The sequence below is a fragment of the Lolium perenne genome, chromosome 6, assembly GCF_019359855.2.
Source record: "Lolium perenne isolate Kyuss_39 chromosome 6, Kyuss_2.0, whole genome shotgun sequence".
Taxonomy (NCBI): domain Eukaryota; kingdom Viridiplantae; phylum Streptophyta; class Magnoliopsida; order Poales; family Poaceae; genus Lolium; species Lolium perenne.
Window position 1 is genome coordinate 65241545 of NC_067249.2, and position 71180 is coordinate 65312724.

At 43.4% G+C, this 71180-nt stretch overlaps 6 protein-coding genes across 7 annotated transcripts; 1 reads left to right on the top strand and 5 right to left on the bottom strand.

The window, feature by feature from the left end:
• Window positions 1-545: 545 nt before the first annotated feature.
• On the bottom strand, window positions 546-4186 carry LOC127310376 (uncharacterized). Its single transcript, XM_071822170.1, has 11 exons — window positions 4086-4186; window positions 3487-3970; window positions 3231-3386; window positions 2909-3136; window positions 2268-2826; window positions 1969-2189; window positions 1684-1884; window positions 1458-1586; window positions 1266-1378; window positions 1109-1184; window positions 546-551 (listed from the first exon to the last, which is right to left on the bottom strand). The coding sequence occupies exons 1-11, from the start codon at window positions 4184-4186 to the stop codon at window positions 546-548; spliced, it is 2274 nt and encodes a 757-aa protein (XP_071678271.1).
• Window positions 4187-13709: 9523 nt separating this feature from the next.
• LOC127309562 (uncharacterized) lies at window positions 13710-15902 on the bottom strand. The gene is made up of 3 exons (XM_051340366.2): window positions 15531-15902; window positions 14384-14494; window positions 13710-14279 (listed from the first exon to the last, which is right to left on the bottom strand). Exons 1-3 carry the CDS (start codon window positions 15747-15749, stop codon window positions 14001-14003), a joined length of 609 nt encoding a protein of 202 aa, XP_051196326.2. The 5' UTR covers window positions 15750-15902; the 3' UTR covers window positions 13710-14000.
• A 14054-nt stretch (window positions 15903-29956) lies between these two features.
• LOC127307525 (uncharacterized) lies at window positions 29957-30586 on the bottom strand. Its single transcript, XM_051338246.2, has one exon. It carries the CDS (start codon window positions 30487-30489, stop codon window positions 30241-30243), a length of 249 nt encoding a protein of 82 aa, XP_051194206.1. The 5' UTR covers window positions 30490-30586; the 3' UTR covers window positions 29957-30240.
• A 2427-nt stretch (window positions 30587-33013) lies between these two features.
• On the bottom strand, window positions 33014-33664 carry LOC127307524 (uncharacterized). Its single transcript, XM_051338245.1, has one exon. The coding sequence runs from the start codon at window positions 33539-33541 to the stop codon at window positions 33287-33289; it is 255 nt and encodes an 84-aa protein (XP_051194205.1). The 5' UTR covers window positions 33542-33664; the 3' UTR covers window positions 33014-33286.
• A 7115-nt stretch (window positions 33665-40779) lies between these two features.
• On the bottom strand, window positions 40780-46771 carry LOC127307526 (protein FLX-like 2). Of its 2 annotated transcripts, none has more exons than XM_051338248.1 (5): window positions 46596-46771; window positions 45826-46500; window positions 45603-45745; window positions 45398-45498; window positions 40780-41578 (listed from the first exon to the last, which is right to left on the bottom strand). In XM_051338248.1, the coding sequence occupies exons 2-5, from the start codon at window positions 46422-46424 to the stop codon at window positions 40961-40963; spliced, it is 1461 nt and encodes a 486-aa protein (XP_051194208.1). In that variant the 5' UTR covers window positions 46425-46500; window positions 46596-46771; the 3' UTR covers window positions 40780-40960. The 2 variants fall into 2 exon arrangements, with proteins under 2 accessions (XP_051194208.1, XP_051194207.1); XM_051338247.1 differs by having other exon boundaries at window positions 45826-46512.
• A 2419-nt stretch (window positions 46772-49190) lies between these two features.
• LOC127307527 (uncharacterized) lies at window positions 49191-53199 on the top strand. Its single transcript, XM_051338249.1, has 3 exons — window positions 49191-49568; window positions 50785-51156; window positions 51225-53199. The coding sequence occupies exons 2-3, from the start codon at window positions 50837-50839 to the stop codon at window positions 53089-53091; spliced, it is 2187 nt and encodes a 728-aa protein (XP_051194209.1). The 5' UTR covers window positions 49191-49568; window positions 50785-50836; the 3' UTR covers window positions 53092-53199.
• The last annotated feature ends 17981 nt before the right edge of the window (window positions 53200-71180 follow it).

The following is a 71180-nucleotide window of genomic DNA, read 5'->3' on the forward strand; positions in this document are numbered from 1 at the left end:
ATCCGTCAATGCAACTATGGACAGCGCCACCGGCTACCTCCGCAAGCAACACCAACTGCATTGCAACCCAGTTCAACGGGCGGCACAAAGGCTTCTTCATCGAGCAGCAGCAAAGGAAAAGAATTGGCTGGCACCAAGCGCCCAAGTGGGGATGAAGCGTGGACACACACTCGCATCACTGATGGGCATGAATATTGGACTGCCGCGTCCTGGAGTTTTCCCATGTGTTATCAAACAAGCCCTCCTCGTTTTCGTGGGGGCCACTGGGACGAGTGGCCAGAGGAGAAGAAGCCGAAGATAGATTGGAGTGGTGCTGCCCCAAACACACCCTAGATAGATCTATGTTCTGTGAAGTGTGTATGTTGATACTACGGTTTTGTAAATGGGTTGAACTACTTGACTAAATGCAAAGTGTGTGTGTGCACCTGAAAAAATCTTCAACGAAATTGATGTGTGTACGTGAAAAATTCTAGTGTGTGTGAGTGTGTAGCTGAAAAAAGGCTACTATGTTGGTGTATGATTCTTTACAAATGCAAAGCGTGTGTCTACACCTGAAAAAATCGCACAACGAAAATGATACCGACTTGGTACACTGTGTTTGTGTATGTAGCTTAAATAATGTTACTTTCAGTGTTTGTGTGCAACTGAAAAATCATCAAGAAATCATGATCAAAAAATATGTACGTGTGTGTCTGTATGTGCACCTCAATAAAACAAGAAACAAGAATATATGATTAAGCAAACAAAATAATAGGATAGCCATATGTCTTGAACAAAACGAAAAAAGTATTCATGGTCACTTGACAACATAACATAGTTGATAGAAGGAAAAAAGCTATTCATGGTCAGGAAACCTTCTTCGGGACTAAAACCTAACCACTCAAACTTTTATCTTCCATTTTCTATGTCTTCTTGTTGATCCTTGAAGCGACGGACCGAATTCTCTCTTTCACCATCTCTAACGTGTTCGAAGGTGATAACATCATTTCAGCGACAATTCGTCTTCGCCTTCCATTAATTTTGATCTAAACAATATTACGAAATATGGGTTAGATGTAACACATTTTTGTTAATCCAAGGGTGTACATACAGACGATTTTTAACAAACCTGTGAAATCTCTGCAGTCATCCGGTCCCCATCCCAATGCTCCATGCATTCCATCACAAACAATCCACAAGAGTTCCTGTTGTAAATGCAAAATCTCGATAACGTTAATCCTCTCATGTATTGATCATAAACTTAAATTGGTGTAACATTAACTCACCCGTCATGTTGCTGCGGCATGTCGTACTCTAATATCGGCCACTTTGAAACGTCGGGATGATTTCCACTCGTGACTTCGTTGGCCACTTGCATGTCATCTGCAATTTGGCGCCGCTGTAGAGAGATAACAGTTATGCTAATTTGCGCAATTCAGTGTGTTAGAAGTAATGTGGACAATTTGTTTTTCACTTACAAGTGCCTCAACAGTCTCCAACGTAAACTCTAGAGGATAAAGCGAGTCAAGAACTTGGAATTCTTGCTTCGGTGTATGCATGACAACGGTCGTCCAGTGTGTATTGCCAATGTTGAGTGGAAAATAAACCTGCAAAAAATTAGAACATATGAAAAAAATGAGATGTCATTCGGCAAGTTTATTAGCAGAGTACTACAATATTTTATAACAATCATATATTACGTACCTTGTCACGGACGGTGTATTCCGTCAACACTCTACCAACCGCGCCAGATCTTACCATCGCGCTATCCATGTTCTTGCTGGATTCTTTGGGTTTGTCTCCGGCAATTGCCCGGTCTACTAGATATTTTGATCTCCATGCTGGACACAAGAAGCGATCATCCCCAACACGGAGGTTCAAATGCCCAATGTAACCATCAATGACCTGCGAATAACATAATGACATTATATGTTAATAACATACATGTAAATATTAAATGTATGGAATAGATGTGTTCTACACACTTACATCATCGGACAACCATTTTTCGTCGAGAACAACACGTAGCCGCTCAGCGTTAACTTCATCGCCCCTGGCACTCCGGTAAACATTCTTTTTTTTGTGCTGGTCTGAGCGAGATGCAAGCTCGAGGAAGACTATAGCTGCGTCTACAAGTTCAGCCGTCAAATCGCATGATGCATCCGGTTTTGCATTTTTATCTGCTCCAGATTTATCATTGAAATTCAGAGCTGCATGCATATGAAAATGATTAGCAAATACAACATTTCTTATAGAGAATATTAAAAATAATGGGACAAATAAACTACCTTTTGTGGATGAACCACGGACTTGACGCTTGGAGCGTCTGTCTAGAGCATAGGGAGATTGAAATTTTTTGGGAATTGTTCGCTTCCTCTTCCCAGCCAACTCATCTTCCTTTGATTTAGATAAGAACTTGCTAATACTTACTGCGTCGAGATCAATTTCTGAATCTGATGTCACCGGATCAGCATTTTCAATGATGAACGGATTATCCGGTGTGCTACCAACATCGCCAAATGGCTTTCCTGCTGGAGTACCATTCAGTCCACCAGCCTTGTCAGGTGTGCGCATAGCATCATTTGCATTCTTGGTAGTACCATTCTTAGCAGGCTCCTTTAATTTTTTTTCCAATTTATCAACTTCATCAGCCAGGTTCATGTCAATGATACGAATAGAATCTCCACCTCCTGCTGAATCGCTCTCTTCCTTGTACATGAACTCTTTTTTATCACGAGGGCCGTTCCGGAAAGAGTTGACATCTTCCTGGTCCTCCATGTTACCGGAAACCGGTGCGGCTGCTGGTTTGTAAGTCACGCCTTCCTTATTAAACATCTCCAATGTTCTCTGCAACACAAAAATATATAAGTTCATGAACGATTGCATTTTCAATAACAAAAGAAAATGACACAACAATTAGGCGTTTCACCTGAGCACATAAGGCAGGGATGGTAGCCAACATCTTCTGCAATTGTGCATCTAGGTAACCCGTTAAACGATTTATCAGAATTTCCGTCTGACCGTTATCAATGGGTTTTGGAGCCTGTTTCTTTTTTGGAACAGCACTCGCGGGCTTGGCGTTATTCTGATGAGCAGCCACAGGATCTGGCACAACTGGCTCCATCATCCGATACTCTTCAGTGATATTTTCATCAATCTGCACGTTATATAATGCAAGAGTTAAGTACTACAGTTTTGAATTGATTATTTACAAAATTAAGTGTGCCTATTCGTAACACTGAAATTAGTACCTTCACGTTACCACGACCTCGACCATTCTCATAGTCAAAATTGTCTCTCCGCGTGGCAGCTGCTTCATTCCAGTTCCTCATTAGAGGGCGCATGGACAGTTTAGGATTAAATGCACAGTCGCCTTCTAGCGGCTGACATTTTTCCCAGTACAAGTACTGCATGCATGTAAACAAAGGAGAGTAAATTAATTATCTATACGTGAAAAATGCAGTGAGATGTAGTATGCACAACACTCCGACATAAGACCATACATACCTGCAACATTCCTAAGTTCCCTTTTGGCCACTGACGGATTTGTCTACCTTTTCTTACCAGCCTAATGCTATCCAACAGAACCCTAAGAGTGAATGCATTCCAATTGATTTTTGAGATTCGGTTCACATCTTCTACTAGTGCATAGAACTTGTGTGGGACAATCTTCGTCGCCATAGGAGCAAGTACTGTTCCCAGAAGCACTAGCACTACCCTCCTCAGGAAGTCATCATCGGCAAGTTTACTTTTAATGATGTCGTCAATTAATTCGTCGATAACGATGTTACCGGTTGATTTGCTTATGAACTGTGGTGGGATGCGATGCTTCACGTCTTCACCTTCCTCGGTAAGTATTTCCCCAGCAGAAAATCCTTCATTAACCAGACCAAGGAGACACTCAACATCAACAAAACCAAGAGACACCACGCCATTGTTCTCTCCTATTTCGAATGTACCAGTGGCAGGGTCAAAAACATCAAGCATGAACCTGGAACAAAAATGAAGATGAATCAATAAGTAATATGCAAAAATAATCCACGAATTACAAATGACATATGAACATGTGATGAAATATTACGTAATATACATGTGAGAAGGTGTACCTGATCAATATTGTACGCATCTTCACAGAAGGAATCATCATCATACTTCTTAAATTAGTTAGAGCTAGTCTAGCACGTTGATCCACGGTAAGATGGGCCATGAGCCTACACCATTTTTCGATGTTGCAGCAAACTTCACCCCTAAGCTCGTCCATTCTATCAAGGAAAAACACTATATTACGAAAGTAATATGTCACGTACAAAAAACTAAATTAAATGTGCAAGAGGGAGACTTGAATACAACATGATTTTACATACGATGCGTGGGATGACATTATTAATTGTACATACGATGTGTGAGATGATATGCTTTCAACAGACAAATCATGGTGAAATTTTATACAAAAAAATTGAGAGCAAACATCTGCCCGGCCTATATATGAAACCCCTCAATAAAATTTACATCTTAAAAACCGATAATTGCAGTGTTTGCTATTTTCATGCTACAAGAGCGATGCATATATAGGAAAACTGCTGACAAAGGATCGACTGGATCCGACGTATTCGGGCATGAAGTCACGTTAAAGTTTTACTTAACCTAAACGAATTGACTACAGGTGTGCACATGCATGCACACAACCAGCACAACAACTCCAAGTCCTAATCAGATTCAACACTTAAGAAAATTATTCTAACAACTGCAAATATGAAGACACACGGCGACTCTAGAGGAGGGGCGACTCTAGAGGAGCGGCGACTCTAGAGGAGCGGCGACTCTAAACTATACAAATTTTAGTTGCTTCATACGATGTAGATACGAAGGTCTTGATGTGTACTTACTTGACGAGGCAGTGTTGGAACCGTCTTGGTCTGTCTCCGATGAGATCTAGGTGACGGTGTTGGGCCTGGCGTGGAGAAGATTCCTGGGTACGGCGGTCTCAGGTGAGGGTGCCTTGCAGTTTGCGGCGGTGGCGGGGATGAGAGCCTTGGAGACGGAGGGAGGCGAGAAGAATAGAGAGAGGAGCGGCTGCAGCGCGGCGGTGGCGGTGGCGGTGGCGGCGGCTGTAGCTAGGGTTTGCACGATCTCAATGACGGCAGCACGAACACCTTTTTATAGGCCGACCACGTCGTCCGTCATTTCCGGAACATGCCATGCGCAAACCATGCACGATAAGATCGTGGCGCGCGTGAAGATCCTAATGGTGCGTTTCCATCCGCCGTTTCGGGTTGTGCCTTTTTTTAATAACATTTTTTCACTTTCATTATTGTTGCATATGGCATTTTGGTTGGTCCATGTTGGGCCAACGAAATTAAACAACAAAATTATAGTCTATACTTATCATGAACAATGTTGATATGTAAATATGGACAACATTAATAAAATATGTTTTACCTTGGATGGGATCACCATTTTGACCCATTTTGACCCTAAAACCCTAGTATCGGCACCTCCCAACCATGGGATCACCATGAATGAAAAAACCAACCTACAAAGAGCAAACAAAATGGGGTGGGGCACACCACCATGCACAAGTGTGCCAAATATTGGCCCCATCCAAGGTGGTTTGGTATGTTTTAGGCCATGGTAGACCCATTTTGACCCTAAAACCCTAGTATCGGCACCTCCCAACCATGGGATCACCATGAATGAAAAAACCAACCTACAAAGAGCAATCCAAAAAGGGTGGGGCACACCACCATGCACAAGTGTGCCAAATATTGGCCCCATCCAAGGTGGTTGGGTATGTTTTAGGCCATGGTAGACCCATTTTGACACTAAAACCCTTGTATCGGCACCTCCCAACCATGGGATCACCATGAATGAAAAAACCAACCTACAAAGAGCAATTAAAAAGGGTGGGGCACACCACCATGCACAAGTGTGCCAAATATTGGCCCCATCCAAGGTGGTTTGGTATGTTTTAGGCCATGGTAGACCCATTTTGACCCTAAAACCCTAGTATCGGCACCTCCCAACCATGGGATCACCATGAATGAAAAAACCAACCTACAAAGAGCAATCCAAAAAGGGTGGGGCACACCACCATGCACAAGTGTGCCAAATATTGGCCCCATCCAAGGTGGTTTGGTATGTTTTAGGCCATGGTAGACCCATTTTGACCCTAAAACCCTAGTATCGGCACCTCCCAACCATGGGATCACCATGAATGCAAAAACCAACCTACAAAGAGAAATTAAAAAAGGGTGGGGCACACCACCATGCACAAGTGTGCCAAATATTGGCCCCATCCAAGGTGGTTTGATATGTTTTAGGCCATGGTAGACCCAATTTGACACTAAAACCCTTGTATCGGCACCTCCCAACCATGGGATCACCATGAATGAAAAAACCAACCTACAAAGAGCAATTAAACTAGGGTGGGGCACACCACCATGCACAAGTGTGCCAAATATTGGCCCCATCCAAGGTGGTTTGGTATGTTTTAGGCCATGGTAGACCCATTTTGACCCTAAAACCCTAGTATCGGCACCTCCCAACCATGGGATCACCATGAATGCAAAAACCAACCTACAACGAGAAATTAAAAAAGGGTGGGGCACACCACCATGCACAAGTGTGCCAAATATTGGCCCCATCCAAGGTGGTTTGGTATGTTTTAGGCCATGGTAGACCCATTTTGACACTAAAACCCTTGTATCGGCACCTCCCAACCATGGGATCACCATGAATGAAAAAACCAACCTACAAAGAGCAATTAAAAAAGGGTGGGGCACACCACCATGCACAAGTGTGCCAAATATTGGCCCCATCCAAGGTGGTTTGGTATGTTTTAGGCCATGGTAGACCCAGTTTGTCCCTAAAACCCTAGTTTCGGCACCTCCCAACCATGGGATCACCATGAATGCAAAAACCAACCTACAAAGAGAAATTAAAAAAGGGTGGGGCACACCACCATGCACAAGTGTGCCAAATATTGGCCCCATCCAAGGTGGTTGGGTATGTTTTAGGCCATGGTAGACCCATTTTGACACTAAAACCCTAGTATCGGCACCTCCCAACCATGGGATCACCATGAATGAAAAAACCAACCTAGAAAGAGCAATTAAAAAAGGGTGGGGCACACCACCATGCACAAGTGTGCCAAATATTGGCCCCATCCAAGGTGGTTTGATATGTTTTAGGCCATGGTAGACCCATTTTGACCCTAAAACCCTAGTATCGGCACCTCCCAACCATGGGATCACCATGAATGCAAAAACCAACCTACAAAGGGCAATTAAAAAAGGGTGGGGCACACCACCATGCACAAGTGTGCCAAATATTGGCCCCATCCAAGGTGGTTTGGTATGTTTTAGGCCATGGTAGACCCATTTTGACCCTAAAACCCTAGTATCGGCACCTCCCAACCATGGGATCACCATGAATGCAAAAACCAACCTACAAAGAGAAATTAAAAAAGGGTGGGGCACACCACCATGCACAAGTGTGCCAAATATTGGCCCCATCCAAGGTGGTTTGGTATGTTTTAGGCCATGGTAGACCCATTTTGACCCTAAAACCCTAGTATCGGCACCTCCCAACCATGGGATCACCATGAATGAAAAAACCAACCTACAAAGAGAAATTAAAAAAGGGTGGGGCACACCACCATGCACAAGTGTGCCAAATATTGGCCCCATCCAAGGTGGTTGGGTATGTTTTAGGCCATGGTAGACCCATTTTGACACTAAAACCCTTGTATCGGCACCTCCCAACCATGGGATCACCATGAATGAAAAAACCAACCTACAAAGGGCAATTAAAAAAGGGTGGGGCACACCACCATGCACAAGTGTGCCAAATATTGGCCCCATCCAAGGTGGGTTGGTATGTTTTAGGCCATGGTAGACCCATTTTGACCCTAAAACCCTAGTATCGGCACCTCCCAACCATGGGATCACCATGAATGAAAAAACCAACCTACAAAGAGCAATCCAAAAAGGGTGGGGCACACCACCATGCACAAGTGTGCCAAATATTGGCCCCATCCAAGGTGGTTGGGTATGTTTTAGGCCATGGTAGACCCATTTTGACACTAAAACCCTTGTATCGGCACCTCCCAACCATGGGATCACCATGAATGAAAAAACCAACCTACAAAGAGCAATTAAAAAAGGGTGGGGCACACCACCATGCACAAGTGTGCCAAATATTGGCCCCATCCAAGGTGGTTTGGTATGTTTTAGGCCATGGTAGACCCATTTTGACCCTAAAACCCTAGTATCGGCACCTCCCAACCATGGGATCACCATGAATGCAAAAACCAACCTACAAAGAGAAATTAAAAAGGGTGGGGCACACCACCATGCACAAGTGTGCCAAATATTGGCCCCATCCAAGGTGGTTTGATATGTTTTAGGCCATGGTAGACCCAATTTGACACTAAAACCCTTGTATCGGCACCTCCCAACCATGGGATCACCATGAATGAAAAAACCAACCTACAAAGAGCAATCCAAAAAGGGTGGGGCACACCACCATGCACAAGTGTGCCAAATATTGGCCCCATCCAAGGTGGTTGGGTATGTTTTAGGCCATGGTAGACCCATTTTGACACTAAAACCCTTGTATCGGCACCTCCCAACCATGGGATCACCATGAATGAAAAAACCAACCTACAAAGAGCAATTAATAATGGGTGGGGCACACCACCATGCACAAGTGTGCCAAATATTGGCCCCATCCAAGGTGGTTTGGTATGTTTTAGGCCATGGTAGACCCATTTTGACCCTAAAACCCTAGTATCGGCACCTCCCAACCATGGGATCACCATGAATGAAAAAACCAACCTACAAAGAGCAATTAAAAAAGGGTGGGGCACACCACCATGCACAAGTGTGCCAAATATTGGCCCCATCCAAGGTGGTTTGGTATGTTTTAGGCCATGGTAGACCCATTTTGACACTAAAACCCTAGTATCGGCACCTCCCAACCATGGGATCACCATGAATGAAAAAACCAACCTACAAAGAGCAATCCAAAAAGGGTGGGGCACACCACCATGCACAAGTGTGCCAAATATTGGCCCCATCCAAGGTGGTTGGGTATGTTTTAGGCCATGGTAGACCCATTTTGACACTAAAACCCTTGTATCGGCACCTCCCAACCATGGGATCACCATGAATGAAAAAACCAACCTACAAAGAGCAATTAAAAAAGGGTGGGGCACACCACCATGCACAAGTGTGCCAAATATTGGCCCCATCCAAGGTGGTTTGGTATGTTTTAGGCCATGGTAGACCCAATTTGACCCTAAAACCCTAGTATCGGCACCTCCCAACCATGGGATCACCATGAATGCAAAAACCAACCTACAAAGAGAAATTAAAAAAGGGTGGGGCACACCACCATGCACAAGTGTGCCAAATATTGGCCCCATCCAAGGTGGTTTGGTATGTTTTAGGCCATGGTAGACACATTTTGACCCTAAAACCCTAGTATCGGCACCTCCCAACCATGGGATCACCATGAATGCAAAAACCAACCTAGAAAGAGAAATTAAAAAAGGGTGGGGCACACCACCATGCACAAGTGTGCCAAATATTGGCCCCATCCAAGGTGGTTGGGTATGTTTTAGGCCATGGTAGACCCATTTTGACACTAAAACCCTAGTATCGGCACCTCCCAACCATGGGATCACCATGAATGAAAAAACCAACCTACAAAGAGCAATTAAAAAGGGTGGGGCACACCACCATGCACAAGTGTGCCAAATATTGGCCCCATCCAAGGTGGTTTGGTATGTTTTAGGCCATGGTAGACCCATTTTGACCCTAAAACCCTAGTATCGGCACCTCCCAACCATGGGATCACCATGAATGCAAAAACCAACCTACAAAGAGAAATTAAAAAAGGGTGGGGCACACCACCATGCACAAGTGTGCCAAATATTGGCCCCATCCAAGGTGGTTTGATATGTTTTAGGCCATGGTAGACCCAATTTGACACTAAAACCCTTGTATCGGCACCTCCCAACCATGGGATCACCATGAATGAAAAAACCAACCTACAAAGAGCAATTAAAAAAGGGTGGGGCACACCACCATGCACAAGTGTGCCAAATATTGGCCCCATCCAAGGTGGTTTGGTATGTTTTAGGCCATGGTAGACCCATTTTGACCCTAAAACCCTTGTATCGGCACCTCCCAACCATGGGATCACCATGAATGCAAAAACCAACCTACAAAGAGAAATTAAAAAAGGGTGGGGCACACCACCATGCACAAGTGTGCCAAATATTGGCCCCATCCAAGGTGGTTTGGTATGTTTTAGGCCATGGTAGACCCATTTTGACCCTAAAACCCTAGTATCGGCACCTCCCAACCATGGGATCACCATGAATGCAAAAACCAACCTACAAAGAGAAATTAAAAAAGGGTGGGGCACACCACCATGCACAAGTGTGCCAAATATTGGCCCCATCCAAGGTGGTTTGGTATGTTTTAGGCCATGGTAGACCCATTTTGACCCTAAAACCCTAGTATCGGCACCTCCCAACCATGGGATCACCATGAATGAAAAAACCAACCTACAAAGAGAAATTAAAAAGGGTGGGGCACACCACCATGCACAAGTGTGCCAAATATTGGCCCCATCCAAGGTGGTTGGGTATGTTTTAGGCCATGGTAGACCCATTTTGACACTAAAACCCTTGTATCGGCACCTCCCAACCATGGGATCACCATGAATGAAAAAACCAACCTACAAAGGGCAATTAAAAAGGGTGGGGCACACCACCATGCACAAGTGTGCCAAATATTGGCCCCATCCAAGGTGGTTTGGTATGTTTTAGGCCATGGTAGACCCATTTTGACCCTAAAACCCTAGTATCGGCACCTCCCAACCATGGGATCACCATGAATGAAAAAACCAACCTACAAAGAGCAATCCAAAAAGGGTGGGGCACACCACCATGCACAAGTGTGCCAAATATTGGCCCCATCCAAGGTGGTTGGGTATGTTTTAGGCCATGGTAGACCCATTTTGACACTAAAACCCTTGTATCGGCACCTCCCAACCATGGGATCACCATGAATGAAAAAACCAACCTACAAAGAGCAATTAAAAAAGGGTGGGGCACACCACCATGCACAAGTGTGCCAAATATTGGCCCCATCCAAGGTGGTTTGGTATGTTTTAGGCCATGGTAGACCCATTTTGACCCTAAAACCCTTGTATCGGCACCTCCCAACCATGGGATCACCATGAATGCAAAAACCAACCTACAAAGAGAAATTAAAAAAGGGTGGGGCACACCACCATGCACAAGTGTGCCAAATATTGGCCCCATCCAAGGTGGTTTGGTATGTTTTAGGCCATGGTAGACCCATTTTGACCCTAAAACCCTAGTATCGGCACCTCCCAACCATGGGATCACCATGAATGCAAAAACCAACCTACAAAGAGAAATTAAAAAAGGGTGGGGCACACCACCATGCACAAGTGTGCCAAATATTGGCCCCATCCAAGGTGGTTTGATATGTTTTAGGCCATGGTAGACCCAATTTGACACTAAAACCCTTGTATCGGCACCTCCCAACCATGGGATCACCATGAATGAAAAAACCAACCTACAAAGAGCAATTCAAAAAGGGTGGGGCACACCACCATGCACAAGTGTGCCAAATATTGGCCCCATCCAAGGTGGTTTGGTATGTTTTAGGCCATGGTAGACCCATTTTGACCCTAAAACCCTAGTATCGGCACCTCCCAACCATGGGATCACCATGAATGCAAAAACCAACCAACAAAGAGAAATTAAAAAAGGGTGTGGCACACCACCATGCACAAGTGTGCCAAATATTGGCCCCATCCAAGGTGGTTTGGTATGTTTTAGGCCATGGTAGACCCATTTTGACACTAAAACCCTTGTATCGGCACCTCCCAACCATGGGATCACCATGAATGAAAAAACCAACCTACAAAGAGAAATTAAAAAAGGGTGGGGCACACTACCATGCACAAGTGTGCCAAATATTGGCCCCATCCAAGGTGGTTTGGTATGTTTTAGGCCATGGTAGACCCATTTTGACCCTAAAACCCTTGTATCGGCACCTCCCAACCATGGGATCACCATGAATGAAAAAACCAACCTACAAAGAGCAATTAAAAAAGGGTGGGGCACACCACCATGCACAAGTGTGCCAAATATTGGCCCCATCCAAGGTGGTTTGGTATGTTTTAGGCCATGGTAGACCCATTTTGACCCTAAAACCCTAGTATCGGCACCTCCCAACCATGGGATCACCATGAATGTAAAAACCAACCTAGAAACACCAAGCCAAAAAGGGTGGGGCACACCACCATGCACAAGTGTGCCAAATATTGGCCCCACCCAAGGTGGTTTGATATTTTTTAGGCCATGGTAGACACATTTTGACCCTAAAACCCTAGTATCGCCACCTCCCAACCATGGGATCACCATGAATGTAAATACCAACCTACAAACACCAAGCCAAAAAGGGTGGGGCACACCACCATGCACAAGTGTGCCAAATATTGGCCCCATCCAAGGTGGTTGGGTATGTTTTAGGCCATGGTAGACCATTTTGACCCTAAAACCCTAGTATCGGCACCTCCCAACCATGGGATCACCATGAATGCAAAAACCAACCTACAAAGAGAAATTAAAAAAGGGTGGGGCACACCACCATGCACAAGTGTGCCAAATATTGGCCCCATCCAAGGTGGTTTGGTATGTTTTAGGCCATGGTAGACCCATTTTGACCCTAAAACCCTAGTATCGGCACCTCCCAACCATGGGATCACCATGAATGTAAAAACCAACCTAGAAACACCAAGCCAAAAAGGGTGGGGCACACCACCATGCACATGTGTGCCAAATATTGGCCCCACCCAAGGTGGTTGGGTATTTTTTAGGCCATGGTAGACACATTTTGACCCTAAAACCCTAGTATCGGCACCTCCCAACCATGGAGCATCCACTAGTTATTCCAGAATATCTAAAAATGAAAAATATCTTCACATTCCATGATTGATTGTGTTACATACCATGTCTATAAATTTTGAGGTGATTTGGAGGAGGTCGAAAAAATCACTTGCTTAAAAAATGGGGCTAAAGTTATACCAAACGGTCCGTCGTAGAGCAAGTGATTTTTTCGACCATCTCTAAATCACCTCAATTTTTTATAGGCTCCCATGTATGTAATATCAATTATTATTAAAAAAATTAAAAATAAACTTTACCATTTTATTTCAATCAGTATACTTTCAAGTATATATTTTGATAAAGGACAATTCGAAAACAAATTAATGAAAACATACAAGGTTGGGTTGATCTGCCAACCTTCAATGCATCTTTTGTACTTTTTCTGTATATGAACTTTTTACAAATTCGATTTTTTAAATTCACATATGAAATATCAGATACAAATAACATATGAAATATCAGATACAAATAACATATGAAATTGCTACTCTGTTTTATTCTCATGACATTGGTGGTTGCTATTCTCATCACATAGCGGCTTGCTATTCATTCATGTAACTTATCTACTATGTTTTTTAAACTATTGAATACATTATGACAGAGATCAAATTGGTACATAACTCAATATTACTGAACTATCAAATTTTCAAACAAGCAAAATTTTAGAATTACCATTTCCTTGCAAACAAGATAATATTTATGGACTACCATTTTTCCAACAGAACATGGATGGTAGATAAAAAGGCTGACAATACTTTGTAGCCATCCATAACTTCACTTATCTTATAACAAAGTGAAGAACCAGCAAAAGCAAACACAGTGTGCTACATACCATCTAGCACACTGGTACAGTGCATACATAGCTACCATAGCTAAAGTTCACATGCCTAGCAAGTCCATACATAGTTACCGCACCATAACAGAAGGTGCACACATAAACTAGCAGTTCTTAATAACATACATTACTTAACATCATCATATCTACTGATGATGTACTTCTTCACTAACTTTTTCAGGCATTCAGTCAATCCTGACCATAGTACTCCAGTACTTTCCTCAGGGCAGCATGGTTCGCCTTGTCGCGGAGATCCTTCGGGTGCACCTCCTTCACATGGCTAACAAGTCCTTCACGCATACCATCCCTAGGAACCTGCTTGGAGGGATGGAACTTGCAGTAGTACCTCCCATCAGGTTTCATGTAAGCACTGATTCCCTCAGCCCAGATCTTCTCCTCCACCTTCTTCTCATATGACAGCACATTGTACTTGCTGACTTCATTATCAGATGAAGCATCTGAGTTGTACTGCAAAACAACAATGTCACAATCATATGTCACAACTATTGTACAGCAATGAGTTCAATAAACTTGTCAACCATGCACAATCAATATTGAGAATGCTCTCTTACCGACACGGCGTCCCCGGACTCGACCTCGCTGGAAATGTAGGAGTGGCCAGAGTCCTCCGAGTCATCAAACTCCTCAAACTTCCTCTTGCGGACAGAGGAGGTCTCACCAAGCTGATGGAATATATACAGATTATTATGTCAATCTAAATTGCAATCATACCAGCATAACACATATACTACAAATCCTTATTGCAATCATTACAATAACAGGCCAGTAACATTATATTTCTCCTACTATGTTAAGGTGAAACATAATTCTGTCAACCTATCATTAATACTGATCTTAATATCATAGAGTAATCATAGTCAATATTATGTTTCACCTTACCATAATGTTGCTCATAATAATAAATTTCATAGAGGAAATAGAGTCCAGATTCTATAGAGGAATGCCCCTGGAGCAGCAGTACCATAATAATAAGCAATAATTATCACCATAAGATGTTAACTAAGCAGCATTTAGGGGTTTTTAGCTTCTAACACCCATAAGTGGAGGTCCTGCCAAATCATACCTTTTCAAATAATAGATACACATGCTATTATTCATACTGTGGTGATGTACAATTATAGTAACTACATATTTTCCCATATGTTTGTGTACAATCATGTATATATACTAATTGATAAAATTGAACATAACCTGTGACTGCATAATATTTTTTACAAAATAAATGCAGGGAACAAATTATTATGTCAATGTTGTTGCCATCATAGCAAGATAACACTCCTGGAGCACAACAACATTACCATAGATTTAGAAATCAATGTGAATCCTAAAGCAATTATGCAATCATGTAATAAAAACTTACTAATGAAGCTCTGTACCAAACAATTGATGATACTACTAACAAATAAATTGTGCACGCGGTAATCAAACCAGATAAATTGTGCACAGGTGATATAAATTGTGGTCACATGACAATAAAATCCCCCTTAACTACGAATGCACACGGATGTCAAACCAGATTAAAAAAAACCCTTGCCAACATACACAAACCATAGGACAATCTGCTAGATCCATTTGGTCCACAGTAATCAAGCCCTTATCACAATTCATATATGATTCGTCTGTTCTTCGGTTTGATCTAACCCTAATCACCATCAAATAAGGGCAAATAAGCTGAGGAGTTGAGAGGATAGCACATACCAGAGGGTCTTCCGCCATTGGCTGCACATTCAGATCCGGCACGATCTCGCCGCCGAGTCCGTGCTCCTGCTCATCCGCCACCGTCAGCACCAAGCCTCCGCCCGACGCGGCCGCACCACGACGGCTCCATCCACCCGGCACCACATCTGCCTCCGCCACGCCGGTGTTCTTGACCAAGGTAGCGGCGGACGCCCGCGCAGTGGAGCTGCTACCCTCCATCGGCCTCCGATTCGACGGAAATGCGCGGAGAAGAAGGGATTGGAGAAGAGAACTGGCACTGGAGACGGAGTGGAGAAGACGAAGTGGCCGAGGGAGAGGGTTTTCTCCGTACCTGATTTGGGGGGGAAATGGTGGGGCGAGGGAGGCGGAGCAGCCGACGAAGGTTTTATACGTCCCTTCCTCTTCGGTACACGCACGTGACTTCGCCACGTACACGACGGTAGACCGAATACGTACAGAACAGTCGCGGGCCATACGGGCTTGTACGGGCCCTATACGTATCTGTCAGAAACGTCAAATTACGAAATTAACCCTGAATCCGAACAGGTATCGCACGATCAGAACCGTTGATGTGTTTTGACCATTCCACTTTTCGCCGGGGGGGAGCACCGGAGCAGAAGCGCGGGAGAACGCCCTCATCTGGAAAGCCCTCGTCATCCCGGCGCTCTGTGGTGCACGGGTCCTTAACCTTGTTGAAGGAGTCGACAAGGCACCCGCCGAAACCCTAGAAGTTGAAGATGCCAACAACAAGAAGATCACCATCGCCAATCCTGAGTATGAGTCCTGGATCGCTCGTGATCAACAAGTGCTGAGGTGGCTTCTCAACGCCCTCTCACCGGATATCCTTGCCCATGTCGTTGGCCTGGAGACCTCGGCTGAAGTTTGGGACTCTCTCAACAGCCACGTCGCTGCCAAGTCCAAGACGCGTATCCAGCAGCTTCGCTCCGCGCTCAATGACACCCGCAAGAATGATCTCTCCGCAGATAAGTACTTTGCCAAGATGAAATCCATTGCTTCTGAACTTGCCGCCGCCGGGAAAGCCTTAGATGATGATGTGCTTGTGTACTATGTGCTGCATGGTCTTGGAAATCAATATAACAATCTTCGTGTTGCAGTCCGTGCAAATCCAAATACAAATTTGACAGAGCTTCTTAGTCAAGTGCAAGAATTTGATAGGGAGAATAAAATTGAGGACCCTGGTTTTGTCTCTTCGGCTAACGCTGCTCGCCGAGATACGCGCCCTCGCCAAGATGATCGCCGTCCTCGGTATGATGATCGTCCTCGTCAGGGTAATCGTCCTCGCCAAGACGACCGTGGTCGCCAGGATCGACCTCGCCAAGACAACCGCGGGTACAGAGATGACCGTCCTTGACGCTATGATGATGAGAGCCCTAGGCGCTATGATGATGAGCGCCCTCGGCGCTATGACGATGAACGCCCCTGGCGCTAAGATGATGACCGCCGAGATCGCCGCAGAGATGGTGGTCGACGGCGTGACCGACAGCCCACACCCTACGTGGACACTACTTGCCAGATTTGCACCATCCACGGACATCCTGCGAGTGACTGTTGGTGGTGCTATGGAGATGACCGTGATGGGGATCGTGGACAGAAGGGGGCAAATTTTGCCTCCAATGGCGTTGATACAAATTGGTATTATGATACTAGTGCTACTGATCACATCACTGCAGAGCTGAACAAGCTCTCTACTCATGAGCCTTATACTGGACAGGACAGTGTTCGCACTGTCGAAGGCACAGTTATGCACATTAGTCATGTTGGTCATTCAATTTTGCGCACTTCTCATGATTCTTTTCAGCTAAAATCCATCCTACATGTTCTTAATGCATCTAAAAACCTACTATCTGTTCATCGGTTTACTCTTGATAATCATGTCTTTATTGAATTCCATCCTTTCTTCTTTTTGATAAAGGACACAGAAACTCGGCGAACTCTGTTTAGGGGTCCATGCTATGGAGGTCTTTATCCCTTGATGCCTACCTCCACTGCCTCCTCCAAGCATGCTTTCATTACAATAAAGTCATCTTCTTTCACATGGCATCGTCGATTAGGTCATCCTTCTTCATTTGTTGTTCAACAAGTACTTAGGCGAAATAAGATAGCTTACACCTCAGAGACTACACCATATGTTTGTGACTCTTGTCAGTTGGCTAAGAGCCATCAGTTACCATATCCCAAATTTTTTCTGATGTATGAATCTACGGTATCTTGTTTTGCTCTGATTAGAAGCCATATATTAAATCCCCATTAACTAGTCAGTCAGCGCTTTCAACTCTTGCTTTAATCTATTCACTCATAACTCTCTGGATAAATTGACCGAAACGGAAGTCCTAAAGCCATGTGTTTGGTACCAGAGTTTTTTTAAAAAATTCTAGAAATGATGTGGTTTCTAAAAATACTATGGTTTTAAATTGTTAGAGTATCTATCTGTATATTGTAGTTTCCCTATATGTTAGGGGGCTTCCTGTATATTTGCGCATGTACATGTACTATATATTGCGGCCTTTGGCCCCCTGATAATACAACAAGCATATTCCCTAACATGGTATCAGAGTGAAATTGGTCCTCTAGTTGAGATATCCGTGCTTGTTCCCCGGCCGTCGTTGCCGCTCCCGGCCGCCGCCTCCCGGCCGTCGTTGCCGCTCTCCGCCCCCGGTCGCCGTTCTCCAAGTCCCGGCCGCCGTTCTCGGTCCCACCCGCCCTCGTGCGCAGCTCGCCGCCGGCCGCCTGCTCCACTGGCTGCCCGCTCCGCCGCCAGCCCTCTCCTCCCCCGGCTGGCCCTCTCCTTCCCCGGATGGCCCTCTCCGCCCCGGCTTCACCCGTCTCCGCCGCCTTCCCGCAAGCAAAGTTTCGATCGGGTTTGACCCCGATTTGATTTAGTTCTGAGAAAAAAAAAAAGAGAAAAAAAGAAAGAGAGATGTCTTCCTCGTCGAGCTATGTTGCGATTCCTCGCTGCCCGGTGATCTTTGATGGCGCGAATTACCCTAATTTCGCTGCCTTCATGCGCGTCCACATGCGCGGTCTTCGTCTTTGGGGTGTGCTTTCTGGCGAGGTCTCCTGTCCGCCGCACCCCGTTGCTCCTACGGTGCCTATTGCACCGACGCCTGTTGCCCTTGCCCCTGATGCTACTCAGGCGGATAAGGATGCAGCCAAGAGTGCTGATGATAATGCTCTGGCTGATTATGACCGGAAGGTCCAGGACAACTCTACTGCAGTTGCGACTTACCGGCTGGATCTGACTGACTACACTTAGTGGATCGATGAGGATGCTCGTGCTGCTGCTGTTCTCACCTCCAGTGTTCTGCCTCAGTATGCTGCTGAGTTCATGGGTCTTCCCAGTGCTGCTGCTCAGTGGGCTTATCTTCGTCAGCGCTATCAGCCGTTTGGGCATGCTCTTTACCTGTCTGTGGTCCGCCAGGAGCATGCCCTTCAGCAGGCTGATTCTACTATTGATTAGTTCTACACTCAGAGTGCTGCTATTTGGCGTCAGCTTGATTCTCTTCGTACAGCTGTGTGTGCCACATGTCCCTGTTGTTTGACTGTGCGCTCGGATCTGGAGTTTCAGCGCGTGTTTGAGTTCTTGTCGCGGCTCCGTAAGGAGTTTGAGCCACGTCGTGCACAGCTGCTTGCTCGTGGTCGTGTTCCGCTCTCTGAGGTACTGGCTGAGCTTCGTGCTGAGGAGACTCGTCTTCGTGGTGCTGGTCTTCTTGAGGTTTCCTCTGTACTTGCTGCTCGTGGCCCTCATGTGCCGTCTGCTCGTGGTCCTCCTATGCCACCGGCTTCGTTGCGGTCTCCTGTACCGCCGATACTCTCTACTCCTCCGGTCCAGGGCCAGAGTCAGCCTCAGCAGCCTCGTGGTATGACAGCACCTCCCTGTACCTACTATGGCAGGTCTAGCCACGATGTCTCTAGCTGCTGGAAGAGGGATCCTAGCTTACGTCAGTGATACCATACTCGTCGGCAGGGTGGTTCTTCAGGATCTTCTGCTGTTGCGCTATCTGATCAGGACATTATCCGTGGTCTTCGTGGTATGCTCGCTGCTACAGGCTCTTCCTCGACGGGTACTGCTGGTTATGTGCCTGGCTCTTCTGGCACCACGCGACCACCACCTTCTACACAGTCAGGTATGTCATCCCCGTGGTATCTGGATTCTGGAGCTTCTTTTCATATGACTTCTGCGTCTTCTATTCTTTCTGCTCTCCCTCTATTGTTTCTCATGTCTGTTTTATCACGGCTGATGGTACCTCTCTCCCTGTTTCCAGTCGAGGCACCCTTTCTACTTCCTCTTTCTCTTTTCCTGATGTTTCTCATGTTCCTAGTCTTAAGATGAACCTGTTTTCTGCTAGTCAGCTTACTGATTCTGGTTGTCGCGTCATCCTTGACGCTGATTCTTATGCTGTTCAGGACAACCGTACACAGACCCTGGTTGGAGCTAGGCCTCGCAGCCTTGAGTCCCCGGGGCTCTGGGAGTTCGACTGGCTTCGCGTTCCTCCTGCTGACACTTCATCTGTCAGTTCTCCTGCGGTTGTTGCTTCTGTCACTGGATCTTTTCAGTAGTGGCATTGATACGCGTGCAGCACGCGTCCGTTGGGAACCCCAAGAGGAAGGTGTGATGCGTACAGCAGCAAGTTTTCCCTCAGTAAGAAACCAAGGTTTATCGAACCAGTAGGAGCCAAGAAGCACGTTGAAGGTTGATGGTGGCGGAGTGTAGTGCGGCGCAACACCAGGGATTCCGGCGCCAACGTGGAACCTGCATAACACAACCAAATTACTTTGCCCCAACGTGACAGTGAGGTTGTCAATCTCACCGGCTTGCTGTAACAAAGGATTAGATGTATAGTGTGGATGATGATGTTTGCAGAGAACAGTAAGAACAAGTATTGCAGTAGATTGTATTCGATGTAAAGAATGGACCGGGGTCCACAGTTCACTAGTGGTGTATCTCCGATAAGAAATAGCATGTTGGGTGAACAAATTACAGTTGGGCAATTGACAAATAAACATGACATGACAATGCACATACATATTATGATGAGTAGTGTGAAATTCAATTGGGCATTACGACAAAGTACATAGACCGCTATCCAGCATGCATCTATGCCTAAAAAGTCCACCTTCGGGTTAGCGTCCGCAACCCTTCCAGTATTAAGTTGCAAACAACAGACAATTGCATTAAGTATGGTGCGTAATGTAATCAACACAAATATCCTTAGACATAGCATTGATGTTTTATCCCTAGTGGCAACAGCATATCCACAACCTTAGAACTTTCTGTCATTGTCCCAGATTTAATGGAGGCATGAACCCACTATCGAGCATAAATACTCCCTCTTGGAGTTACAAGTAACGACTTGGCCAGAGCCTCTACTAATAACGGAGAGCATGCAAGATCATAAACAACACATAGATGATAGATTGATAATCAACATAACATAGCATTCCATATTCATCGGATCCCAACAAACGCAACATGTAGCATTACAAATAGATGATCTTGATCATGTTAGGCAGCTCACAAGATCTAACAATGATAGCACAATGAGAAGAAGACAAGCATCTAGCTACTGCTATGGACCCATAGTCCAGGGGTAAACTACTCACACATCAATCCGGATGCGATCATGGCGATGAAGAGTCCTCCGGGAGATGATTCCCCTCTCCGGCAGGGTGCCGGAGGCGATCTCCTGAATCCCCCGAGATGGGATTGGCGGCGGCGGCGTCTCTGGAAAGTTTTCCGTATCGTGGCTCTCGGTACTGGGGTATTCGCGACGAAGACTATATGTAGGTGGAAGGGTAGGTCAGGGGGCGCCACGAGGGGCCCACACGCTAGGCCGCGCGGCCCAAGCCCTGGTCGCGCCGCCCTGTTGTGTGGCCGCCTCGTCGCCCCACTTCGTTTCCCTTTCGGACTTCTGGAAGCTTCGTGGAAAAATAAGACCCTGGGCGTTGATTTCGTCCAATTCCGAGAATATTTCCTTACTAGGATTTCTGAAACCAAAAACAGCAGAAAACAGCAACTGGCTCTTCGGCATCTTGTTAATAGGTTAGTGCCGGAAAATGCATAAATATGACATAAAATATGTATAAAACATGTGTGTATCATTAATAAAGTAGCATGGAACATAAGAAATTATCGATACGTTGGAGACGTATCAGCATCCCCAAGCTTAGTTCCTACTCGTCCTCGAGTAGGTAAACGATAACAAAGATAATTTCTGAAGTGACATGCTATCATAATCTTGATCAATACTATTGTAAGCACATGAGATGAATGCAGCGATTCGAAGCAATGGTAAAGACAATGAGTAAACAACTGAACCATATAGCAAAGACTTTTCATGAATAGTACTTTCAAGACAAGCATCAATAAGTCTTGCATAAGAGTTAACTCATAAAGCAATAAATTCAAAGTAAAGGCATTGAAGCAACACAAAGGAAGATATAAGTTTCAGCGGTTGCTTTCAACTTCAACATGTTTATCTCATGGATAATTGTCAATACAAAGTAATATGATGAATGCAAATATGCAAGTATGTAACAATCAATGCACAGTTAACACAAGTGTTTGCTTCTAAGATAGAAAGAAGTGGGTAAACTAACTCAACATGAAAGTAGAAGAATGGCCCTTCGCAGAGGGAAGCATGGATTGCTATATTTGTGCTAGAGATTTTATTTTGAAAAACATAAAGAGAGCATAAAAGTAAAGTTTTGAGAGGTGTTTGTTGTTGTCAACGAATGGTAGTGGGCACTCTAACCCCCTTGCCAGACAGACTTTCAAAGAGCGGCTCCCATGAAAGATTTTTATTTTTGGGTGGCACTCCTTCCAACCTTGCTTTCACAAACCATGGCTAACCGAATCCTCGGGTGCCTGCCAACAATCTCATACCATGAAGGAGTGCCTTTTATTTTAGTTTTTATTTAGATGACACTCGTCCCCACCTTTGCTTTCTCAAGCCATGGCTAACCGAATACTCGGGTGCCGTCCAACAATCACATACCATGGAGGAGTGTCTATTTTCTTTGTAAAATTATGAAAGTTAATTAATTGGGGCTGGGAACCCCATTGCCAGCTCATTTTGCAAAATTATTGGATAAGCAGATGAAGCCACTAGTCCATTGGTGAAAGTTGCCCAACAAGATTGAAAGATAAACACCACATACTTCCTCATGAGCTATAAAACATTGGCACAAATAAGAGGTAATAACTTTTGAAGTGTTTAAAGATAGCACTCAAGCAATTTACTTTGGAATGGCAGAAAATACCATGTAGTAGGTAGGTATGGTGGACACAAATAGCATAGTTTTTGGCTCAAGGATTTTGGAGGCACGAGAAGTATTCCCTCTCAATACAAGGCTTAGGCTAGAAAGGTTATTTGAAGCAAACACAAGTATGAACCGGTACAACAAAACTCACATAAGAACATATTGCAAGCATTATAAGACTCTACACTGTCTTCCTTGTTGCTCAAACCCTTACTAGAAAATATCTAGACCTTAGAGAGACCAATCATGCAAACCAAATTTTAGCAAGCCCTATGTATTTCTTCACTAATAAGTGCAAAGTATATGATGCAAGAGCTTAAACATGATCCATATGAGCACAAAAATTGCCAAGTATCAAATTATTCAAGACATTATACAATTACCACATGTAGCATTTTCTGTTTTCAACCATATAACAATTAACGAAGCAGTTTCAACCTTCGCCATGAAAATTAAGAATAAAGCTAAGAACATATGTGTTCATATGCAACAGCGGAGTGTGTCTCTCTCCCACACAATGAATGCTAGGATCCAATTTTATTCAAACAAAACAAAACAAAAACATACAGACGCTCCAAGTAAAGCACATAAGATGTGATGGAATAAAAATATAGTTTCACTAGAGGAACCTGATAATGTTGTCGATGAAGAAGGGGATGCCTTGGGCATCCCCAAGCTTAGATGCTTGAGTCTTCTTGAAATATGCAGGGATGAACCACGGGGGCATCCCCAAGCTTAGAGCTTTCACTCTCCTTGATCATATTGTATCATCCTCCTCTCTTGATCCTTGAAAACTTCCTCCACACCAAACTCAAAACAACTCATTAGAGGGTTAGTGCATAATCAAAATTCACATGTTCAGAGGTGACATAATCATTCTTAACACTTCTGGACATTGCACAAAGCTACTGAAAGTTAATGGAATAAAGAAATCCATCAAGCATAGCAAAACAGGCAATGCGAAATAAAAGGCAGAATCTGTCAAAACAGAACAGTCCGTAAAGGCGAATTTTTTAGGGGCACCAGACTTGCTCAAATGAAAATGCTCAAATTGAATTAAAGTTGCGTACATATCTGAGGATTACTCACATAAATTGGCAGATTTTTCTGAGTTACCTACAGAGAATACTACTCAAATTCGTGACAGCAAGAAATCTGTTTCTGCGCAGTAATCCAAATCTAGTATGAACCTTACTATCAAAGACTTTACTTGGCACAACAATGCAATTAAATAAAGATAAGGAGAGGTTGCTACAGTAGTAACAACTTCCAAGACTCAAAAATAAAATAAAAGTGCAGAAGTAAAATCATGGGTTGTCTCCCATAAGCGCTTTTCTTTAACGCCTTTTAGCTAGGCGCAGAAAGTGTATATCAAGTATTATCAAGAGATGAAGCATCAATATCATAGGTGGGAGTTTTCTCAACTATGCATTGTATATTATCAATGTAAGTTTCAGAGGCCCCTTTTTCATTGCGCTTAGGCTTGCTACTCTCATCAAACAAATTTTCAGGAACAATCCAATCAAAATTCTTTTCTAGTGCCTCGCACATTTCCAAGAGCTTGCAAGGTATTGATGTTTTAATATCCCCCTCATAATTAACTTTATTAGCGTACTTTTTGTCTATCTTTTTCCATATTTTCAAGGGTGCTAGCAAAGTTGGTATAAGAGCCAAGCATGTTATATTTAGTAAAGACTTTTCTAGCTTCTCTTGCTACATCACCAAATTCTTTAAGAAGGGTTTCTAAGACAAAATCTTTATTTTCTCCTTCTTCCATATCACCTAGTGTAAGAAACATATGTTGTATTACGGGATTGAGATTAACAAATCTAGCTTCTAACATGTGTACTAAAGAAGCAGTAGCAATTTCATAAGTAGGAGCAAGTTCTACCAAGTGTCTATCTTCAAAATCTTCAACCGTACTAATATGAGTGAAAAAATCGTCTATATTATCTTTTCCAATGATAGACCCTCGTCCTACCGGTACATCCTTAAGAGTAAACTTAGGAGGAAACATGATAAAATAAGTAAAGTAAATGCAAGTAACTATTTTTTGTGTTTTTAATATGGAGAATGCAAATAAGATAGTAAATAAAGTAAAACAAGTAACTATTTTTTTGTATTTTGATATAATGCAGCAAACAAAGTAGTAAATAAAATAAAGCAAGACAAAAACAAAGTAAAGAGATTGAAAGTGGAGACTCCCCTTGCAGCGTGTCTTGATCTCCCCGGCAACGGCGCCAGAAAAAGAGCTTGATACGCGTACAGCACGCGTCCGTTGGGAACCCCAAGAGAAAGGTGTGATGTGTACAGCAGCAAGTTTTCCCTCAGTAAGAAACCAAGGTTTATCGAACCAGTAGGAGCCAAGAAGCACGTTGAAGGTTGATGGTGGCAGAGTGTAGTGCGGCGCAACACCAGGGATTCCGGCGCCAACGTGGAACCTGCACAACACAACTAAATTATTTTGCCCCAATGTGACAGTGAGGTTGTCAATCTCACCGGCTTGATGTAACAAAGGATTAGATGTATAGTGTGGATGATGATGTTTGCAGAGAACAGTAAGAACAAGTATTGCAGTAGATTGTATTCGATGTAAAGAATGGACCGGGGTCCACAGTTCACTAGTGGTGTCTCTCCGATAAGAAATAGCATGTTGGGTGAACAAATTACAGTTGGGAAATTGACAAATAAAGATGGCATGACAATGCACATACATATTATGATGAGTAGTGTGAAATTCAATTGGGCATTACGACAAAGTACATAGACCGCTATCCAGCATGCATCTATGCCTAAAAAGTCCACCTTCGGGTTAGCGTCGGCACCCCTTCCAGTATTAAGTTGCAAACAACAGACAATTGCATTAAGTATGGTGCGTAATGTAATCAACACAAATATCCTTAGACATAGCATTGATGTTTAATCCCTAGTGGCAACAGCACATCCACAACCTTAGAACTTTCTGTCACTGTCCCAGATTTAATGGAGGCATGAACCCACTATCGAGCATAAATACTCCCTCTTGGAGTTACAAGTAACGACTTGGCCAGAGCCTCTACTAATAACGGAGAGCATGCAAGATCATAAACAACACATAGATGATAGATTGATAATCAACATACCATAGCATTCCATATTCATCGGATCCCAACAAACGCAACATGTAGCATTACAAATAGATGATCTTGATCATGTTAGGCAGCTCACAAGATCTAACAATGATAGCACAATGAGGAGAAGACAACCATCTAGCTACTGCTATGGACTCATAGTCCAGGGGTGAACTACTCACACATCAATCCGGAGGCGATCATGGCGATGAAGAGTCCTCCGGGAGATGATTCCCCTCTCCGGCACGGTGCCGGAGACGATCTCATGAATCCCCCGAGATGGGATTGGCGGCGGCGGCGTCTCTGGAAGGTTTTCCGTATCGTGGCTCTCGGTACTGGGGTATTCGCGACGAAGGCTATATGTAGGCGGAAGGGTAAGTCAGGGGGCGCCACGAGAGGCCCACACGCCAGGGCCACGCCGCCCTGTTGTGTGGCCGCCTCGTCGCCCCACTTCGTTTCCCTTTCGGACTTCTGGAAACTTCGTGGAAAAATAAGACCCTGGGCGTTGATTTCGTCCAATTCCGAGAATATTTCCTTACTAGGATTTCTGAAACTAAAAACAGCAGAAAACAGCAACTGGCTCTTCGGCATCTTGTTAATAGGTTAGTGCCGGAAAATGCATAAATATGACATAAAGTATGTATAAAACATGTGTGTATCATCAATAAAGCAGCATGGAACATAAGAAATTATCGATACGTTGGAGACGTATCAGGCATCATCGGCTGGATCACCTATGTGGCTCCCGTTTATCGTCATTAGTTCGTAGTGGTCTTCTGAGGTCTGTCTCAGGAGATGTGTCTTTGCATTCGTGCCAGGGTTGTAGGTTAGGCAAACAGATTCAGCCTCCTTATCCTACCAGTGCGTCTGTATCTCAGCGCCCTTTTGATTTAGTTCATTCGGATGTTTGGGGTCCGGCTCCCTTTCCTTCCAAAGGGGGTCATCGATACTATATTTTGTTTATTGATGATTTTTCACGATACACCTGGTTGTTTCTTATGCACTCTCGCAGTGAGGTGCTCTCTATTTATCAGCGCTTTGCAGCCATGGTTCGTACTCACTATTCCACGCCTATTCGTGTGTTTCGTGCTGATTCTGCAGGAGATTATATCTCCCAGCACCTGCGTGGTGTTCTTGCTGAGCAGGGCACCCTTGCCCAGTTCTCGTGTCCCAGCGCCCATGCTCAAAATGGTGTCGCCGAGCGTAAGCATCGTCATATTCTTGAGACTACTCGTGCTATGATGATTTCTTCCTCTCTTCCGCCGCATTTCTGGGCTGAGGCTATCGCTACGTCGACTTACCTCATTAGCCTTCTGCTGCACTTCAAGGCGGCATTCCTCTCGAGCGTCTTTCTGGTAGCTCTCCTGATTACTCGACTCTTCGTTTATTTGGTTGCGTCTTTCTGGTAGCTCTCCAGATTACTCGACTCTCCCTCCTCGCGAACGCACCAAACTGACCGCTCAGTCTATTGAGTGTGTTTTTCTTGGATACAGTGATGAGCATAAGAGCTATCGCTGTTAGGACCCTGTTGGTCGTCGGATGCGCATCTCTCGTGACGTCACGTTTGATGAGACGTGTCCCTTCTATCCTCGCCCACCTCGGATACTTATCCGGTGGATGATATCTCTTTTCTTCTTTTTCCGGATGCACCCCCTGCTGTCCCTTCTCCTCCCCCTCCTAGTTCTGATGCGCCCCCTTCAATTTGGGCACCATCCTCTCCTCCGTCTAGTTCACCTAGTACTCCTTGTTCTCCGGCTTCGGATCCTTCCGATGCTGTTCCTTCTTCCTCTTCTTCTGATGAGTTGTCCTCCGCTGATGAGCTTCCCCTTCACGGCCTGTTCGTCAGCGTCGTGCTCCAGCCCGTTACTCTCCTAGTCAGTATGGTCTTTCTGTCGTCTCCGAGCCGACTTCTTATCGGGATGCCGAGCGTCATTCTGAATGGCGGCTTGCCATGGCTGAGGAGATCGCTGCGCTTGAGCGCACTGGCACCTGGGATCTTGTTTCTCCCCCTTCTCGTGTAAGTGGTCTATAAAATTAAGACCCGCTCTGATGGATCTCTTGAGCGCTATAAAACGCGTCTTGTGGCTCGTGGCTTTCAGCAGGAGCACGGCCGTGATTATGATGAGACTTTTGCCCTGTGCCTCATATGACCACTGTGCGTACTCTTCTTATTGTTGCTTCTGTTTGACGCTGGTCTGTGTTCCAGCTTGATGTTCAGAACGCTTTTCTTAATGGCGAGTTGAGTGATGAGGTTTACATGCAGCCTCCTCCTGGGTATTCTGTTCCCGATGGGAGGGTTTTTCGTCTTCGACGCTCTCTCTATGGTCTGAAATAGGCCGCTCGTGCCTGGTTTGAGCGTTTTGTCTCTGTGGTGACTGCTGCTGGTTTCTCTCCTAGTTTTCATGATCCAGCACTTTTTGTTCACACTTCTTTTCGTGGACGTACTCTTCTTGATATGATCATTACTGGTGATGATCCTGAGTATATTGCCTTTGTCAAGGCTCGTCTTCGAGATCAGTTTCTTATGACTGATCTTGGTCATCTTCGCTATTTTCTTGGGATTGAGGTTTCCTCCACTTCTGATGGCTTTTCTATCTCTCAGGAAAAGTACATTCAAGATCTTCTTGCTCGTGCTTCTCCTGGGGATGAGCGCACGGTTGATACTCTTATGGAGCTTAATGTTAAGCTTCGTCCTATTGATGGTTATCCTCTTCCTGCTCCCACACGTTATCGCCATCTTGTTGGGAGTCTTGTTTATCTTGTTGTCACTCATCCTGATATTTCTTATCATGTTCATATTCTGAGTCAGTTTGTCTCAGCTCCTACCACCGTTCACTACAGTCATCTCCTTCGTGTCCTTCGTTATCTTCGTGGCACGATCACTCGTCGCATTTTCTTTCCTCGTTCCAGCTCCAGTGCTACTCGGATGCTACGTGGGCGAGTGATCCTACGGATCGTCGTTCACTTTCTGCTTACTGTGTGTTTCTTGGTGATTCGCTTGTTGCTTGGAAGATGAAGAAACAGGTAGCAGTTTCCCGTTCGAGTGTTGAGGCTGAGTTGCGGGTTGTGGCTTTGTTGATTGCTGAGGTGACCTGGTTACGGTGGGTGCTTGCAGATTTTGGGATCTCTGTTACGACACCCACTCCACTTTTGTCTGACAGTACAGGTGCTATCAGTATTGCACGTGATCCGGTCAAGCATGAGCTGACCAAGCATATTGGTGTTAGAGTATATATCTGTATATTATAGTTTCCTCATATGTTAGGGGGCTTCCTGCATATTTGCGCCTGTAAATGGACTATATATTGTGGCCTTTGGCCCCCTGGTAATACAACAAGCATATTCCCTAACATAAATATCTTGAACTGCAATTTTATATACCATGGTATTTAACGGTACCTCAATATCTTTTGAAGTGTATAAAATTGGGTTTATTACTGTTTTTTTATAACGATAGTGTAAGTTGTCTAGGGATGGAAATGTTGTGGTTTTAGAAAAACTTTAGTGTCAAACAGAGCCTGAAATCAAAATAAAATTGCAAAATGCACACCAAACTCAAGAGAAACTTGTAGAAAATGCCAAATGCAAATTCAATTGATTTTTCTTCTTCTGTTTTTTCGAGTAACCTGGGGCTGGAGAGAAACCAAATTAAATGAGTGAGATATTTTGCTCTGACTTGGACTTGGATTCTTACCTTTTTTCCTTTCCCTTTATGCGCAAGTGCCATGCAACTGGCACCCTAATTATATATTTGTACCTAGATTATGATTTCCATGGGAAGGCCACGTGTAGCTCACGTATGAACTGAATCCTGTCGTGTAAGAACCGAGAAATGGTTAATTCTCTTCAGTAACCAGATTAACTATAGAAAATCTTGTTTACTCTTTTTGAAAGATGAACTGGAGTAGTTACTCCTGATTAGTTTGATCATCAGTAACCTCGGTGTCTTTGTGTTAGTAACAAAAGATGGGTAAATAGACGGGCACCTTGCATGCAAGCCCTTATGTCTGAAACTCTGAATCAGCAATCAGCGCATCACTTAGGATCACCAACCTTTATAGATCTTGAACAAATTTACATAACATATATACATATATACTGTACACACGAGTACTAGCATTAGCCATCCGTCATCTGAAATACAGTACTAATTATTCATTAGGAGCTCACCCTCGCGATCAAGCCGCGCGCGCACGCGCAGGCTAAAGAGAGAACTAAGCGAAAGAACCCAGACACCAATAACCAACCCACATGGAAGACAACCATTTCGATCTTGCTCCTGCGTCGCAGCTCCGGTAGACCGGTACGGTCCGCCGTGCTCAGCCGGCGATCACAGCTCGAGCGGCGGCCGAGGACGGCGCGGGCGTCTGCGGCACGACCTCGGACTGGTAGCGGTGGAACTTGGCGATGTAGATGCCGGCCTTGTTGTCCACGTCCCGCTCGCCGACGTAGTAGAGGCCGTCCTCGTCGCTCGGCCGCACGCGCTGCGGCCGCCGGCACCCGGCCGCCGAGTACTCCTCGTGGTAGTACGCGCCGCCGGACGTCGACGAAGAGAAGCACCCGCCCATTGTCTTACTCTCTCTTGGATATCTCTGGTAGCTTGCTAGCTTTGATCTATCACGGCACTAGCTAGGAAGGAGTTGGGGGTTCGCCGATTCGAGTGGCACGCGAGTGGCGCGCGTTTTATAGCGGAGTTGGGCCGAGAGCTAGCTGTAATGGCGTACTTGGCTGTGCGGTTCAAGCGGCCGGAATGGAATCCGCACGGTATAATATTCGCTGCAAGTTGCAGCGCGTCTCCGACGGTCAGGATTGGTCTTCCTCGAGGAAGCGTGTGATCTATTTTACACTGTAATTCACGCTCGCTGGGTGCCGGCGGTGAACCATTCTTTTTCCTCATGGACTTGTCTGCGGTGCCGTGAAAATCGTGGTACCCCTGTTGTCACAGAGAGTATTCTCGAAGAGCAGATTGATCCACAGAAATGGTGAGTATGAAAGAAACAAGGGCTTTGAATAGCGTTGAATATACATACTCCCTCTCACGAAACATGTCGAAGATTTGTCAAAATTTAAATTTATCTAATGAGATAAATTTAAATTTTGACAAATCTTCGACATGTTTTGTGGGATGGAGTGAGCATTTCTTATGAATAGTGTCGTCTAATATTGTACCGTGCTAGCTGCACCATCTCATTTCTCTCTCACAAACTCGGTGCATGCAAAATTATGATCTCACCATGATTCTCTTAAATTCGTAAAACAAAGAAAAGGTACTTTTTCGCTTATTTGAAACTAACTTGCATGTTGATATGTTTCGACAAAAAAAATCAATAACAGCTAGATTATGTTCGCTAATATGCGGATTATCACCAATAGGTTACCAAGTTATAGTATTAGTTACCGTGTAATTGGACATCACTGTTCACGAATGGACTTCCATGATAGTAATTCTAGTTAATTCTATGGGCAAATACCATAAGGATAGATTTGGTGCTCTCGAGCACATTTGCGACATCGCCTTCAGAAAAAAAGTTTATGTTTCAAAAATTATGAGAAAAGTCAGTTGTGTACATATGCTCGTATAATAAGTACATACAAATTTTGTAAAAAAAATGTCCTAGTTTATCTTTTTAAAATAAGCACAAGAATGTGTCTTGAGTAGCAACATTTTGCACATTGAACATGTTCTTTTTTCAAGGGAGAAAAATATAAATAATTTTGCACTGAATAAAAATCTGCACATAATATACTCAATCACCTGCACATCTGAATTTATTGATAACCTTTTGAATAATGGTTAAATATGATTTTAGTCAGAAGCAAGCTCTAGACTTCACCTAGGAATTAATGTTGGTTACATTTCTTGTTTGACACTTGAATGCTCACATTCTCACACTCTAGTTATTCTATGTTAATATTGCAATGGGCAAAAATATAAAATATTACATGATAACTATACACTACCATCGCGATAACTGTTCGTTTGTAATATGTCAAGCGCAATATTATAACCTAGCAACTAGTGATGATGAAAAAAAAAATCGTCGAAGCAAAACACCACAAGATCTTATTTTGATATAATTATTTGGATGAACTCAAAGGTGCATCAAGCGAAGTAAAATCTTAATCCCTTTGAAATATTATTTTGCTATTTTTTTAGTATATCCATAAGTTTTCAAGTGCATTATATTGACAAGGTGTTTTTTATCAGTCGGTCCCCATTAAAAGTAAAATGAAAAGGAATAGGGCCTCCTTCGGAGCTTTTGAACTTTGAGAGATTTTTGTAGAAAATTGCTAGATATTTCATAACTCTAACGTGGGAGTAAAACCACCATAATAACTCTGTAATAATGCACGTTAGCCTGGCATTATTTTTGACCCTCTAGCTTGGCAATCACAGCTAGTCTCTTATTCTTTGACTGGCCAATCAAGGAACCGTTTTGTCTTTTGAACTGTCATGAAAACGTAGCCCAAGTGTGGTACACATGTGGCACTGAAAAATGCATATTTCCAGAAGGAGTGTTGAAACCAATTTGCAGAAAGTGCAGCAAGTTCAGGCGAAGTTTTCCCTGCAAAAAAAGTTCAGCTGAATTTCCATGATATCATACCAAATTCAAATGAGGCTTGTAGAAACTAGAAACACAACAAATCCAAGTTGGGCTGAATTCGTTGGTGGTTTGTCAGTTAACCAAGGTTTAAAGCGAAATCCAGCTAGCTGACTGAGATATTTTGCCCTGACTTGGACTTTGGTTCCTTCCCTTTTTGTTTCCCTTTGTCAAAAGTGACATACACAACTGGCACGTCAATAAATTTTTATTGGTTAATTGACTAAGATTTCTATAGCTAGGAAGGCCACGGCGTAGCTCACGTATGAACTGAACATTCTCGAAACAACCAAAGCATGGTTAATTAGTTATCTTTGGTCGCTGGAGCTTATCATGCATTCTGCTAGTCTTTTAACTTTTAAGTCGTCAGAATCCAGGCTAGTTGCAGAAATCGTATTTACTTCTTTTGACAGATGAACTGAATTACTTACTGCTAATTAGTTTTGATGATCAGTAATATCAACGTTTGTCTGAACCAGCAAGCAGTGCATCACCAACCTTCATCCATGTTGAACAAATTTACATGCATATACATACTACATACACTACTGATATAAGTACTCATCGACTACTAGCATTAACCATCCCTCATCGTAATTACTACTACTAGTTATTTCTTACGAGCTCGCCCTCAGGATCTAGCCACGCGCACGCGTAGCCGTAGCCTAAACAGAGGAACTGAGCGAAAGAACCCACACACCAATATGGAAGACAACCATCTCGATCGATCTTGATCTCACGTCGCAGCTCAGGTCCGCTGTGCTCAGCTGGTGGTGGTGAGGCCTTGGGCGGCGGCGAAGGACGCCGGCGCGGGCGTCTGCGGCACGACCTCGGACTGGTAGCGGTGGAACTTGGCGATGTAGATGCCGGCCTTGTTGTCCACGTCCCTCTCGCCAACGTAGTAGAGGCCGTCCTCGTCGCTCGGACGCACCCGCTGCGGCCGCCGGCACCCGGACGCCGCGTACTCCTCGTGGTAGTACGCGCCACCGGACGTCGACGAAGAGAAGCAGCCGCCCATTGTCTTCTTCGGCTCTTCTTCTTCTTCTCTCTCGTTGCTAGCTAGTAGCCTCGATCTTGGGCTCGATCTTGGCACTAGGGTCGAGTTGGGGGTTCGCTGGTTCGAGTGGCAGCCGAGGGGCGCGCGTTTTATAGCGGAGGCGGCCGAGCTGGCCAGGAAGGCGCCATGAAGCGAGCGAGAGCGAGCTAGCTGTACCGCTCGCGTGTGCGCCTCGAGCGGCCGGAATGGAATCCGCACGATATATTCGCTGCAAGTTGCAGCTCGTCTCCGACGGTCAGGATTGGTCTCAGGCAAACGTGTGATTTATTTTACACTGAACGAGTTACTGCAAGATTCTTCCGGAGGACGCCTCAGTTGCTTACAGAGAACCACTCTTTTTCTTCGCGGACCTGCAGGTCTGTCCGCAATGCTGCGAAAATTGGGGCGACCATGTTGTCACGAGCAGTACTGGACTGAATTTCCAGGAGCAGATCCGTGCATGAAAAAAAGAAGGCCTTGGATAGCGCATGAATTCACAAGAATTGCCAATTGTCTATCACAAGAATTGGATTTAAAATTTTGCGGCATGGTAGATGAACATCGTGTCTCGTGTCAAATTTTGTCATTTGTTTCCGAAGTTCTTCACGACATTTTGGAGGGTTCTGGATACACTGGCAATCTTTTACCCTCTAGCTTGGCGATCACAGCTACTCTCTCTTTCTTTGACTGGCCAATCGGGATCCTTGTAGTCTTTTGAACTGTCAAGAAACCACTTAATAATCTGCATCTCAAGTGCGGTACACATGTTATACTGTAAAATGCATATTTCCAAAAGAAGTCTTCAAACTGCCACGGTTTTTCTGGACAAATCTGGCTGCTCAACACTACATTCTTCCTCAGATGTGAAATGTCATGAATAAATAACTGCCAAGCATAGGAGCAGAATCCCAGTTGAGCTCCGACAGCAGTGACTTTGTGTGCACCATCCCAGTTGAACATCTTGAAAGTAAGTAAATTCAGATAAGGGGGCGACTGTTCAGATAAGGAAGCTTACAACGATAAGCCAGCATCTTAAGAGTCACTAATACGTTTAGTCACTTCACTGCCATTTTATAATCTGACTTGGCAAAAGATTTGGTCTAACCCTTTACTTCTGAGCCAATAGTACAACCTCCTGTTTAGAAGAACCACAAGACAGACAAGTCTTGATTAGCACGCAATTCGACGATCTCATGCCACTAATCAAAATTCCACAAGAAACGAAAAACCGATACAAAAGGGTACTACCATTCACATTGCTCCAAACCTCTACCATCTTCGGTGCCTAACAAAGAAGGCAAGCAGAAGTTTCTTAAAATTATTCCTACTTACTTCACCTTCACCACATGCCATGTATCTGTGCTTATGTATCCGTACAGCATGGTTTAAATATCAGTATACCACTGACTACCAAAAAGGATCAGTCCAAAAAGGAAGTTAATTATGGAACGTAAATGATTCCAATCACAGAAAGATCTGGCCTAATATGTGCACTGCACAGTGCAAGCTCTGCTGGCCTACAACTCCCAAGTCTCCTACTGCCGTCCACAGCTGGTTTTGCCTACTTCAGATGAGCAGGGAAGCCAGCAAAATGCAGGATATCATCACTTTTAGCCCGTGGCTACATTACTTAATTTAGACGTAATGCGTGCGTGCTGTAATCATAGAGTCGAATAGATCATAACAACGAATTTTAGGCAGAATCCCAATGATGTGCAGAGATCTCCAGAGTTGTTAGGCGAGGGCTAAGCATTTAGATTAGATATATAGATAGTGATCGATCTGGCCCTAATATCTATTAGATTAATCGGATACCCCGTGCAGTAAAGCTGTGCCATCTATGTCTTTCTGTCAAGTTGGCATTGGAAGGGGTAGCTAGAGACGAGTCTTCACTTAGGAAGTACATGGCTTCAAAAGAAAGATAGCAATCATGTAGAAAAAAGATGTTGGAGGCTCAAAGATGTATTGCCGCTGAGCCTTCCCTCTCTCAACCCTCAACCCTCCCTCCGCCCCCAACCCGCCGCTGCCGCCGCCGGTAACGCCGCCGGGGCAAAGTCCCTCGGGGCGTGGCGGGGGCCCTTCCTCGTCGCCGCGTAGAGATCGGCGGCCGGATCCCCACCTCCTCGATGCTTGGCGGAGTAGACGCGCGTGGGATGGGCGACGGCGGCGGCGGCCATCCTCCCGTCGGCTGTCCCCTGGCGGACCGGCCAGCGCGGGTGGGATGGGCGGTCTTCAACGCTGCGGTGGATTCCCTGGCCGAGATCCTGGAGAGGGCTAGGACCTCGGGCCATATTACTGGTGTGGTGGGCCACCTTATCCCTGGCGGAGGGGTGACTCACCTCCAGTATGCGGATGATACCATGATTATGTTTGAGGGCTCGGACTTGGACATCCGGAACACCAAATTCCTGCTCCTCTGCTTTGAGGCCATGTCGGGCCTCAAAATTAATTTTGACAAAAGCGAGGTGGTGGTCTTGGGGTACCCCCCGGAAGTTCAGCAGCGGATAGCTGACAACCTCAACTGCAGACTGTCTTCTTTCCCTATGGATTACCTGGGAGTCCCGGTTAGGGACTCTAGGATCCTTATTAGGGACCTCGCCCCCTTGTTGGGGCGAGTTAGAGCGAAGGCGGAGCCTTGGTGTGGGAGGTTCACCTCCAAAGGTAGCAAGTCGATCCTCATTGACTCCTGTCTGTCTAGCCTTCCCATGTACATCATGGGGCTGTACATCCTTCCCGAAGGGGTACATGCTGCCTTCGACAAGGAGCTATCCCGCTTCTTTTGGCAGGATAAGACAGGACGCCAGAAGTATCACATGGTCAGATGGGCCGATGTGTGCGCCCCCAAGGACCTTGGGGGCATAGGGATCATATCCTCGCGCCACATGAATGTGGCCCTCATGCTGAAATGGGTTTGGAGGATCTTGTCGGACGATGGGGGCTTGTGGCTGAAGCTGATTAAGGCTAAATACCTTCGGGGTCGGCCACTCCTTGCCTGTGACCGTCGGGAGGGATCTCAGTTTTGGAGAGCCCTCCAGGACATCAAGCACGAGATTAGAACCGGGCTCTCCCTCTCCATAGGCGATGGTAGAGGGACCATGTTCTGGCTCGACACATGGCTAGGCGATCGTCCCCTTAACCTTGTCTTTCCGGACCTCTTCGCCATCTGTGCTAACCCTTCTAGCCTGGTGGCCGAAGTGGAACTGGAGGGATGGGATTTTGTGTTCCGTCGCGGTCTAACTCAGGGGGAAGCCCTGAGTCTGGACTCGCTGCGGGACCTCCTCCCGGACGCCCTGCCGGGAGGACTAGATGCGCCTTCATGGCGCTTAACGCCGTCTGGTACGTTCTCAGTGCGGACGGCCTATAGGGCTTTGTTTAGGGGGCCTCTGCTTCCTTGGACGGGTCCGCTCTTCAAGGCCCCTATCCCGCTTAAGACGAAGATCTTCCTCTGGCAGCTGCTGAGGGATCGTCTTCCCTCTGGGGTAGAGGTTATGAAGAGGCACGGGCCGGGCAATGGGCTTTGCCCATTGTGTGCGGTTCCGGAGACAACGACTCACATCATGTTTTCCTGCACCGCGGCACGATTTCTTTGGAGCTTCCTGTTGGAGGCGCTGGGGCCTGAGTGGCAGGCCTCGGCCCTCGGGGAGTTCATCGAGGTCCGGGCGAACACTACTGGTAGGAGGAGGCGCCTCTTCTGGTTATTGTTCGCGGCCTTGTCCTGGACTTTGTGGACTGTGCGCAATAAGATGGTCATCGAGCGGATCTTACCTCGGCGCGCTTCTGACTCTGTATTCTCTTTCTTGGCTTTGTTGCAGCAGTGGTACCCGTTGTGTAGACAGCGGGACAAGGAGCGCTTGGACGGCATGCTGGAGGATCTTCTAGCGGCTGCCCGCCGCATATCTACACCGTCCAGCCTCTGAGTACACCTCTTGTGTGGGGTGTTGTATCGTTTTCCGACGAGTGTTTGGGCGTGTTGTGCTTGGCCCAGTAGTCTCTTGATGTGGGGTGTGTGCTATGTGTGTTGTATGTGAACCTTGTATGGATTTGGTTGCTTTATTTATAAAGCGGGGCGAAAGCCTGTTTCGAGGAGGATGGGCGGCGCTGCGGTCTCCCTCTTCTCGTCGGCTTCCCGCAGCACTCCGGCAGGGGTTGGTGGTGGGCGGCGGCCAGACCCTCGGTCTGCGCCATGCCATCCACCCCCGCCTCTCGTTGGTGCGTGGAGGCGATCTCGGGCATCTTCCGTGACACGAGGGCGCCCGGGCAGCAGCCTTGGGTTTGACGGAGGAGGTGGCCTCTTCTTCGCCGGAGAGGGTCGGCCTGCGGTTGGTGGTGGTGGATTTTTGATCTATCATCGCCATCCGGTGGTGAGATGGAGGTGCATGGAAGCCGGCGATGGTGTCGCCGGTGGAGGGTTGGGTTGGCCAGCCCGGGATGATCGCCGACGTGGGGGTCCGGCCTGAATAAAGGCGGCGGTCCTAGGGCCTCTCTTGCGTGAAGAGGAGGACCTACCGGAGGCCTGGAATCATGATCTGGCCGGAGGGTTGAGTTCCGGAAGGCTCCGCCGGTGAATGTAACAGTGCTTTGCCTGGAGTTTGCTTGATCGGAGGTATTCGATCGTGCGCACCCATGCGTTTATTCCGACCGTTTGGTTCTGGAGGGAGCGGCGCGAAGCTCTTTTTCTGTGTTGACATCAAGTGACTATGGATCCATGATGAAAGTCGGAAGAAGAGAATTTCATGAAGGCCGGAGGGGAGGACTAGCTAAGGGAGGTTCAAGTCTCCGCGCTGTTGAGGGGCTTGCTTGGTGTCCGGGCTTCACAGCAGCGGTATGAAAGTGGGGCGACAACACATGTGAAGCGCAGAGTCCTACCTTTCAGGGTGAAAACCCAAGGTCTGGCCTTAACTGGTTGTGCCTGGCAGTGACCTTGGTGGATGCATTGTTTTGAGAGTGGGGACTATCTTCAGGGTGAAAACCTAAGATCTTTGATAGCGCGAGGACGGTGTTGGAGCACTGTTCCCTTCTTGGAGGCGTCGTTTTTTGGAGAGTCTGCAATTCAGGTGTTGTCATGGTGGTGGATGTATTGCTGTTGTTAGGTCCGCGATACTGTAGCGGGACTTTTGTTTCTTGGTTTTCTCTTCCTTTTTTTGGCTGTGTGCATCCGTAGTGCCATTAGGGTGGTGCGTTGTTGCAGAGGCTGGGTGTAATTGAGATCTCTCGATATTAATATATTCCCTTTATCGAAAAAAAAAAAAGAAAAGAAAAGAGAGGATATTGAGATATTTCTACTCTTTAGGGGCCATATTTTGGTAAAGCAGAGTATTTATTTAACCCTTTGGATCAAACCGTTACTAATTTATCACCTCCTTTCCTTTTTGTTTGTGTTCCAAGCAAACGAAGAATAATGGAATCTTACAAATGGTAGTAACTACTTAGAGAACCTAGAAAGCAAGAGATATCTACTTAGAGGATATGGAAGGCAAGAAATATCTCAGTTCGGTTGTGTGGCGCAGATGTGCAATTTGACAGGAAAAGCATTATCAAAAGTTAGCGCTCTCTTTGTGGAAGTAATTTTTTTATCAACTGCCAGATTCAGTAAATTTTAATTTACTTTATAGTGATCTCTTTGGTGAAGTATTGAATCAACTGCCAGATTTTGTAAAGTGTAATCTACTGCCAGATTTAGTAAATTTAATTTACATACTTATCTCTTTGTTCAAGTAAATTTTAATTGGCTGCCATATTTAGTAAATGTTATTCCACTTTGCAGTGCAATCTAACTATATAGGCAGTATCTAATATGTAGGCACTAAGCAGGCAACATGGATTTTCATTGGCATAACTACAAATGTAAACTAACAGAAGTCATTTTCAAACAGCTATAACATCAAGTGGATGTGGTTTAGTCGACCAGCTTTTCTTAAAGCTATTGCGTTACCGGACATACTAATGAGTGATTTGAAACAAGTTGAATAATTGAATAAGCTCCTACAGTAGGATTATACCTTATCGACCACATATGTTGCCAGAAGAATGCCTTTATGAACACTAAACAAAAAAGCACCCCTCGGAGAAAGAATGAAAAACAATGAGTTAGGCAGTGAGCCTTTTTCATCCTCCAATTGTCTTCAGAGCTTCACTTCTACCTTCCCTGGGAAAAGCTTCTCTTCTTTTCATCTCTATCCCTTCTGATCATGACCTCCGGTTTGTACCAAGTTCAAACTTGAGACAGTATAGGGCCTAATATATTCCCCTGTGTGTAGAGTTGGAACAATTTCAGTCTTTTCTGTTCTGCTTTCTGTAAAGGTTCTATGAATTTATTCTGCTCAAGCCCCGTTAGAGGCTTAGAACCATCAACACAGCAGTAGTGCGGCACCAAGAACATCGGCTGGAATTTGACAACTTGGTCCAGAGATCTTTTCTGTGAATCCATGACCACCGAAATAATGGCTGCGGTGGATTTTCCCTGTGATTTTCACCTGATACACTGCACTAGACTGGATTCATGGTATTATCAACAAATGGGGATGTAAAATGTTCCGTTCAATCTGTCATTCTGCTGCAACTTGTGAACGAATGGATGGCTATTGCGAGTGTTCACTCTATGTTCTTCAACTTGGATACACAGAACATAAATCTGACAATGTCTGTCTTTGCAGGTAAATAATCGAAATTAATACTTCCTCGACATATCAAGATATTTTGTATGTGAGCAGCGCTTCTACTCTTAATATTTTCATGGACAAGTACTGATACCAACCTTTAATGGTACCATTTAGATGTTGCTCTCGCTAGATATGTTCTAACATTTTCATTTCAGTTTCAAACCAATCTGGAGGATCGATGCACACCAGGAGTGCTGCAACCATATTCAGCAAAGTTACTTCATTAATATGAAATTCATTCGAACTTCTGATTATTGCTGCACAACAGAAAGCTGTAGCCTGTCATGAACTAACAAAACACCCAAAATGGCTACGGTAGATGGACAAGAGAAATATTTTAAACCAGTATTAGCAGCGGGCTTCTCATATTACCTTACACGCAACAACCTCAATTGTCAATCGAGCAAACATCATTTAATAACTCAAGAGTGACAATTAAACAGTACAACAGTATTCAAGATTTACAGTATACTTCTTGTCTAACCTTGAGGCGTCACCATCTCATAGAAAATGATTTCAAACCATCACAACACTGAACACATGTTTCAAGAAGCATAACCATGTCAGAACCAAATGCTTGCACATATAATCTTTTACAGATTGCATGGAATATTTGTATAAGAAAAGTAAAACAACAGTTTGCTGTTCTGGTAGCTGCAGAAATGAAACTGGATTCAGGAAACAAATCGGCACCATGTCACTTTTGCCAATAACACCACATCAAAGTACAGATATCACCAGTTTATTTACGCCCATGTGTAGCTTGATAAGAACCACCAGTTTTAGGTGCAGCTTGCCCAGATCCATAGGCCGGAGGCTGTGCAGCCAACCCATAGGGTGATGCCCCTTGTGTTGGCACAAAGTGTGATGATGCCTGTGCTAGTCCATAGGATGGTTGCATCTGTGCGTGCGCGTATGGAGATGGGGCCTGTGTTTGTCCATATGATGGTAGTGCCTGAGCTGAGCCATGAGGACGCACTGCTGTTGCACCATATGATGAAGACGGGACTGGCCCAGATGCATAAGATGCTGGCACCTGTACAGATCCATAGGTGGGTGCAGCTGGAGCCCATGCATGCGAAGGTGGTGTGGCCTGGCTTGATCCATAGTAACCAGCACCAGCAGTACTCCCATGAGCAGTTGGAGCAGCTGCATGAGCTCCAACCGCAGGTGTTCTAGAAACATCATATCCGGTGGCGCCCCTTGATGCATCATGGCCCCCAGCTTTTGAAGAACTAAAGCCAGCAAGACGAGAAGTGTCATATGCATTGCCTCTTGCTGGATCAAATCCAGAACGGGGAGCATTTCCAGCTGGGCTTCCGCTTAAAGGATCTGGCATACCAGTAGGGGGCGTCCTAGCCTGGATTGACATAACAATTTGATTGTTATTAATATACAAAGATTACTACAACAGTTAATTAGAAAATCTGAAGACAAAATTCTATCATCATCTCCTTGGAAAGAAATAGAAAGTAGAATAGACGATTTTTTAATCCATTTTTGCATAGCAGCATAAGCATATTAACTTCAAGCTAGAAATGGAATGCACTCAAGGGGCAAGGCTGCTAGCTCAGCTTTCATTTACATTATTTGTATTTTCAATGAAAGCTCTGCCTCGAACGCAAAAGTGAAAACAGGGGTTGAGCCAGATCCTTGATTCCACAGTATAGAATTATAAATGTCATGGTATACTAATTTGGTGGGCACATGAATTCTTTGAGTCAAATGAAATAGTTCGTAGAACTCAGCGCCATACTTCAAGTTTCAAATCACACGAACCAAGCTTAGTAAGAACAGGAGATCCTGGATGCTCAAATAAATGATATTAGTTACTAATCAAAAAAGGAAAAATATATAATATGGATTTTTCTTCACAGATATGTTGGATTCGTATTTGTGAAGTACTTTCTTATAATCATATCTGTGTAGTTACCAACAACATACTGTAAAGAAATTAACGGTAAAGGTTCAATTTAGGGCACCATGCCAAGTCAAGCCACGCCTTTTACGAATCAACAAGGCAAAAAAATCTGAGAAGTCCGAAAACATCATATGGGAAACAGGAAATACTATGAACAAAATAGTATGTGCAAAAGTTACAAAAAGGATAAATAAATGCTTGATACACTGAAAGTCATGACTAGCAAAGGTGAAAAAATTGGATCTACTTGGCCTCCGTAGTGGAACCAAGTACTTAACTTGGCAGATACCAAGCATGGCAGATACATGAATAAAAATAAACTACGCCATTTAAGTACCCCTAGGAAAGCCTACAGCGTATTTTGAGTGGTCAAAAGAGTTAAGGAGGCTTCAGGTTATGAAACCAAGGAGGTTCAGGTTATCCCTACTTAACACATTGGAAATACTGGATATAGTTTGCACTTTCAATGACAACTCTACCTTAAGCTTGCATTTGCGTTATTTTGTATTTTCATTTTTCAATGACAACTCTGCCTTGAATGCCCATGAGAAAACAGGGGTTGAGCCAGATACTTGATTCAACAGTATCTACGCCATGAAACACTAAAATATGGTGGGTACGTGATTTCTTTGATTTAGATAGAATAGTTTGTAGAACTTGGTGCCATACTTCCAGTTCAAATCAAATGAAGCCAGCTTGGTAAGAACAGGAGATCCCTAATGCGCGAATAATTGCCTCATGTACTTCAATTTAGTGAGGTACTGGCCTACATAGTGTAACTAAGTACTTAACTTGGCAGATACCAACCACGGCAGATGCGTGCGTAAAAGTAAGCTACACATTTAACTGCCAGTGTGTTGAAATCATAATGCATTTTTGAGTGTCCACAAGAATTAAGGAGCTTATATTTACGTTATTTATATTTTCAATGACAGCTCTAACTTGAATGCAAATGGGTAAACAGGGGTTGAGCCAGATCCTTGATTCGACAGTATAGAGTTATATATGTCAGGGTATACTAATGTGGTGGGCACACGACTTCTTTGATTCAAATGGAATAGTTCATATAACTTGGTTCCATATACTTCGAGTTTCAGATCACACGAAACCAGCTTAGTAAGAACAGGAGATCCTGGGTGCTTGAATAAATGATATGTAATCAAAGGAGGAAAATTATATAATATGTAGATTTTTCTTCACAGATATGTTGGATTTGTATTCGCAAAGTAATTTCTTATAATCATATCTGTGTAGTTATCAACAGTATACTGTAAAGAAATTAACGGTAAAGCTTCAATTTAGGGCACCATACCAAGTCAAGCCATGCCTTTTAAGAATCAACAAGGTAAAAGATCTGATAAGTCCGAAAACGTCATATGGAATACAGGAAATACTATGAACAAAATAGTACGTGCAAAAGTTACAAAAATGATAAATAGATGCTTGATACCTCAGGAAAGTCATGACTAGCAAAGGTGAAAAAATTGGATCTACTGTGTACAAAGCATCATGTTCTTTAATTTACTGAGGTATTGGCCTACATAGTGTAACCAAGTACTCCCTCCGATCCGGAAAAAGTGTCCGACGGTTAATACAAACGGCATTTTACAATTCAGCCCTTCTAAATGAGAAAAATGACGGTGGATGCTCTGCACGCTATCGAGGTGGTCGGTAGGAGAGCGACGCCCGTCGTACTGAGGGAGGGAGGCGGGGATGTCCAGGTCCGGCGTTGCGCCGGCGAGGCCCAGTCGGAGCCGTTCAGCCTCCCGCCTAGTCGCCTTCGACGCGTTGTAGGAAGATAGAGCCAGAGATTCATCGATGGGGATGACCTGAGGCGCAGGGAAGAAGGGTCCGTCGGGACTGCCGGTGACGATGGAGGGCAGGGGCGGCTGGCGACGATGGAGGGTAGGGGCGGCCGACGAGGAAGTGCAGGGGCGGACGGTGAAGAAGTGCAGGATTGGATCTTACGAGAGGGAGAAGTGAGAATGGGGAACGAGGGAGACGGGTGGGTGGCGTGCGGCTCGTCACTTCCTTTTTCCTTTTTTTTTTACCTCTGTTGCGGGTTGGAAGGAAGAGGATAAGTGGACTGCGGGTATAGAAGAAAACAAACTTGTGGCTGTTTTTGTAAAATGGCTCGTCCGACTCTTTTTTCGGATCGGAGGGAGTACTTAACTTGGCAGTTTTCAAAAAAAAAAAGTACTTAACTTGGCAGATGCAAAGCATGGCAGATACATCAATAAAAATAAACTATGCATTTAAGTGCTCCTGTGTTGCAAAACCTAAGGCGTACTTTGAGTGGACATAAGAATTAAGGAGATTTCAGGTTATGAAACCAAGGAGGTTCTGGTTATCCCTACTTAACGCATTGGAAATACTGGAAATAGTTTGTGCTTTCAATGACAGCTCTGGCTTAAGCTAGCATTTGCGCTATTTTGTATTTTCGATGACAACTCCACATTGAATGTCTATGGGAAAACAGGGGTTGAGCCAGATACTTGATTCAACAGTATCTACATCATGAAATACTAAAATATGGTGGGTTCGTGATTTCTTTGATTTAAATGGAGTAGTTCGTAGAAGTAGAACTTGGTGCTATACTTCCAGTTCAAATCAAATGAAGCCAGCTTAGTAAGAACAGGAGGTCCCTAATGCACAACTAAATGTCTTATGTACTTTAATTTTGTGAAGTATTGGCCTAGTGTAACTAAGTACCTAACTCGGCAGATACCAAACATGGCAGACACGTAAAAGCAAGCTATGCATTTAACTGCTAATATGTTTCAAATCATAATGCATATTTTGAGTGGCCCCAAGAATTAAGGAGGTTTCAGATTATAAAATCAAGAGGGATAATGGAAGAAAAAAGACCATGTTATCCCTACTTAATGCAATGGAAATAGTGGAAAAAGTACGCAGAGTATGACTTATAAGTGCAGCTGTGCAGGAGAACAAAGACACAGTAATTGTGGAAATAGAAGGAAAAAAACATCAACAAATTCACATGCACGCCTTATATTATGCAATAAGATGGAGAAAATTAATGTGTTATAAGTACGTAGCGCCACATTCAAGGTAAACCCTAACTGAGCCGTGGTCAAGAGCTTAATGAGGGCTGAGACCAAGCCTACTCTAGAGCTCGACTCAACTGGACTCGAACCCACAGAATCATCTGGACAATACAATAATATACATACTTGAGAAAATAATAAGTTTCTCAACTTGTGAGGCATCCATTTGGTAGGAAGTAAAGGTGCTCACCTGTGCAACCCCGTACCCACCATCATAAGCAATTTGTCCAACAGAATGTCGGCTAGACGTACCACCATCTTTATGAGCAAAATTAGGATTGTACAAAGTGCCTACAAATAAAAAAAAAACTCATGGTAACCCAAAATAACTGCAGTTGCAGACAGTAGATTTCTACGTATATCAGTCTACAGAGTAATAGAATGAAGTGACATACCACTTCTGTCATGATTAGCTGTGTTTGCCAACTCAGCGCGAAGCTTCTCCAACTCCGTAACCATGGAGTCATAGTTTCTCTTCATTACCTGCAGCGACTCGGAGTGGTCCATCTTGAGTTTCCTTTCATAGTCAAATGTAGCCCTGGTATTTACAAAGTTTAAGTCAATCGCATATTGAAGAAAAGTCATGCTAGAGAACAATTGCAGCACATGTCGACGCACCTGAGGTGCTGGTATTCCTGCCTAGCAGCCTCAAGCTCAGCCACGAGCCCCGGAAGCTGTTGCGCCTCACCAAAGTTCCTCTGCAGGTCTTTGTTCAGCTTCTGCGCATCCGCCGCCAAATGCTGCCTTGCCGCCAAGAGGTTCTGCGCCTCGGCGTGCGCCTGCTGCAGTTCCGCCTTGACAGCCTCGTAATTCTTGAGCTCAGCCTCCATCTTGGCGGCCTTATCGTGGAGCCCCCTCATCTCCTGCTCCTCGGCGGCCCTCGCCGCCTCCCCCTGCGCCTGCAGCCTCTGCAGCTCCTGCTGCGCGGCGGCCAGCTCCTTCCTCAGGGACATGTGGCTCGTGGCGAGCCGCTCGTTCTCCACCGCCAGCTTCTGCATCTCCCCGCACTGCGCGGCGAGCTTCTGCTCCAGGATCTCCGGCCGGGGCGGCGGCAGCATGTCGTAGGGGAACTGCCCCGGCCCTGGCGGCGGGTGCATTCCCGGGCCGTACGGATCGCGGTGCATCATCATGCTGTGTGACGGGCCCGAGTCGACCCCCGGGAGCGGCCGGTGGTGGTGGTGGTGGTGGTAGGGAGGCATGCGGCCCTTGCTCCCCATGGCGAATCGCGGCTACGACAACACCGGCTCCGCGATTCGGCGGTCAGCGCGTAGTACGCGCCCTTGATTTAGCCGACTGCAATGAACCCTAGATAGAAGGATCAGGATACGGAACGGATTGATTGGGCACAAACGGAGCGGCGAAATTGAGGCGAGGAAGAGGATGGGTACCTCGCGGTGGTCGGCGGCGGCGGAGGAGGAACGTCGGGAGGAGGCGGGCCTGCTGCGGTTTTTTTTAGGGCTTGCGAAAATTGGACTGGTTCGTCGTCTTCGTTGCCGAGGGCGGCCGGTGACGGTGGAGGGCTTTCAGGTTGGTCTGCAAGGGGGGATGATTTTGCACGGTGGCCCCTAGTGTTTCGACGTTGATCACTTCTTTTCCTCACTCTCTCATGGCCAGGAGTGTGTTTTTATTCTTTTAGTCTTCCACATTGTAGATTGTGGGAGAGTAAAATTCAGTTAAGTATTGCTCTACTGCCTTCAAATCATGTGCACAGCTGGGGTCATTGAATTTTTTCTAATGCATTTTGCTGATTTTTAAGAAGTATATCCACGTGATAATATTTTCTCGCGTGTGTCTAATATAGAGAAATTAAAATTGCATCGAACATGAACTCCACGACAACTAGCCATGTTTACCCATGCTCTTCGTCCCTTGCTTCCATAAATGATAGAGTGGTCACGTATAAGTGGTGTAGTCGTCATATTTACCGACTCACACTGAACCCTCATAGAAAAGGAACAAGAGATGAATGAGCAAAGATCTAACCCATCTCAAGATTTAACTTTAACTTTACATCGAATGCTAAGGTTAGGGATATTGATGATTCTATGTCGGTTCAACTGACCATGCAACTTTTATAAATTCACCTCTAATGTTTATCATATCCATGAAAAACTATGGTGCTCTAGTTAAAATGCATATGACCACATTGCTTCATTTGTTGGCACAACCAATGATTGGAGATATATGATGGTGGAGGTATGACAAGACGTCGATGCACTACGACACCGTTTTTTGTTGCACTTTCGCTTATAGTGACACTAAAAAGCCACATGATGATACATAAAAATAAAAAAATACACGACTCCTGGCTTGTCTCGTGGACGGACAAAAGAAGAAAAGTTACATAAGGGTGTAGTGAAGGCTCCCCAAGTAGACAACAAGCCTCCACCCCTAATGATAGAATGGTCATGTATAAATGGTGTAGTGGTCATATTTACCGACTCGCCATAAACCCTCTCAGAAAAGGAACAAGGAAGGAAGGAGACAAAGATCTAACCCGTCTTAAAATTTAACTTTAACCTTACATCGAATGCCGAGGTTGGGGATATTGATGATTCTATGTCGGTTCAACTGACCATGCAACTTTTATAAATTCACCCCTAATGTTTATCGTGTCCATGCAAAACTATGGTGCTCTAGTTAAAATGCATATGACCGTATTGCTTCATTTGTTGGCACTACCATTGGTTGGAGATATATGATGGTGGAGGTATGACAAGACGTCGATGCACTACGACACCGTTTTTTGTTGCACTTTCGCTTATAGTGACACTAAAAAGTCACATGATGATACATAAAAATAAAAAAACACGACTCCTGGCTTGTCTCGTGGACGGACGAAAGAAGGAAAGTTACATAAGGGTGTAGTGAAGGATCCCCAAGTAGACAACAAGCCTCCACCCCTAATGATAGAGTGGTCATGTATAAGTGGTGTAGTCGTCCTATTTACCAACTCGCCATAAACCCTCTCAGAAAAGGAACAAGGAAGGAAGGAGACAAAGATCTAACCCGTCTTAAAATTTAACTTTAACCTTACAACAATTGGTTGGAGATATGTGATGGTGGAGATATGCCAAGACGTCAATGCACTACGACACCATTTTTGTTGCATGTTCTCTTATAATGACACTAGAAAGCCACATGATGGTACATAAAAAAATACACGACTCCTACGTTATAGTCACCCCTTTCTCTCTTTCTTTTGACCGTCTCGTGGACGGAAGAAAGAAGGGGCAGTGAAGGCTCGCCAAGTAGACATCAAGCCTCCACCTCGTCAGTCATGTGTTGTCGTAGCGTGTCCTACTTCAATAAGGTATTATCTCGCCGATTTAAAAGGGGATGGGATAAAAAAAATATCAGTTGTTGCTATTGTATTATTTTAGATATTCTAAGTACAGTCATTCCTTATTGTATCACCGTTTAGACAAATTTAAGATTAAATCCTCCTAACATATCTCTTATTACCACTCGAGTTTAATATAATACCATGACCTTTAAAAGGATGCTCAAAAATATATTATTGTTTGAACTATCGTTTGCATGTTCTGGAGTTGAATGGCTTCAACCAGTTTTATCCTAACAACACAAATAAGGACAATAAAAGAAGAAAACCAACCATATTCGCATAGGCTAGAAATAAGAAATTTGCTTTTCAGTCTTTTGAAGAAATGCATAAGGGAACATTTTCTTGAAGTAGAAGTTTGTCTTTTGGAGAAAATAGATGAGCTTTAATAATAAAAAAGAGAAAATATCAATATAAATATATAGCTACATTCCTAGAAGAAAACAATTGTTTGGCTCATAAAAATTGCACTAAGATAGTTTAGTCTGTGAAGAAAATACATTACTGGAAATGTTTACTTGGTTGTTACAAAATGAGATCTTCTACTCCATTTTAGCCCATGAGAGGAGAGCCATGTTGAAGGCCTACAAGGACTCGACTGTAATTACCTAGTCCAATTCCAGCCCACAAAAGCAGGACAAGATCGTAATACCTTCTTTGCGTGAGGACCTGATATTTTTCCCCAGCCTAGGGTGCGGGTGTGCACGAGCCCACATCGGCCAGTTCCTGCGCCCAAACCCTAGCCGCTCGGCCGGATCGTCGGCGTCGTGGTGCCCTCTCGGGGTCTCCGGTAGCTCCGCCCGCTGTCTTTCCCGCTCGACTCGACCTCGAATCTCACCTGCCCATTCGGTAACCCTAGTTCGGCGCCGGCGGCCGGCGTAGGCGTGGGGCAGCAGGCTTCAGTGGCGCGTGGGCCGTTGGGGCGAGCTGGAGTTGCGAGACGCGTGACGGCATCAAGCTCAAGCGAGCAGCGGACCAGCGGCAGTGTCGATCAAGCTAAGCTCAGCTCAGCTTCAAGGTTCGATAGCAGGATCGACTACTTGATTTATTCCCATTCTGTATTTTTTTATATCTTTATATCATCACCTGGTGGTCTTTTACGCAATGTGTATTTCTCTGCTGACCATTGACGAACTAGCCTAAGTACAGTACTAGATTTCGATGGAATTTGTGCCTTTAAACGGCTCCTGGGATCATAAGGGCGCGAAATTGCAGCCAATTTTGTTGTGGTGGCTCGTGAGCTGCCGAACACAAGGGCCATGGCTGCCCAGGTGCTCCTGTGTTTTGTCCCTAGTTTTTTTTAACAGATATGCACATGTAGGGATTTATTTCATAGAAAGTTCATTGCTTCATGTATGTTTGATGGCGCCCGTAAATTTATGTTGTGGCTCATATGTACTATACACTTGTACATAATATATGGCAATGTGCTTTTACTAATACAATGAATTTTGGAACCATTCCTCCCATCCAGGTGGTTACAGTTGTGCAAATTGACGAACCACCAAATACTGGGTATTTATGTGACAACCAAAAAGAAAATTGTCAGAAACCAAGGACTAAAAAAATATGTCTCTTTACCAATCGTAAGTCTCCGTATAGTAAGGTAGGGGAATTCCAGCAACATGCATGGAAGATATGTATAGATTAGAGCTTACATGTTAAGCCCTTTGAGCATCATTAATTTGATGTTTGCTACCAAGGCCAAATTAATGGAAACTAGCCAGGAATGGTATATCCCTGAATTTGAATTTGTTTGGTGGGATCTTGTGTTAGTAAAGTGATTTATCGTTACATATCAAACACTCGCTAACTGAGTTTTCTATATGAGCCAACTGAACTGTATTACAGTTAATTAGGATAAGCTGTCTAAGAATTATTTTCTTATTGTTTTGAATATTTTATACAAAATCAAAGTTTTGGAAACTCAGTCAAACCAAATTCTCGATTTTTAATGCCGCGCTAGACACTAGTATGTTATTCTATATTTAGTTCACACAGCTGTTTCTCTGTATTACTTAGTTAGCTCTTTTGAGAGTTGTCAAAAAAAAAATTAGTTAGCTCTTTTGATGATGGCCTGCTAGTTTTAGGAACAAGTTTATCACTGTGCAGTATTGCAGCATAATTGTTTCTTCAACTTGAATAAGTGCCCACTGAGCAATTTTTAATAAACTGCCATAAATGGTTTCCATTCTGGGGTAACTTATTAAGCATAAATCTTATGAATTCTGCAGATCTTCTTAGAGGTCTTTGGATTTGCTATATCTTCTTAGGAAGGAGTAACTCATGGGGAGCAGGCAGATTGTTGCTGTTCTTCAAATAGGTGGAGAATTCACAACTGAGGATGATGGTCGTATGACCTATTCTGGTGGAGAAGCGCATGCGATGCATGTGAAAAGTGGTTGGACTTTTAAAGCGTTTAAACATGAGATATCTTCAACACTCAATAATCTCAAACTTGATACCTATGTGTTCAAATACTTCCTTCCAAGAAATAATAAGACTTTGATTTCGATTTCCAATGACAAAGACCTTAAGCGCATGGTGGAATTCCATGCGGAGTCGGAGACAACATACATCTACGTCATTAAGAAGGTTGACAACAGGTAGCTTTCTTACTGATATAAACATCCTTGTAAGTGTATTCTAGAAATGACATGATATATATTTGCAGGGTAATAATGAGCCCTGTAGAAGACTCCAGCACCCCTGCTGATTCTGCTATAACAGGTACTACTCCAGATGGATCTAAGCGACAAAAGATCTGCGCAAGTTGGGAGAATGCGATCACTGGAGTTGGCCAAGTGTTTGAAGGTCCAAAGGAATTCCGTGATGCATTACACAAGTATGCCATTGCACATAGGTTTCACTACAGATTTATCAAGAATGACTCTTCTCGTGTCACCGTGGAATGTACTGATGATGTATGTCCCTGGCGCATGCATGCCTCCAAATCTCCTGCAAAGAAGGAGTTCATGATAAAGAAGGTGGTTGGGAGTCATACATGTGAGTCCGAGACTGTCAAAAGTCATCGTCTAGCTTCTCAAAAATGGGTTGCTAGTGTTATTAAGGACAAATTACGTGACAGTCCAAACTACAGACCAAGAGATATTGCAAATGATCTCCAGCGTGAATACGGACTAAGCCTGAACTACTCTCAAGCTTGGCGAGGCAAATTAATAGCTCGAAAAGAACTTTACAGCCCACATGAAGAGGCATGCAATCAGTTACCTTGGTTTCGTGATAGAATTTTAGTAACAAACCCTGGGAGTGTGGCAACAGTAGTGGCATTGGAAGATTCAAAGTTCCGCTTCTTTGTTGCATTCCATGCCTCCCTTCATGGTTTTGAGCATGGTTGCAGGCCTCTTCTCTTTCTCGACGTGGTATCTGTGAAACCAAATAAGCATTGGAAACTACTGGCTGCTACTTCTGTTGATGGTGAAGGTGATGCGTTCCCCGTTGCGTTGGCTGTAGTGGATGATGAGAGTCAGGAAAACTGGCATTGGTTTCTTGAACAGCTAAAGGCATCATTGCCTATGCCTGGAGAATTAACATTCATATCAACTGGAAAAAGTGGTCTGTGGAATGATGTTTCTCTAATATTTCCAGACAGTTATCATGGATACAATGTCAACTTTTTTATTGAAGAATTCAAAACACAACTGGATGGCAGTTGGAGTGAAGATGTAAAAGATATAATGGTCGAGCATCTTAAGAAAGCCATATATTCATGCACAGTTGATGAATTCAATCATTATATTGAACTCATCAAAGCTGAATCTGATAAGCTCGCTGAATGGCTTATGGAAGCTAAACCTGACCGGTGGTCAGATGCCTTCTTCAAAGGGTCGCGTCTTGGCCAATACACATGCAGCATTTCTGAGACAATTTCTGACTGGATCCCCAACAGATATGAGCTCCCGGTAGTGCAGTTGCTTGATACAATCAGATGTAACCTGATGGAGACAATCTATATACGCAGGGAATCTTCCAATACATGGTCAGAAGTATTAACGCCATCAGCCAATCAGAAAATGCAGGAAGAGGTGAGCAAAGCTCTCTCACTCGGTGTTGTTTGCTCAGCTGAAGATGGAAACAGTAATGTGTTTGAAGTGTGTGATGGCTCGGTCTATGTTGTCAACATCGATACATGGGAGTGCAACTGTGGAAAGTGGCGTGCGTCGGGGATTCCTTGCCCACATGCGCTTGCCGTATTTGAGCAAACAGAACAGAATCCGCTTGACTACTGTGCCAAGTATTTCACAACAGAGTGCTACCGCATGACTTACGCCGTGTCGATCAACCCGATACCTGATGTTATCGTACCTTCTGCATCAGCTGACCTATCACAGAGCGCGGGGTTGCAACCATGTCCCATTCTCACCCGTCGCCAAGTCGGCCGACCCAAAGAAAAGCCAGCTGACCCTCGTATTACAATCAAAAGGGCAGTGCGCTGCAGCAGGTGCAAGGGTTATGGGCACAACAAAGCAACTTGCAAAGTCCCTCTCACAGTTACTGCTGCGGTCACTTCTCAGGTGTAAATCATGTTGATAGTTGCCTTTTATGGCCCTTTATTTATGAACTCTAGTGGAACCTTTATGTGAAAACTTTTTTCGGATGCAGAGTGTTACCCTGTTTGTTTGATCATAGCCTGAATTGTGTTGTACTACTGCGTCATTAGGTTACATTGTTGAACGCCTTGATGATATGATTCCCAGTAGGCACTAGGCAGGATGGGGAGAAAGCTTTTGAAGGTTGTTTACTGATGCACATTGTTATCCATCTCTTGTCGTCCCCCAAGCCCTGATTTCATGATTGTTGTTTGCTGTTTGACCTTGTGCAAATCATTCTTTTTTTTTGTGGGGTGAAACATCTCATACATTGAAATCAGACAATGCAATGTTCCGGTTACAAATATCTAGCACATCATCTGGAAGAGGCGGCACACACACATTGACCTCCACAGACCGGGCAGCTAGCTTAGCTAGGTCGTGAGCGTCTCCATTCAGATTTCTCCCAGTCTGCACTATTTGACAACCAGAGTATAGAGATCTAGTGTAGCTAATGTCCCTGTACACAGACCAAATACTGGAAGTGATAGATTCCGGTGAGTTTGTAGACTTGACTGCAGTAGTAGTACAGTCAGACTCCACCCTGGTCACTTTCAGATCATGATCCACACCCAGCTTCAGGCCTGCGAGGATGGTCGAGCTTCTGCTTCTTCAGCACTGGTGCAGGCGACGATGGGCAAGCTGACAGCCGCAACAGGGTATCCCAGGCAATTGCGGGCAACCACGCCAACAGCTGCAGTGCCGGTGGATGGGCTGAAGGCCGCGTCAACGATGATTTTGTTGTCTCCTTCCTTAAATTTTTGCCTCTCTTGTCTGCCATTGGTCTGCAGCCTGCTTTGAAATGCACAACAATCGTTGTCAGAACTACATAGATTTTTTTACCTTCCGAATAATTCACTTCTGAGTCTGGCTCATGTAGACAATTTGCATAGTTTAGGAGGAACGACGTTGAGTTGCTGATGTTCTCCTTCCCCTTTTCATGGATGATGTCACATCTAAGATGCCAGGATCTCCATAGAAGAAGTAGGACAGGAGCACGTTAATTGGCGCTGCAGTTTGCCAACAACACTAGGAGCCAGTCTTGCCCAGTTTTCCTGAAGCAGTGAGCAGTCTGGTGCTTATTTGCACTTTGCAGCTACCATGGAGCGAACAAAACTCTGCTTTGGGAAAGAGGGCTTGATGGAGCCCGATACGAGCAAGCAGTTCTCTAAGAGCAACTCCAACAGTCGGTCTATATCGTGCTGGTGTGGTAAAAATCGCAATTTAGCGAGCGGGAGGGGGAAAACGGATCCAGCAGCTGCGTCAAAATCACGCGCGCTAAAAAAAATTCCTGTGTCAGATATTTGGCACGTCGCATCCAACGCGTGCTATAAAAAGGTGGCTCCAAACCAACAAACGCCCACTCCACCGCGCGTGCCACCGCCCACCGCTTCGTCGCCCCCGCCCGCCGCTTCGCCATGCCTCCGCGCCGCCGCAACCAGTCCGGGTACCGCGTTGTTCGCCCCCGGCCGTTGGGGATGCTCTACCGGAGATCCGCGCCGCCGGAGGGCGCATCATCCTCGGGACGTTCGACGCGGTGGAGGAGGCCGCTCGCGCCTACGACGCGGCGGTGTGGCGGCTCGGACGCCCCCGCCGCGACATGAACTTCTACGACTGTGAGTCGCTCGAGGAGACCGAGTTTTTGGCGGGAGCGGTGAACATTGTCACTGCCAAGCAGCGCCGCCTAGCCGTTGCGGAGGCGGACGAACGCACCATGGAAGCATGTCGCTAAGCCTTCCCGCAAGACGTGTCCGATGAGCAAAGCTTATTCTCGCAGAATAAGGTCAAACGCGGGGCAGAGAAGGAGGGTGTGCACTAGCGCAAGGCCTTCATCCAAACGTAGAGGGAAGCCCCAAACAATCAGGACAACCGAATTTTATTGAGATTGGTAAACTTAAAAAGACGTAGTATACATTTGGAGGTACTACCGGCCATCCTCATAAGATGCGTCCTATACAGTTGAGAAAAAATTGTAAGCTTAAAAATACGCCGAATTTCATTGAATTCGTACGAAATTTTGTACAAACATAAACTTAAAACATTAATGAAACCATACTATAACAGTAGAATACTATACCCTGTAGTTCCCGTTGTCCGTGCCGTCGCCACTGTCGTCATCGCTGAAGTCGATGTTGTCGTTCTCCGCGGTGTCGCCGGAGCAGGAGCCTCCTCCCTCCGTCATGATGGTTTAGCTTTCTTCTTTGATTCATAGGATTGATATAGGAATTATGTAGGAATTGAATTCTATAGGAAAATTTCCTATACAAGTCATTTGATTCATAGGAACATATCCTATAGGAATTATTCCTATAGGAATCTTGTAGTACAAATCCTATAGGAAAAAAGCATTAGCTCGTACCTCATGGAAAAATTCCTTTGCTACAATCAAAGACATACCATATTCCTATAGGATTCAACTTAGCATGACATTACAATCCTACACCTTTCCTATTCCTACACTCTTCATATTCCTATGAATCAAAGGAGCCCTTAGTTTGGTGTAATACATGGTCGATGGGAGTGGTGACCGATTAGCCAGGTTATGCCTGCACATCTATCTAATATCAAACGATTCAACCAAAGGGTGTACTTCATGATTGGGTTATAATGCATAAGAGCTTTTTTAAATGGTTAGAAATTGTAAGGACTATCTTATTTACGGTTATCTATCATGTAATGATGTTTTTTTTCTATCTTCTCTCATGCATGTGAATCTATTGGCCATGTAATAATTAATGAGCTGAGTTATGAACTTTTTTGGTCTTATCAAATTGATCTTGAGGCCTTATTATTTTGAACAGATGTAGTACATATGACACGGAAAATTTAAACAAGAAAATCAGAGGACGGCGCGGCAAGACGTGGAAGGTCCTTCTAGTTTATCCTATAGCTGATAGTAATGGGTGAGTCTTGTTCATTGTGTACCTAAGAAAGGAGGAATCACTGTGGTTTCAAATAATGAAAATAAACTTGTTGATCAGCGTATTATTACTGGTTATAGAATATGCATTGATTTCAGAAAACTAAATAAAGCTACTCGTAAGGATCGTTATATTTTTCCTTTTATTGATCAAATGTTGGAAAGATTGTCTAAGCATTTGCATTTTTGCTATCTTAGTGATTATTCTTGTTTTTTTCAAATACTTGTGCACAAAGATGATCAAGAAAAGACTACTTTTACTTCTCCCTTTGGTACTTTTTCTTATAGAAGAATGTCTTTTGGTTTATGTAATGCTCCTGCTACTTTTCAAACATGCATGAATGTTATATTTGCTAATTATATTGAGAAGATTATGAAAGTATTCATGGATAATTTTTCTGTCTATGGTACTTCTTTCGATAATTTCCTATTCAATCTTAACAAAGTTCTGCAGCGGTGTGAGGATTAACACCTAGTCATTAATTGAGAGAAATGCAATTTTATGGTTACAGAAGGTGTAGTCCCCGGTCATCGAGTACCAGGAAGAGGCATTGAAGTGGACCGTGCTAGGATAGAAGCCATAGAGAAGCTACCATATCCGCAGGATATTAAAAGTGTATGAAGTTTCCTTGGGCATGCTGGGTTTTATAGAAGATTCATTAATGACTTTTCTAAAATATCAAAGCTTCTTGCTAATCTTTTGCAAAAGAATATTCCATTTTCTTTTAATGATGATTCTGTAGAGTCTTTCAATGTTTTAAATAATGTTTTAATTAGTGCTCCTATAATTCAGCCACCTAATTGGAGTTTACCTTTTGAGATTATGTGTGATGCAAGTGATTATGCGGTAGGTGTTCTGTTGGGACAAAGAGTTAATAAGAGACTTAATGTTATATATTATGCTAGTAAGACTCTTGATGGCTGATATGTCCCAAACGTATCTATAATTTTTGATGCTCCATGCTAGTTTTGTTACAATTCTTATATGTTTTATGTGCACTTTTCCACACTTTTAGCATTTTCTGGTACTAACCTATTAACGCAGTGTCGCAGTGTCAGTTCCTGTTTTGCTATTTTTGTGTTTCAGAAAAGTTGTACATGAAAGTTTCTCGAAATTAGATGAAAAAAAAGCACAGAGTCTTATTTTTTCGAGACGAAGATGGAGCCAGAAGGACACGCGCAGGAGAGCTGCCACGTGGCAGTACATAGGGTAGGCACGGCCCCACCCTTGGCCGCGCCTGGCCCATGTACTAGCGCCTCGTTTGCTCCGCCCTTCCGCCTATTTATTCCTCGTATCGGGAAAACCCCAGGGACCAGAGCCTCTTCCATCCACGAAAAGTTCTGACGCCGTTGTCAACTGAAACCCTAGTTCCGTAGGGTTCTGTAGTCCATCCCAGCACCCTGTCGGGGAGGGAAATCACCGCCGGAGGCCTCTACATCGCCATTTCTTCATCCGAGGTGATGCGTGAGTATTCCTCCACGGGACCATGGGTCCATAGCAGTAGCTATATGGCTGTCCTCTCCTTGTTGTGCTTCATGTATAGATCTTGTGAGCTAGCTAACATGATCAAGATCATCTATTTGTAATTGCTACATGTTGGTTTGATGTGGATCCGATTTATAGAGAGATTGCTTTGGTTGAGATTATGTATTATGTTATTATGATCTTGTATGCTCTCCGTTTCTGGTAGATGCTCTGGCCAAGTAGATGCTAGCTACTCCAAGAGGGAGTATTTATGGTCGATAGTGGGTTCATGCCTCTATTTAAACATGAGAAGTGACCTTGTTCTCTACGGTTGTAGATGTGCTGTTGCTACTAGGGAGAAAACAGTGGTGTTCTATTCAAGGGTAGTTTCATCGTTTACTTTATATTGCTTAAAGCGATAGTCCGTTGCTTGCAACTTAATACTGGAGGGTGTCGCGGATGCAATCCTGAAGGTGGATTATTAGTCATAGATGCAGTTGGATTACGGTCTATGTATATTGTTGTAATACCCGCATACTTTCATAGCATGTATTCTGCACCAACCATTAGTAGAATCTATGTTTGTCAATTGCTCATCTGTAATTTGTTAACCCAGCATATTTATTTTATTGGGGAGGCGCCTCTAGTGAAGTGTGGACTCCGGTCCTTCTTTTTTTAATTGCAATCTTCTACAACATTTTTCTTGTTCAGTTCTCTGCAAACAATTCTTCTTCCACACAGTTAGTTTAATCATTTGTTTTCAGCAAAACCAGTGAGCTTGACAACCTCGCTGAAAGTTGGGGACAAAGTACTTGGTTGTTTGTGTGCAGGTCTCCACGTTGCTGCTGACGCCGGCAGTGCGCCCTGCCACGAGTTGGTTCGCAACACCTCGGGAGAGAACGTTTTTCTCCTACTGATCGATAAACCTTGGTTTCTTACTGAGAGAAAAATTCCTACTGCGCTCATCATACCTTCCTCTTGGGGTTCCACTCAACGTTGCGCATAAATTCTCCTTCATCAACTCCGCGCTCAGCAAAGACTTTTTCTGGCGCCGTTGCCGGGGAGAAAAGCATCTCTTCTGCGAGGGGAGTCTCTCACTCTCAACTCTTTTACTTTGTTATTGTTTTGCTTGCATATTTTATTTTTATCTTGTTTGCATTTTATATCGAAAATCTAAAAAAATAGTATAGCTTTTATTTCTGTTGTTTGCATTATTTTTATTAAATGGCTACTCCTGAGAATACTAAGTTGTGTGATTTTACTAGCACCAACAACAATGATTTTATTTGTACACCCATTGCTCCACCTGCTCCTGAAGCAGGTTTTTATGATATTAAGCCTGCCTTGTTGAACCTTGTTATGAAAGAGAAATTTTCTGGTGTTAGTACTGATGATGTTGCTTCTCACCTCAACAATTTTGTTGAGCTATGTGAGATACAAAAATATAAGGATGTAGATTGTGATATTATTAAGTTGAAATTGTTTCCTTTCTCATTAAGAGGTAGAGCTAAGGAGTGGTTGCTATCTTTGCCTAGAAATAGTATTAATTCTTGGGTTAAATGCAAAGATACTTTTATTGGAAAATATTATCCTCCTGCTAAAGTTATATCTTTGAGAAGTGATATTATTAAGTTTAGACAATTTGATACTGAGCATGTTGCCCAAGCTTGGGAAAGAATGAAAGTTTTGGTTAAAAATTGTCCCACTCATGGATTGACTACTTGTATGATTATTCAAACCTTCTATGCAGGACTAAATTTTTCTTCAATGAATTTATTGGATTCAACTGCTGGAAGCACTTTTATATCTATGACCCTTGGGGCGGCTACAAAACTTCTGGACAATATGATGGTAAATTATTCGGAGTGGCATACCAAGAGAGCTCCACAAGGTAAAAAGGTAAATTTTGTTGAGGAAACTTCTACTTTGAGTGATAAGATTGATGCTATTATGTCAATGCTTGCAAATAATAATGCTCCTATGGATGGATCCAAACAATGTTCCTTTGGCCACTTTGGTTGCTCAGGAAGAAAATGTAGATGTGAATTTTATTAAGAGCAACAATTTTAATAATAATGCCTATAGGAATAATTTTGGTAGCAATAATTATAGGCAGTATGGAAATGGTTTTAGATCAAAAATGCCTAGTGAAGAGAGAATTACAGAGGTAGAAAATTCGACTAAGGGATGTATGCAAATTCAATTTGAAAAAACAAGTTATTTACTCGATCCATGGGAGAGCAATCTTCTATGCTTAAAAATATTAGCCAGCAGCTTGAAAATTCAAATAGGGAGATTTCTGGTTTACAAGTCAAACTTTCAAGTGCTGAAACTCGCATTTCAACTTTGTCTGAGGCTCAAAATTCTTTAATAAATAGGATGGCAGCCAAACCTATGACTTTAGAAGAGAAAACTTTTTCTCAAGCAAATGCTATTCAAGTTAGAATTGATGACAATATGAGGTTGTTAGCTGAATTGCATGCTAGGTGGGAAAGAGAAGATGAGATGGCTAGAGAAAATAATTTAACCAAGGTTTACACAATCACCACCAATAGTAATACTGAACCTTTGAATGCTAGCAGACCTCCTACTACTACTAGCAAAATCAAAAATGTAGGAAAAGTCCCCACTCCACATAGAAAAGTGTATAAACCCATTTTTAGAGGTGTGGGAGATAATTGTCCGTTTATTTTTTATAGCAATGATTTTGATTTTGAATGTACCATTACTAAAGTTATAAAGTTCTTGCAATAGCTCGATGAAACTCCCAATGCTAGTGAACAAAATGTTGCTCTTACAAAGCATATTGCTAGTGCTATTATGAAAATGAGGGAAGAGAAGTTGAAACATGAGGCTTCAATTCCTAAAAATTTAGAAGATGGTTGGGAACCTATTATTAAGATGAGAGTAGAAAATTTTGATTGTAATGCTTTATGTGATCTTGGTGCAAGTATTTCTGTTATGCCTAAAAGAGTTTATGATATGCTTGACTTGCCACCGTTAGAAAAATGTTATTTGGATGTTCTTCTTGTTGATGTTGTTGCAAAGAAACCTTTGGGGAGAGTTGATAATGTTCTTATACAAGTGAATAATAATTATTTCCCCGTTGATTTTGTTGTTTTGGATATTGAATGCAATGCTTCATGCCCTATTATTTTGGAAAGACAGTTTCTTACAACTGCAGGTGCTATCATTGATATGAGAGATGGAATAATTCGTTATCAATTTTCGCTCAAAAGAGGTACGGAACACTTCCCTAGAAAAAAATTCACCTTATGACTCTATTTATAGGACAACTTATGGTGTTGATGAGCCACCTCTTGACAATACTTGATTCGCACCCTTTCTGCGCCTAGCTCAAAGGCGTTAACGAAAAGCGCTTATGGAGACAACCCATGTTTTATTTCTATTAGTTTTGCTTTGTTGAGTCTTGGAAGTTATTTCTACTGTAATAACCTCTCCTTATCGTTTTTATTTTGTTTTTGTTCGAAGGGTAGCCTCTAATAGAAAGAAAGTAGTGTTTGGGGTATTTGCAATTCTGAAATAGATTATGTTCTGATCACGAAAAAAAATTAAAAATTGCCAGAACGTTATTTTAAGCTGAAAATTTTTGTGCTTATGCCCCAGTATGTTAGCTAACTTTCGTTAGTTTAGCATTTTTTCGATTTGAGCAACTGAACTATTTTTTAAATTTCGATCTCTGCCTGCTGGTCTGTTTTGACAGATTTCTGCCATGTTTTACATTTGCATCTTATGCTTCGATGCCGAGGGATCTGCTGATAAAGATGGACGAATAAAGGCAAGGGTATATGTTTATCCTTGAAGGAGGCTCAATATCTTGGTGCACAACAAGGTTTTCCTTTTAGGACCGACTACAACAAGCTCGCGACTCTAATAGAAACAAAGGGTCAGCTCTCTGCTCTATTTGCTTGCTAAGGGGTCTATTGGTGGAGATAGGAACAAGACCAGAGAACGAACCTTAGATCCAGTTTCTTTAGATACTCCTTTCTGAATTTCCAATGCTAGGTGGAAAGTAACTTTAGCTTCTTCACGAAAAGGAAGAACTCAGATCGGAGTAATCAAAGTGGTGAATGAAAAAAGGGTCCACTCATGGGAAAATCCAACCTTTCCCCGCATCCGGCACTAATCTATTTTTAACGTCTAATTAGAGCGGGGAATATTTCCAATTTGGAAGTTAAGCTCGTTGCTTTTTATTTTACCAGAATTGGAGCCAAGCTCTATCCGTTTATTCACTAGACCCAGAAAATCGTAATTTTTATTCCATAAAAAAAAGAAAAAAGAGGGGCGCTCTATCAACTGAGCTAAGTTACCATTTTCTTTCAGTTGATTCGGTCAAGCTATTTATCTTTACTGGACGATAATTCTTTTAGGGCGCGCGCAGTAACTGGGAGTCCTATTACACCTAAGGCCAACTTCCATTCACCAAACCCAGGTTCATCTCGTGTAGTGATTGTGGACTCGTACAAGGATATGGAGTCGACGGTTGATGTATCAGACTCGACCCTGTCTTTTTGAGTTATTTTGTGAAAAAGAGCTTTGGGAAGAAGTAGCTACAGTAGCATATATTAAAATGAGTGTTTGATATGTGCCACTACTGTAGCCTTGCTGGTTTGATATATTTTTATTTGCACTAATGTTGCTAATCAATTGTGCTGAGTTTTGTGTGAAGGAAGTTTTCAAGTGTAGGGAGAGAAGAATGATGCAATAAGATGAAGCATGGACAAGAGCTTAAGCTTGGGGATATCCCCTGGACCCTGATACGTCCAATTTGCATCACTATTTTATATCATAATTTGCTGTTATTCATTGATATATTTCATATTTGGACATAATACTTATGTTATTTCATCTATTTTGCATGTTTCATGATTATTGGAGGATCGAGCACCGGAGCCAGGATTCTGCTGGAAAAAGCACCGTCAGAATGCAATATTTTGGAAGATCAACAGTTGATGGAAATTATATCAAAAATCCTATTTTTCCACATGACGAAGGGAGCCAGAAGGGGGAGCCGAGGGGACCCGAGGTGGGCCCACCCCATAGGCCGGCGCGGCCCAAGGCCTGGCCGCGCCGCCCTGTGAGGAGGGGGCCCACAGCCCCCTCTCGCCTCCTTTTCTTCGCGTATGCCTTCGTCCCGAAAACCTAAGCTCCAGAGGGTACCTCGCGAAGAGTTACAGCCGCCTCTGCGGGGCGGAGAACACCAGAGAGAAAAGAGCTCTCCGGCGGGCTGAGATCCGCCGGGGAAATTCCCTCCTGGAGGGGGAAATCGACGCCATCGTCACCGCCATCAAGTTGGACATCATCTCCATCACCATCATCATCATCTTCATCATCATCACCGCCGTCTCCACCGCTGCACATCGTCATCGCTGTAGCAATTTGGGGTTGATCTTGATTGTTTGATAGGGGAAACTCTCCCGGTATTGATTTCTACTTGTTATTGATGCTATTGAGTGAAACCGTTGAACCAAGGTTTATGTTCAGATTGTTATTCATCATCATATCACCTCTGATCATGTTCCATATGATGTCTCGTGAGTAGTTCGTTTAGTTCTTGAGGACATGGGTGAAGTCTAAATGTTAGTAGTGAAGTATGGTTGAGTAATATTCAATGTTATGATATTTAAGTTGTGGTGTTATTCTTCTAGTGGTGTCGTGTGAACGTCGACTACACGACACTTCACCTTTATGGGCCTAGGGGAATGCATCTTGTACTCGTTTGCCAATTGCGGGGTTGCCGGAGTGACAGAAACCTAAGCCCCCGTTGGTATATCGATGCAGGGAGGGATAGCGAGGATCTCGAGTTTAAAGAAATTTGTGGTTAGATTTATCTTAATTACTTTCTTGTAGTTGCGGATGCTTGCAAGGGGTATAATCACAAGTATGTATTAGTCCTAGGAAGGGCGGTACATTAGCACAGGTTCACCCACACAACACTTATCAAAACAATGAAGATTAATTAGCCGTATGTAGCGAAAGCACTAGACTAAAAATCCCGTGTGTCCTCGAGAACGTTTGGTCATTATAAGTAAACAAACCGGCTTGTCCTTTATGCTAAAAAGGATTGGGCCACTTGCTGCAATTGTTACTCTCGCACTTTACTTACTCGTACTTTATTCATCTGTTACATCAAAACCCCCTGAATACTTGTCTGTGAGCATTTACAGTGAATCCTTCATCGAAACTGCTTGTCAACACCTTCTGCTCCTCGTTGGGATCGACATTCTTACTTATCGAAGATACTACGATACACCCCCTATACTTGTGGGTCATCAAGACTATTTTCTGGCGCCGTTGCCGGGGAGTGAAGCGCTATTGGTAAGTGGAATTGGTAAGGGAAACTTCTACTGTTTGTGCTGATTTTATTTCTGCATGTTGCCATAATTCATTATGGAGAGATCTTCTCTTGAGTTTTTATTTGGAAAATCTGCTACTACTGCAAAGGTAGTGGATGAGGCGCCAGGTGAGGAAGAGATACCATACAAAATACCTATGAAAATTATTGAACGTGTAGTGGATAACCGTTATACAGGGGATGGAACTGTCCACCCTGGAGATCATTCTTGTTCTTACATGAATTATGCGGTTTATTCAAGTGTGCAGGTATTGCTATGGATGAAGTGAGGAAGAAACTATTCTCTATATCGCTGTCTGGTAAAGCGGCGCATTGGTATAAATTACTGGATAATGGGGATTCTCTTGAATGGAATGATAGTGTGCCCCGGTTTTATTCTAAGTTCTATCCTCCAAGTGAAATTCACAAGGATCGGAACCGCATATATAATTTTTGGCCTTATTATGGAGAGAGTATTGCCCAAGCGTGGGGGAGATTGAAGTCTTTAATGCTCAAATGCCCCATTCATGAGCTTCTTGGTAATGTTATTATTGATAATTTATATGCAAGACTTTCTTTTGAAGACAAGACCTTGCTGGATACTTCTTGTTCTGGATCATTCACGCGCAACAAGGAAGAGTTTAAAAGGGACCTTCTCAATCGGATCCGGAAAATGCGAAGGATGGGAGAACGACAAAGATAGAGAATCAGGTATAAATTATGATTATAAATGCATTGAAGCTTTTATGGATACTGATAAATTTCGTAATATGAGTGCTACTTATGGTCTTGATTCTCAAGTTGCTGCAAATCTTTATAAAGCTTTTGCCTCTCATTATGAATTGCCTAAGAAGAATTTTGATAAGTATCATGAACCGTATAAAGATAAAATTGATTCATCTATTAATAAATGTGTTGTAGTTGAAACTGTTGATCATGTTATTCCTGAAGCTTATATTGAAAAAACTCCTTTCCCTGCTAAAATGAAGGAGTACTCTGTTATAAATAGTGCGGTTCATAAAAGTGAAAAGAAACCTATAGAACCTGAAGAACAAATAAAAGTTGAACCTGCTATTGCAATAGTTAAAGATCTTGTGACTGAAAATGTGGAGGATGGTCATATTATTTTCTGTGAAGATGCTTCTAATATTGTTTCACATCCTAATAAGTCTAAGCAAGCTAGTGTTCCTATGCTATCTGTTAGAATTGGTGATCATTGTTATTATGGTTTATGTGATATTGGTGCAAGTATTAGTGCTATTCCTTATGAGCTTTACATGGAGATTATGCACGAAATTGGTTCTTGTGAACTTGAAGATATTGATGTGGTTATTCGGCTGGCTAATAGAGAAACTATTTCTCCAATTGGTATTGTTCGAGATGTGGAAGTTCTATGCGGTAAGATTAAATATCCTGCTGATTTTTTGGTACTTGGTTCTGCTGCTAGTAAATATTGTCCTATCATTTTTGGTAGACCTTTTCTAAATACTTGTGGAGCTATTATAGATTGCAAGAAAGAGAAAATTTTGACTAAATTTGATGGTGAATCTTATGAGTTTAACTTCTCTAAATTTACCAAAACTCCTTATAAAGCTGATTTGCCTAATAATGATTTTAAAATTGAACAGTGTGCATCTATTGTTCTTGCTCCTAATAATCCTTTGCAGCAACATTTGGAGAATAGTGAGAGTGAAGTTTTTAGGGAAGAAAGAGATGAGCTTGATGAAATTTTCCTTCGTCAACCTATTCTTAAGCATGATTTACCGGTGGAAGATCTGGGTACAACACCGCCACCAAAGGAAGATCCTGTCTTTGATTTAAAACCATTGCCTGATAATCTTAAATATGCTCATATTGATGATAAGAAAATATATCCTGTTATTATTAGTTCTAAGCTTTCAGAGTTTGAAGAAGAAAGGCTATTGGAAATACTGAAGAAACACCGAGGAGCTATTGGCTACACTCTTGATGACTTGAAGGGGATTTCTCCTACTATTTGCCAACATGCCATTAATATGGAAGATGATGCGAAGCCTGTTGTTGAACCTCAGCGTCGTCTAATTCCTAAGATGAAGGATGTGGTAAGAAATGAGGTATTAAGACTTCTTGAAGTTGGTATTATATATCCTATTGCTGATAGTAGATAGGTTAGTCCTGTGCATTGTGTTCCTAAGAAAGGAGGAATGACTGTTGTGCCTAATGATAATGATGAGCTCATACCTCAAAGAGTAGTTGTAGGGTATAGAATATGCATTGATTATCGTAAAGTTAATAAGGTTACTAAGAAAGATCATTACCCTTTGCCTTTTATTGATCAAATGTTAGAAAGGTTATCTAAAAATACTCATTTTTGCTTTCTTGATGGTTATTCTGGGTTTTCACAAATTGCTGTTAAAACTAAGGATCAAGAAAAAACCACTTTCACTTGTCCCTATGGAACTTATGCTTATAGACGTATGCCTTTTGGTTTATGTAATGCTCCTGCTACTTTTCAAAGATGCATGTCTGCTATTTTTCATGGCTTTTGCGAGAGTATTGTAGAGGTATTCATGGATGATTTTTCTGTCTATGGGAATTCTTTTGATAATTGCTTGCGGAACCTTGATAAAGTTTTGCAGAGATGTGAAGAAACTAACCTTGTTCTTAATTGGGAGAAATGCTACTTTATGGTTAATGAAGGATTTGTATTGGGACATAAAATTTCCGAGAGAGGTATTGAAGTTGATAGAGCTAAAGTTGAAGCAATTGAGAAGATGCCCTATCCTAGGGATGTTAAAGGTATTCGTAGTGTTCTTGGTCATGCTGGGTTTTATAGGAGGTTTATTAAAGACTTCTCCAAGATTTCAAAGCCTCTTACTAATCTTCTTCAAAAAGATGTATCTTTCGTTTTTGATGATGATTGTAAGGAAGCTTTTGAAACTCTAAAGAAAGCCTTAACAACTACTCCTATAGTTGAACCTCCTGATTGGAACTTACCATTTGAAATTATGTGTGATGCTAGTGATTTTGCTGTAGGCGCTGTTCTTGGACATCGAGTAAACAAAAAATTGAATGTTATTCATTATGCTAGTAAAACTCTTGATGCTGCTCAAAGAAATTATGCTACTACTGAAAAGGAATTGTTAGCTGTAGTCTTTGCTTGTGATAAGTTTAGATCTTATATTGTTGATTCAAAAGTTACTATACATACTGATCATGCTGCAATCAGATACCTTATGCAAAATAAAGATGTTAAGCCAAGGCTTATTAGATGGGTACTTCTGTTGCAAGAATTTGATTTACATATTGTAGATAAGAAAGGTGCTGATAATCCTGTTGCTGATAATTTGTCTAGATTGGAAAATATTGATTATGATCCTGTTCCTGTTAATGATAGTTTTCCAAATGAACAATTGGCTGTAATAAAGGTGAGCTCGCGAGACAGTCCTTGGTATGCTGATTATGCTAACTTTATTGTTTCCAAGTATTTGCCTCCAACCTTTTCAGCCCAGCAAAGGAGGAAATTCTTTTATGACTTGAGGCATTATTTCTGGGATGACCCACACTTATATAAAGAAGGAGTGGATGGTATTCTGCGAAGATGTGTTCCCGAATATGAACAACAAGCGATATTGAGTAAATGTCATGGTAGTGCTTATGGAGGACATCACGCCGGAGATAGAACCGCGCAAAAGGTTCTACAATCAGGTTTTTATTGGCCGACTCTCTTCAAAGATGCAAGGAAGTTTATTTTATCTTGTGATGAATGTCAAAGGGTTGGTAATATCTCTAGACGCAATGAAATGCCTATGAATTATACTCTTGTTATTGAACCGTTCGATTTTTGGGGATTTGACTTCATGGGACCTTTTCCCTCTTCAGAAGGTAACACTCATATACTTGTTGCTGTTGATTATGTTACTAAATGGGTGGAAGCCATACCTACAAAAAGTGCTGATGGTGAGACCTCTTTAAGAATGCTTTTAGATATTATTTTTCCTAGATTTGGAGTTCCTAGATATATTATGACTGATGGAGGTTCTCATTTTATTCATGGTGGTTTTAGAAAAACTCTTGCTAAATATGGTATTAATCATAGAATTGCTTCCGCTTATCATCCTCAAACTAGCGGGCAAGTAGAACTATAAAATAGGGAGATTAAATCTATCTTGGAAAAGACTGTTAATAAAACTAGAAAGAATTGGGCTAGTAAATTGAAGGATGCACTATGGGCTTATAGAACTGCTTATAAAAATCCCATGGGAATGTCACCTTATAAAATGGTTTATGGGAAAGCTTGTCATTTACCTTTAGAACTAGAGCACAAAGCTTATTGGGCAGTTAGAGAATTAAATAAAGATCCTAAACTTGCCGGTAATAAGAGGTTGTTGCAATTGAGTTCTCTAGATGAGTGGAGAAGTGAAGCTTATGAAAATGCTAAACTCTTTAAAGAGAAAGTTAAAAAAATGGCATGATAGAAGGATTATCAAAAGAGAATTTAATATTGGGGATAAAGTCCTATTGTATCGATCTCGTCTCAGATTCTTTGCAGGGAAATTACTCTCGAAATGGGAAGGACCATATGTTGTTGAGGAGGTGTATCGTTCAGGAGCAATTAAAATTAGCTCTCCCCAAGGCAATGCCACGCAGGTGGTGAATGGACAAAGACTCAAGCATTATATCTCAGGTGATTCTTACAATGTAGATGTTGATATTATTCGAGTGGAAACACCGGAGGCTTTCATCAAAGGACAAATTGACAGTCCGCCAGAACTCGACTTTGAATAGGTAACAGTATTGGTAATAAAAAGATCGCAGTTTACTTTCTGAACAATATTTTTGCTGTTTTTGGAAAATATGAAAAATTACGAGATCGAAACGGAGTGGAAGAGACGCACGAGGGCGTGCCCCCATAGGCCGGCGCGGGCCCCAGCCAGGCCGCGCCGCCCTATGAGCTGGCTGCCTCGACGCCTCTTTCCGACTATGGTTCGACCTGGTACTTTCCTTTTGTCATGAAAATTTCTGCTATATAATCCCCCGGACCCCTGGAGGTCCATATATCGTTTTCTCGACGTGTTTTGTTTCGAGCTGTTTCTGCCAGGATTTGCTTCGGATCTAGAGCCATCATGTCTTCGTCGGAAACTCCGAAGGACAGCTCCTGCAAGGACGTTGACAACTTGTACATGGAGGAGCTGAGGATGCACCCCAAGGAGTTGCTGCTCGTTGAGGGAGAACTGCAGATCAAGGATGTCCAGGGTCCTAAAGGAGAAGGAAGCTTGGAAGACAGGATGGATAAGCTAGAACAAGAGGTCTTCAAATACAGGAAGATGGCTGAGCGTGAGGTGGATATCTTCCACAAGATTGTGTCTGAACTCATTGCTGAACACGAGAAGGAAACTGCAAAGCTATGGGGCGACATCCTCTCACTTCACGACACCACCAACAAACTCCAAGCTCAACTCTATGACGTTCAGAATCAGAACTGTGAGTAAGAAAACAGGTTTAAACACATAAGCCATGCTGCTAGTTTCAGGATTCCCGAGACCAAGATGTCATTTGTTGATGGAGAGCCTCTTCCTTGGAAGTCTGATGACGGGAATTCATCACCACCATCGCCGAAGGAGTAATTCATCATCGGTATTGGCATCCCCTTGGTTTGTTCCAAGCTTGGGGGAGTGCCGCGGTATCACATCATCACTACCTTTTTTACTTTTACTGTCAAGTAGTGTCATATCATGAGTAGGGAAGTTATCATATAAGATGGGTTGCAGTTTGAAAGTATCTCTCCTTTAGTTGGTTGTCTATGTATCCCTTGGTGTGAGTTATCGTTATGGAATATTAATGAGAAGTCTTATCATTTACATATTGCACATCTTATTTTAGTTTGCAATCTCTATTATATGATTTATCTTGTTGTTAGTATTGGTCTCACTTTGGGAGCATTGAATAAATCTATTTGGTTTTGGCAAACTTAGCATTGGTCAATAGCAACAACACTTTGAGGTTTAAGTAGAAAAGAGAAATACATGTAGTGGTTTCATTATCTTTCTTTCTTGTTAGCTCATAGCTTATTATTCTGAAGTTAAAACTGTTTGTGCTTACAAGGAAGATGCATGATTATTTCTATCACATGTATATTTGTTTGTTTTCTTCGACTCTTATGCTTGCTAAATTAACCTTGCTAGCCAAAGACCTATACTGAGAGGGAATACTTCTCGTGCATCCAAACCTTAACCCAAACCTATGCCATTTGTGTCCACCATAACTACCTACTACATGGTATTTCCTGCCATTCCAAGTAAATACTTCGTGTGCTACCTTTAAATAATTCAAAATTTACTATCTCTTATTTGTGTCAATATTTTATAGCTCATGAGGAAGTATGTGGTGTTTTATCTTTCAATCTTGTTGGGCAACTTTCACCAATGGACTAGTGGCTTCATCCGCTTATCCAATAATTTTGCAAAAAGAGCTGGCAATGGGATTCCCAGTCCCAAATTAATTAACCTAAATAGACACTCCTCCATGGTATGTGATTGATGGACGGCACCCGAAGGATTCGGTTAGCCATGGCTTGTGTAAGCAAAGGTTGGGGGGAGTGTCATCATAATAAAACTAAAATAAAAAGGCACTCCTTCATGGTATGAGATTGTTGGCAGGCACCCGAGGATTCGGTTAGCCATGGTTTGTGAAAGAAAGGTTGGAAGGAGTGCCACACAAAATAAAAATAAAATGGGAGCCGCTCTTTGAAGGTTTGTCTGGCAAGGGGGTTAGAGTACCCGCTACCAGTCGTTGACAACAACAAACACTTCTCAAAATGTTACTTTTATTCTCTTTATATGATTTCAAAACTGAAAAAGCTCTAGCACATGATTTAATCTCTGCTTCCCTCTGCGAAGGGCCTATCTTTTACTTTATGTTGAGTCAGTAAACCTATTTCCCTCCATCTTAAGCAAGCATTTGAGTTGTTGTGATCAAACCATTATATTGTGATTTGCTTCATCATGTTTTTTATTCTTCCTTGTTTAGTACAAGTTTTATCTAAATGAATATAGCTCTGCAAGTTATCAATGATCATGAGGAGACTATTATGATTGAGTATGCAAGTTGTGCCATATAAACTTTAACATGAGAGCGCTGCTCGATAGATAAGAATAACCTGTTAATTGTTCTCTGACCAAGAACGAAGTTTGCCATCACCAACTATGATTTCTTATGCACCTTTATTTGTGATTACCTTATACTTGTTTCAAGTTGAGTTATATGAGGGAGTTGTTTACTAGAATGTCTTGTGTGAATGA

Excerpts from the sequence above, each read along its gene's own strand:
- LOC127310376 (XM_071822170.1), bottom strand. The coding sequence starts at position 4,186 with ATGGCCCATCTTACCGTGGATCAACGTGCTAGACTAGCTCTAACTAAT. Across the intron at positions 2,190-2,267 it reads CCGTGGTTCATCCACAAAAG|CTCTGAATTTCAATGATAAA; the intron begins GTAGTTTATTTG and ends ATATGCATGCAG. Across the intron at positions 1,885-1,968 it reads AAAAATGGTTGTCCGATGAT|GTCATTGATGGTTACATTGG; the intron begins GTAAGTGTGTAG and ends TGTTATTCGCAG.
- LOC127309562 (XM_051340366.2), bottom strand. The coding sequence starts at position 15,749 with ATGGAGGGTAGCAGCTCCACTGCGCGGGCGTCCGCCGCTACCTTGGTC. Across the intron at positions 14,495-15,530 it reads CAATGGCGGAAGACCCTCTG|CTTGGTGAGACCTCCTCTGT; the intron begins GTATGTGCTATC and ends ATATTCCATCAG. Across the intron at positions 14,280-14,383 it reads AGTCCGGGGACGCCGTGTCG|TACAACTCAGATGCTTCATC; the intron begins GTAAGAGAGCAT and ends GTTGTTTTGCAG.
- LOC127307525 (XM_051338246.2), bottom strand. The coding sequence starts at position 30,489 with ATGGGCGGGTGCTTCTCTTCGTCGACGTCCGGCGGCGCGTACTACCAC.
- LOC127307524 (XM_051338245.1), bottom strand. The coding sequence starts at position 33,541 with ATGGGCGGCTGCTTCTCTTCGTCGACGTCCGGTGGCGCGTACTACCAC.
- LOC127307526 (XM_051338248.1), bottom strand. The coding sequence starts at position 46,424 with ATGGGGAGCAAGGGCCGCATGCCTCCCTACCACCACCACCACCACCAC. Across the intron at positions 45,746-45,825 it reads CAGGAATACCAGCACCTCAG|GGCTACATTTGACTATGAAA; the intron begins GTGCGTCGACAT and ends TGTAAATACCAG. Across the intron at positions 41,579-45,397 it reads GTGGGTACGGGGTTGCACAG|GCTAGGACGCCCCCTACTGG; the intron begins GTGAGCACCTTT and ends ATGTCAATCCAG.
- LOC127307527 (XM_051338249.1), top strand. The coding sequence starts at position 50,837 with ATGGGGAGCAGGCAGATTGTTGCTGTTCTTCAAATAGGTGGAGAATTC. Across the intron at positions 51,157-51,224 it reads ATTAAGAAGGTTGACAACAG|GGTAATAATGAGCCCTGTAG; the intron begins GTAGCTTTCTTA and ends ATATATTTGCAG.